At 31.5% G+C, this 72089-nt stretch overlaps 3 protein-coding genes across 7 annotated transcripts in view; 1 reads left to right on the plus strand and 2 right to left on the minus strand.

The window, feature by feature from the left end:
- Nucleotides 1-2296: 2296 nt before the first annotated feature.
- LOC139523121 (protein NDRG3-like) lies at nucleotides 2297-27046 on the minus strand. Of its 5 annotated transcripts, XM_071316904.1 has the most exons (14): nucleotides 26918-27029; nucleotides 17294-17400; nucleotides 16723-16822; nucleotides 14623-14743; nucleotides 12867-12920; nucleotides 9973-10035; nucleotides 9479-9539; nucleotides 8978-9142; nucleotides 8307-8407; nucleotides 7091-7156; nucleotides 6232-6331; nucleotides 5781-5868; nucleotides 5234-5252; nucleotides 2297-4545 (listed from the first exon to the last, which is right to left on the minus strand). In XM_071316904.1, the coding sequence occupies exons 2-14, from the start codon at nucleotides 17387-17389 to the stop codon at nucleotides 4497-4499; spliced, it is 1083 nt and encodes a 360-aa protein (XP_071173005.1). In that variant the 5' UTR covers nucleotides 17390-17400; nucleotides 26918-27029; the 3' UTR covers nucleotides 2297-4496. The 5 variants fall into 5 exon arrangements, with proteins under 5 accessions (XP_071173005.1, XP_071173003.1, XP_071173002.1 ...); XM_071316902.1 differs by lacking the exons at nucleotides 5234-5252; nucleotides 12867-12920 and adding an exon at nucleotides 13491-13529 and having other exon boundaries at nucleotides 26918-27046; XM_071316901.1 differs by lacking the exon at nucleotides 5234-5252.
- An 8-nt stretch (nucleotides 27047-27054) lies between these two features.
- Nucleotides 27055-53106, plus strand: LOC139523120 (transport and Golgi organization protein 6 homolog). Its single transcript, XM_071316900.1, has 17 exons — nucleotides 27055-27185; nucleotides 30412-30517; nucleotides 32761-33776; nucleotides 34363-34507; nucleotides 35126-35250; nucleotides 35602-35764; nucleotides 36559-36635; nucleotides 37643-37755; nucleotides 38433-38618; nucleotides 44633-44732; nucleotides 45429-45614; nucleotides 46282-46407; nucleotides 48703-48876; nucleotides 50159-50633; nucleotides 51004-51155; nucleotides 52057-52170; nucleotides 52903-53106. The coding sequence occupies exons 2-17, from the start codon at nucleotides 30427-30429 to the stop codon at nucleotides 53083-53085; spliced, it is 3426 nt and encodes a 1141-aa protein (XP_071173001.1). The 5' UTR covers nucleotides 27055-27185; nucleotides 30412-30426; the 3' UTR covers nucleotides 53086-53106.
- Nucleotides 53107-60651: 7545 nt separating this feature from the next.
- The window catches only part of LOC139523127 (uncharacterized), a 19933-nt gene continuing 8495 nt past the window's right edge, over nucleotides 60652-72089 (minus strand). The window contains exons 2-5 of the mRNA XM_071316912.1: nucleotides 66626-66688; nucleotides 63052-63237; nucleotides 62738-62765; nucleotides 60652-61572 (exon numbers count right to left, since the gene is read on the minus strand). Of these exons, the coding sequence (XP_071173013.1) occupies nucleotides 61506-61572; nucleotides 62738-62765; nucleotides 63052-63237; nucleotides 66626-66688 (344 nt within the window). The 3' untranslated portion in view covers nucleotides 60652-61505. The remainder of the gene's footprint in view (nucleotides 61573-62737; nucleotides 62766-63051; nucleotides 63238-66625; nucleotides 66689-72089) is intronic.

A 72089-nucleotide genomic window follows, 5' to 3' on the forward strand; every position in this document is an offset into this window, starting at 1 on the left:
TCTGCTGGTGGACTGTTAGTCCCCAAGGGTATCACCATCCCAGTAGCCAGTACTTCGGTACTGGCATGAAAATACGGATTTTTTTTCGTTTTATTAAAATTTGCTGTTACAAGATGTTAGAAATTATTATAAATTAAGGAATGTATCTCCCTCATACAAAGCTCTGATTCCTTTCACGGATTTGGCTATACTTTTTGGACGTTTTGGATTATAGCTCTATCTTTTATATAAGCTTTGGATTTCAAATATTTTGGCGACGAGCATCACTGAAGAGACATGTATTGTCGAAAAGCGCATCTGGTGCAGGAAAATAGATACAGTTAATATTAGTTCATTAGAATTAAAGTATCATCTTATTGCAAATCCTTTCAAAATCACATTTCTATGTTTTTTTCCTTTCCTTTCACCTGGTCTTAAATCATGCTAATTGAAATCAACTATCATCCTGTGGTTATTGCATGGCAATACACAGTCCAATACTGGTAAAACAATCATTGTACTCCAACCAAATTCTAACCTGATCTGATCTATGACTTGTTATGGTGTAAACTATTTAACAAATATCAAGACAATATCTTCAAGCATGACGAACAAAAATGTCAAAACTGATTATTTAAGTGAATAAACACCAGAACTTAACAAAATGATCAGACTGGGACAGAATTCGATCTTGATCAGAAGCTTGTCATGAAAACAATTCATCAAATAGCAGATCAATATCTTCAAGCATGATAAAAAAAAGTGTAGAAAACTGATTTGCCGGACAGACAGATGGATGGAGTGCTAACTTGAAGTCACCTCCGACTTCATCGGTAGGGAACTAAAAAGTAATTTGGAAAGCTTTGTAAAGTAAACTTTTCTGCTGGTGGTCATTTGTTACATACCTTCCGAGGAACTTCACTGCCAAGTTTCGTATCAATTGGATCATTTGTTCTTGAGAAAAAATATCTTTGGATCCATCTGTGAAGACATATACCAGACTTGTCATCAGGACTGGATTATCAAAACTTTGTAAGTAGCTTATAAATAACATTTCGATATGGTTTGCTAGTATTTTACTTCATCTGCTCTTGAAATGAAATGCAATCTATATGTTCCAATGACTTTAAAGTAAACTTTTACCTCCACCAGTTGAAATCAACACTTATTAATTTCCTCCAAAGGCTTGATTGAATAATTGGTTGCTTAAATAAAGGCAACAGTAGTATACCGCTGTTCAAAACTCATAAATCCATGGACAAAAAACTAAATGGGGGTAACAAACTAAAACCGAGGGAAACACATTAAATATATGAGGAGAACAACGACACAACACTAAAATGTAACACACACAGAAACGGACCAAGCATCAGACAAAATCCCACGAGAATAACAAATATAACATTAAAACCAAATACATGAATTTGGGATAGACAAGTACTGTGACACGTCTTATCACAATGTGAATTTACACTCAAAAATAATAGAAAACAAACGACGCAACATTAAAACTGTTTCCCCATTAAAATGTTAAATCGCGGCCTAAGCTATTTCAAACATTTTGTAAAGTAATCTTAAACTACTTCAACATGTTGATCTTTAAATAAAAATTCCCATCAAGTTTGGTTTTCATTTGTGAAGCTTTCCCAAAGTATAGTCACCCATAATTAAGAAAGCATTTGTTGATGAATAAACACCAAGGTAAAAGAATTCTGAAATAGGCTGTGTAAGGAACATATTCTCCAAGTTTTGGTAATTCATCATGTGCAATGATTCTCGAGAAGATAAATATGTGAAAAGCTAAATGAGAGATTTCAAGTTTTGGCAAAAGCTAAAATGAATTTTTAATGACCTTTTGCAGAGTTTGAATTACCCGCAAGAAATCTGTGTTCATTGTTCACTGTAAAAAACATGGGATACTCTTGATATTGATATGAAAAAGACCTCTGTGTGGAAGGCTGTACTTTGACCTTTAATTGTTTACTTTTACAAAAAGTAACTTGGATGGATAGTTGTCTTATTGGCATTCATACCACGTCTTCTTTTATCAATCCTCTTAATAATATTGTTCAATTCTCCTTATGAATGTGTTCCGTTTGTCTCTCAAGTTTTTATGTTGCTGTCTTACTGCCATTTACAAGTTTGTAAACAGTCAAATTACAATTATGACCATACCAATGATAATTTATTTGAACACAGAAGTGCTGACTACTGGGCTGAAGAGCAGTTGTGAAACGGAGGAGGAAAAGACAAAACATTCCAGCACTATACTACACATGCTGCAGAAAGCTAGGGTATAATGAAAAAAAAAACATAAACTTTCTCTAATTATTTAATTGCTGATTTCTGTGAAAAATTTCTGTGGAATGATTCATAAATAAACATTACAAAGCTTAAATATCTAATTACAATTAAATTTACACATGGTTTGGTCAATATATATACAAAGTAATTTGTGCATAGGGTAACATCCACAGATAAATGCTCACAACAAAACATAGCAACTCTTGGAAATTACAAAAAAAATGCTTCACTTGATATGAACTAATTACATCACAATTAACACAACAAATATTTATCTATGAGGCAGTTTCGATTATATTTTCCTTAAACACCTCACTGATTATGCCATTATTTTCTCCTTATAATAAAATGTTTTTGAGATTCGTTAAAGTTAAGTCAGTTGACAAATTTTGAGCAATGTACATTTGATAAAATTTTCCCACTTGAACACATAAAGGAAATAGCCAATACATGAGCAAGTACTTACAAATATTTAAACAGCTTTGTTCAGTTGTTTAACATTTTATCCAGTGAATAATATTTGATAAGCCTTGGATACTATAGGCAATAACCAACCTAAGACACTGCTCAAATGAATTACTGGACACCGACAAGCCTAATCTACCATATATATACAATATTATTTGAGGGAGCCTTGTCAGGGTTGAGGAACATTGTCATAGTCAATTTGGAAGATTACTTGCGGTATTTTTTTCTATTTTGTCTTTTAATGGATCTTGTGAATACAGAAAAACTTGTTTTATATATACATTTTGAACAAAATTGTAATTACATACAATATGCTAAAAACAACTGCTCCTCTTCTGTGTTTATATTGAACTATTTAAAAAAAATCATCAATAGGCTATTCTATAAAACCTATAAATAGATAATCTGTTCGTACTTCAATTATAAGAAAAATGTAACTTGAACTTTCTTGCTGACAACTCATACAAATACATGCACTTGATTCTAACAAAAAATGTTTTCAGTAGTAACACAGAAATGCTAACACATAAGACATCTTGGACATTAACAAATTCAAGTAGCATTTATTTTTAAGTTAACACATTTTGGTCTGATAAAAAAGTACTTTAAAACGTTCCAACTTAATCTGCAAATAGTTGAATTGTTAGCTTATAGTTTTATTACCTTACAGTCTTAATCATATAAAAAACCACACCTAAGGATGGGTCTGTTATCACATAACATAATATAAATATACTCAGTAAAAATCATACAACAAAACATATATATACAGAAACAAAATGAGAAACAATATATATAATTATAAATTTACATAATTTCAACAATTTTTACATAAAATATTCAAAAATATAAAAATGAAGTATATACAACAACAATCCAATAATTATCATGATTATGTATGATACATTGCACTCATCTTCCCTGGGAGATGTCTCTCCATAAGGGCTATTCCATTAAACATGGGAGGGTAGGAAGGGAAGTGTAATAATTGAATGTAGGTCATGGGTATTTTTTCAGTATGCTTCTATTACCATTATGCTAAATTATCTTGGTTGTAGGGATATTTTGAAAGTTCCTTCCAATCCTCCCACACACATTTTAATTGAATAGCCCTAAACACAGATTCTCTATGTACACCAGTTTATAAGAGACAGCCAATCAGGAGTTAACTTTTTTTAATAGATTTTATTTCAATTATTAAACAATTCAAATTCTTATTTTTTTATGGATTGAAACACCTATTGAAGTCAATCAATGAATGTTTTGAACAAACCTTTTTAAAATTTTAATTTCACAGTAAATTGCGATTCATTGAACTTGTTAAAATTTGATCGCTAATGTGTTTAATAATTAGAAGTTTCAATGCCAAAACTCTCCTTATAAAGTATTCAAATTGATAATTTTTATACCAATTATAAAGTGAAAGTAACTTTTTATTGAGATATTGAAATTAACCCCAATAGATTACTTATAGTTTTAAGGATGGTCAATCGGCAATTCCTAAAACTTCTTTTGTGAATTTATGTATTGATATATAATGGTAAACACATAAATAAGAAGCAACATTAATCTGTAAGTAAATGATTAACATCATATGCAACTCATTCAATAAACAATGTTTGTAAAATTTGCGTCTACTATAATTTTGTTTACAATTCACAATACTCAAGTGTCAAGCACATGTAATAACAAACAATTAACAAACAGGTTGAATTTTGCTGAAATCTACATCTTTCCTGTGTGGGCTAATGCGTGTTTGCTGAGCGGGATTCTTTGGAGCTCGTAATGTTGGCACTGAAATCAAATTAAAATAATTACTGAAAAGGTGTATAGCAGAAGAAATAAATGACCAAGAAATGTTTTTCTACAACTGAATTTGATATTACAAATGCATTTCAAAGATAAGAACAATTGTTTCAAAGAGAAGTTTGTCTTTTCACTATAATTATCTATTTTCTTTTCAAGTAATTTCCTTTCACAGGTTACTAGTGACATTACTTTGATCAATATCAAATAATTATACACATGTGTGACAATGGTTATCAAAAATGTAACAAATTCAGTATATTTGACACTGATTCACGTGACAAATAATTAGCAATATAAATGTTGTAAAATGAATATTTACAAACAGACACGAAATATGTGTGATTAATTAATAGAATTGATAAATGGATATTTTAAGAAGCTGTGAAAATTGAACAATGACACCAAACCACCTTTTGTTGTTTACAAAATAATGATTCCTAATTAATGCAAATTATTTCTCACTTTTAATAAATGATAATGTGACATCAATAACTGAAAGAACAAGTGCAATAACAAGATCAGGCTTATTAACATGATAAAAGAAAATGTAAAATACAGAAGCTTGTGTCAATAAATGTAACTTTCATTTCTAATTTCATAAGCAAAATGCCATGCAATTGTTTTGCCACCCGTCTGAATACATGTTTAGATTTCATTAAAGAATTTTACTTACGAGCTTTTACACATGGGAACTTAACATATAATGGAATACAACACATTTAATCATTTGTACAACATCTGTACCAATTTACACTAGGCTGCATTACAAGTTTCTACCATCAAGCCATGTTCTATTTGTGCCATAGTAAGCTTTAAATTCAAGTCTTTTCAAGTTTAAAGATCCCCTTCACAGGGTAAGTCATTCTTTATGTTGGGTTGTTGTCTCTTTTGACATATTCCCAATGTCTATTTATTTATTAAGCCTTAGAAAATGACATACCATTACAAACCTTATTTGTTTTCTTTCTATTTATAAAAAAGTTATTATAGTCACACATATCTCCACATATTTGACTATGGTACATCATAAATATATAAAATGACAGTGCAATTTCCTAATCATTCGCCATATTTCCAGTCCACCCCATTCTTTAACTCCACTAGAATATACTTCTTTCCATATAAATTTAAAATTCACCCCATAAAAGCATTACAATTATTTCTGTATATATTCATTATCATTAACTTTACATAGAGAAGTATAACATTTAAATACTAACCATATCCCATGCCTTGTAAGAATAATCTGAATGCTTCACACACTTTCCCTGGCTGTTCTTCTAATGGCATACCTCCACAATCCTGGATCTGAATGTCAAAGGAGAGATTTTATTATGATATTTAAATGACCGGAAGTTTATAAAATACAGCAGTGCGATGAATGGATAATAATTTTAGAAAGTTTATTAAATACTGTAAATTCAGAAATTATGGAGAGGTTTTATTAATGCGAATGGGTGGGTATCACATTAATAAGAACTAGCATTCTGATAACTTGAATATAAATTTGTATACAGACATATTTTTGAAATCACAATAACTAAACTTGCATTTTTGTCCATTCTTGAAAAGTCCCAATAATAAATGCATGCAATAATTTTTGAATTCACAGCACAGAATATTTTTGTTCTTATCCCTTTTTTGAACAACAATATGACAAGAAAAACTTACTTTCATAAAGTCTGTCTCCTGTGGATCCATTCTTCCATTCATATCTGTGACTTGGTCAATGTGTGGTGAGTCATCTCCAACAAGTAAAATACTTCTACATCTACAACACAATCAAATAGAGGTTTGAGGTGGTTCATATATATTAATGATAGATGCTTTTTGGGCTTTATTTTTAAATATTTGTTTGTTTTGTGATTGTGACACAGTGATGATTGCTTTACCCATATTTTGACTATTTACATATTATGACTGTTTTGTTCAAGCGTCGTTGTATATAAAATGGAATGTAAAGCGACTGTCATACAAGTGAGAGGTTAAGCGCTACAAAAACAGGTTCAATCCACCATTTTCGACATTTGAAAATGCCTGTACCAAGTCAGGAATATGACAGTTGTTGTCTATTTGTTTGATGTGTTTAATCATTTGATTTTGCCATTTGATTAGGAACAATCGGTTTTGAATTTTCCTCGGAGTTCAGTATTTTGGTGATTTTACTTTTAATATGTTTAAAATGCAGAGGAAGAAGACTAATTATTTTTTTCATCCCCAAATGTTTAAAATGTAGTATTATAAAGATAAAAGAAAGATTAGGGTATAACTGATAGGCATAATTGTAGAACAATTTTATTTGGAAAACCTCCCTGAATTACGTACTTACTTGTCTTATTTCTTATAAATTCGATTTTTTGTAAATTATCTTACTGAATGCAATTTACATGTCAAAACTACCAATATTTGTATATTTGACAAATACTGCAATTTTAAGAGATTGTAAGACTAAACATGTCCGATACCATCAAATTTCTAAAATTATTTTCTGGGCTTAAAGCTGACCATTTGCTCTTCATGAATAACTTACTTGATAGTCCTGACATGTGGTCTTTTGATGGGATCAAGTTCTCTAACAATACCAAGATCCCTACGTCTAAATACAGAAAAAAAAAAATATATATATATTCAATCTAATAAGTGATCTGGAAAATATTTTTTTTAACTGATGTTAACAATATATATATGTTTTTATATTTTTGTTTTATTCTAAAGAAAAAAACCTATGAAATTTGATTTAAAACTGCCTTCCAACCCCCACAAGTTTAATTATGTAACACTAACAGCTGTAAAATTTTAAAAAGTGTCCTGAAGATCAATCAATACACAATGTGCATCTTTTTATCTTTTAGGCCATGATTTTTTAATTTGTTGGTTTACGGATCTGCCGACCCGATTTTGCAGAATAAAAATAAAATTGACTTTTCATGCTATTTTAGACAAATCAATCATAACTGACCTTGAAATGTCAAATGCGCAAATAAATATACGGAACGAAACCTGCATTTAAAACCCATTACACATTAAGTTTGTTTCCCGTATTTGTCATCATTCTGTAAGATAGAAAAAAATAGAGAATGAACTTGTCCAACCATGGAACATGTCAAGTTGAAGAACTTAATTAAAAAAAATCCTTTGAAATTTTCTTCAGACTTGTGTCTGACATTGATAATAAAAAAAAATCGTCTATTTGGATATAAAAAAAGGGAATTCATGACAATTGATGAACCCGATATTCTTGTTTTCCAGTGGACGAGTCTATTACGTTTTAGACATGTGTGTTGACACTTATTTTATAAAGAAGTTTTTGCATTTTTTCTTTATCAGTTTTCGTGTTTGAAGATCATTAACCAACAAGTTTCCTGGAATTTATTAAGGGCTACGTTTGTGAAATGACGATTTAATTTCATCTTTGTCCGTGGACACAAACCCCCTTTTTTCACAGAAAATTATTAGATGATGTCATGCAATGTTTATGGCAGCTGAGCAATAATATTTCATCGAACTAATATATAAGAAATGATGATCAAATAGTAAACCAAACACATTGTACGAAAAGTGAAATATATATTTTTTTTGCATATTTTTCTGTCTTGAGAGATTTTTCATTAATTTTTTTATCCAACCAACCGACTTGACTTTTTCATGGGGAAAATCTGTAAACCAACAAATTAAAAAACCCTGGCCTTATATCATGTATATATCCAGCACCTGATTATGGATAACTTGAAAAATAATAAACTTACTTGAGGTATGATTCAATGAACAATGAGAGGTTCTGTGGATTAATGGATTTGACATATTCTCTGAAAACATGGACTAAATCTTGATTCTCATATTTTGTCTTCTGTAAAATAAAAGTATTCAACAATTAGAAACTTGAGCATCTCAAGAAATTTTCAACAGAATTGTAGTAAATATCAAAACATCATTGTTTGTCTATATTGTGAATGAAATTAAAAGGAGAATGTGCCTATGGAAAACAGATGATGCCCCTACTCACAAGTAATGTGATAAAGGGACATAACTGAAGAAAGGAAAATGTGAAGCCACTCAAATTCAAACTTGATAAGAAATGTGGGTAAATTAGCATACATTTGTATAGGGGCATAACTCTATAAAAGTAATAGTGATACCACCCAAATTCAAACTTAATCTTTGTTTGTGGTAATAAACATTGTGTATAAGTTTCATAACATTTAGTTGAGACAAAAAAAAGTTAAGAGAACAGAAACTACTGGTGGGATTTAAGAGGAAGGACAGACTGCATTGGGGGCATAAATATCACATTTGTCAGGATCTACTAAACATACACCAAATTATCTTAGTTACATAGCCACCAATGTTGTCATGAATGTGATTTGTATTGTGTTTTTGATGTTTTTCAGAATGTGTATTTATGGAAGATGATACTCACATATCCAAACCAGTGCCACAACAGGTAATCTTCAGTAAAGTTGGTCATCTGACCACTCCACAGATACCAGGAATTTAACTTCTGGTATCCCCACTCTATCCATCCTGCTTTGCCAACTGTACTGTTAATCAATACTAATGAATCTACATTTTCTGGATGCTCAAGCTAAAAAAAAAAAAATCAGAACATGACACTTCATTAACTTGTTAAAACATTGAAAATAATTTTTTTGGGGTGAAGTGGACTTATTGTTTTGACATGTATTAACTAGTAAATCATATGCTGAAGGAAAACAGGGTTTCATAAATATCTTATCTTATCTTATTTATTTATTTTTAGTAATAAAATACTATAGATTGATCACTTTTCAAAATACTTTCCTATTTTTTTCTAGATTTTTTTTATCACCATTATGATTAATGCTATTAATAATATCTGTATTTTAAGGCACTTGAAACATTTAAAGGTTGTTTATTAATATGAAATTATTTTACTACTTACAGCATATTCTGAAAGAATATAAGCTCCTGCACCAACTCCAAACCCAATAAACCTCTTGATACTGAAATAAATATAAACATTACAAAAACACGTATCTTAACATGGAAATAAATACATCATAATAAGGAAAATAGAAAAATCTGTAAAGATTCTCAGTGTCTCACCTTCTTTTCCTGATGTCTATGTTTTCAATGTGATAGGGGAATGCACATAATAGATTTGCATTTACAATTGATGAAATAAAACGTTTAAAGTGTATGAAAAAAGTTATGTCAAGGCCCAAAGTAAGAAACAAAAGATGAAACACTTTTGACCTTAGACTGTAGATGCTGCTCCTTAGCAGAGGAGGAGCAGATACATATTTGTATGTCTAAGGTTTGACCAGGATAGGGATCACAAATCAGACCCTCACAGTGAAACTTTTAAGTGGTAAATACACTGAAGGAGAAGTTCGCAAAGAATCAAATGTGTGTTTATTTGTTATTATAGCTCACCTGTAATGATCAACAATATGTTGTATGCCCTCTGCTAAATGCTCCATAGAAGGGTAGACAAATCTGTGAAAAACAAAACCGATTATTCATTATAAATATCAAGCAAGTGCATGTCTATAAAAGTCCAACAAACTTGAATAATTGATTAATTATGTACAAAAATAATGAACTGAAAGAAGAAAAAATAATCTCTTTCTAAATGTGCTGATAGAAAATTAAACCGAGATGTAAATACTGAAGTTTAAAATAGCAACATTAAAGTCACTGAAATATGAAGTACATGTGTATTGGTGATGTGATCTACACAAAGGCAAGTGATCAATTTCTCCTGGATGTTTCAGCTCTCAGAACAAGTGAAACTGCGAGCTACTGCTCACTGATGATACCCCCGCCGCAAGTGGATAATATAAATAGTGTAAAAATATGCAAGTGTTCGGTAAACAGGAAGTTGTCGAGTGATGAATCTGAAAACGCATCACACGGTATAGCTGACTTATAAAAATCCTGAAACCAAATTTCAGAAATCCTTGTATTGTAGTTCGAGTGATGAATCTGAAAACGCATCACACGGTATAGCTGACTTATAAAAATCCTGAAACCAAATTTCAGAAATCCTTGTATTGTAGTTCCTGAGAAAAATGTGACGAAAATTTTTAACTTGGTTATCTATGTAAAATCATACAAGTGTTCGGTAAACAGGAAGTAGTCGAGTGATGAATCTGAAAACGCATCACACGGTATAGCTGACTTATATAAATCCTGAAACCAAATTTCAGAAATCCTTGTATTGTAGTTCCTGAGAAAAATGTGACGAAAATTTTCAACTTGGCTATCATGTGTAAAATCATACAAGTGTTCGGTAAACAGGAAGTTGTCGAGTGATGAATCTGAAAACGCATCACACGGTATAGCTGACTTATATAAATCCTGAAACCAAATTTCAGAAATCCTTATATTGTAGTTCCTGAGAAAAATGTGACGAAAATTTTCAACTTGGCTATCATGTGTAAAATCAGACAAGTGTTCGGTAAACAGGAAGTTGTCAAGTGATGAATCTGAAAACGCATCACACGTTGTGGCTGACATATATAAATGTTGATACCAAATTACAGAAAGGGTGGATGTGTAGTTCCTGAGAAAAATGTGACGAAAGTTTCATGGGACGGACTGACTGACGGACGGACGGACTGACGGACGGACTGATGGACGGACAGACAGAGGTAAAACAGTATACCCCCCTTTTTTAAAGCGGGGGTATAATTATAACAAATATTCTAGTTTTTGACTTACATATAAACCTAAAATAAAGATATTCAAATCACACTATGTCAATTGCAATGACGTCATTTTTAAGAAAATAGTTTTTAACACTTTTATATTATTACAATTTTTAAACAATGAATTAAAATGACTAAAGTTTTATTTTATACAGAATAAAACAATAAATAAAGAAATAAAGAATAATAATAGTTTTAAATATATCGTTTACATTAAAGGCTTAAACCTTATTAACAAATATTGCATTAAAACATAAAGTCAAAGGACTAGGTACTGTCCGAGTTTTAGAAAGGAATAGAAATTTACTTTAAAGGTTCCGAGTTTTAAAATAAATAGAAATTTTCCAATACATATCTATGAATGTAGGTGTAGAAAACTATCTATAATGACTAAGAAGAATACTTATTCAACTATATTTTTCCATGCACACTGGCAAGTTTGGAAGAAACTAAAAAAGAAGCAAAGCACCCCTTTACAAAGACATGGACTAGACCCATGCAGGTTTCCAGAATCTGTCTATCCAATTTAGCTTAAATATAATAGAAGAATAGAATTCATACTTGAAAGTGGATTTTAGAAACCTAAATTACAAATTTATCAATAATTTTTGTCATAATGCTTTATAATGACAAATAAAATTAAGTGTATTTAGCTACATTTGTAAAGAAAAAATAGAAATCATTAAAGGAGTGCTTTAACTGATTCAATAAAACCCACTTCCTCTTTTTAGCTTGTCTTTGTTTGCTTGTATGATGCAAGTTTAATAATGTTTCGAAATTATTCAAAATAACTTTAAAGCCACAATAAAACCATAGACTGATAGAGTAAAGCACATTCACTATGTACCTGTAATGTGCGATAAGTTAATTTTGAGGAAACTTAATCGTGTTTGATCTTGTTGCAATTAACAATAAGAAACATGATTAAGCTCACTGTCTAGATTCAAGGATTTGGTTCAATGCATACATCATAAAAACATTAACATTTATAAATTTCTCTCTGATTAAATATTAAATGCATACATTTTTCCAAATAATTTAAATACATGGTTGTTTTAATGTTCTCATGTACATGGGTTGTTATTGCATGAATGTAGATCACATGTAAAGGGGGCTTTGATTCTTAACTTTTCTATTACAACAACATCTAATAAAAACTAGCTATGTAAATAAGGTAGGTAGAAAGTGATTACAGAAGAAAACATTTAAAACAAAAAGAAATAAAACTGTAATGTGAGTATGCATGGAGGAAAACCAAATTTTTACAAAGGCATTTGGCAGAAGAGAAAAGAGTTATAGAGAGAAAAATTATACATCTGTATAAGTTCGTATAAAATAAATAAAAAAGCTCAAGAAAAAGAAATGAAGAAAATAACTCGAAAGAAATGAGAAAATAATTCAAAACGAAATCATGAAAGGGAGATAATCAAAATATTTTCCTGAAATAAAATCTTATTGATCGTTAAAATTCAATTATGCAACAAGTTCATAATAACTATAATTATAATAATCAAACTTTTTCAAATAGAAAAGTGATGTAAAAATAAACTAAATTAATCTGTGTATAACATTACTAATTTAAACCAAAAGACTTACAAAAAACAACATCAAACTTACTCAAAGAGGGAGTCATTTCTAGAGGAGTCAAACTTGTTTACCACAGTGGTCAGTCTGTGGTCAAGTTTTAGAGAAAAAAAGAGAAAAAGTTAATACAGATTCTTATGAAGAAAAAAAAACAACAGTACATTTCCTGAAAGAAATATTTCAGATTAGTTCATAAAGTAAGAACCAAAACTCTGTTGCATAAAAGAATGCTAAAAAAAATAATTTCTAAAGAAAACAAATACTAAAATTATCACCCTTAAAAAGGAAAAAAAGTGCAATGGAAAAGTTGCAAAACATAAAAAAGAAAAAAAGGCGGTGAATGGTATGAATAAAAGAGAAAAGGCTAATTGCTACTGGCACTTTTATATGAGTTAACATATTTTTCTGTTTTCATAAAGGCATATTTTTTATAATATTTTTTTTTCTGCTTTAAACCCCAGATAGTTACCTTTCAACAGACAACTGAATGAGTAAATTCTTTCAATGTTGAAATAATGACAACCTATAAAGATGTCAGAACAGAAAAGTTCCAAAGATCATTTTCTATTAATAGTTTAACTCAATATAAAAGAGCCTTTATGAAATTGTGTTAATAAGCACACACAAATAGCTACGGTAAGCTGCTGGCCAACATACCTGTTACCGAGTGACTCAGGGTTGCCTAAGACATCATGCCTAACCATAACAAAAATATAGAATACAAGCTTAGCTTTGTCAAATCAACATTGAATTCTGTTGTTCAAATCAAATCTGTTCAATCTTTAACCAGTGTTGATTCTTTAACTTGGAGTTCAAAGGACTTTTTTCTAACTTTACCTACTAAAGAATTATTATTTAATTTATATCAAGAAGAAAGAACATGGAATCAAAAAGTGGCGCATATAATACCAATATGAACAAAAGTATTAATAAATTTAGCCTATAACTCTTCCATGGGAGGTAACTCTAAACAACCATAAAAATTCTACAGATTTCATTTAAGATTTATTATTGTTCATAATACTATAATATTTTTAAATCACCTAAAAATTATAAACAATTTACAAACAGTTTGATTTGAACGCTAAGTACATTTTATACAAATAAAAGACACTGCGCATGAAAAATCATTCTGAAAAAAAGCGTGATCATTATTAATTATGTACAATTATGACAATTTACTGATCAAAATGCAAATGAAAATACTACAAGCTTACACTAAGTAGTAATATGTTATTATTAATTCAACTTTTACTTATTATATATATTGTGTATATGAATTATGAACCCACATGAAAACATAGAACATGTATATATTATTACACATATTAATATACATGACATTGAAATATATGAAGAAAATCCAGAATATTTTTTTAAACTTCTTCTTTTTTATTATTTATTCATTATTAGAAGAAAAAGACTTAACTACCATTGAAAGTCAAATTTATTTTCCATGAAAAATAAGAACAATAAAATGTTATATGATAATGCTGTAAAAAAAATATCCCACTGAATGGTACCGGTATATAAACAACTCATCAGAATTACTATTCCAAATACATTTGAATAACATGCAAATATTTTTTTAAATGTTAAAATCTCCCTTGTACCAATTTTCTACTTTTCTTTACCCTTTAACTTTTGAACTTTGACTCCTTAATCATTAATTATGACCCTGGAATTATTTGTTTTAGTTATTTTAGCTCCTGACAACAACATCATATATTATATAATGCACATGCAGAATACCAGCATGCCTATGCATGGAGAGGCAGTACAAACTTACTCTGGTTTTAAATGCATAGATCCTTCTTCCTGACCAGGAGCATTTACATGATAAACACAGAAATGTCTCAGTATCTGCTGAATATCAGGAAAATTGAAAAATCCTTGGAAACATGTAATATCTACAAAATAAACACATGATATCACATGATATTTCAATAAAATATGTAAAGTACTGACTACTGTTCATGTGCTACCTTCTGCACATCCATTCACAATGTATTTAAGATTATCCTTACGAAATTATTTGTTTGGATGTTTGCTACCCATGCCCCATAGGGTTGGAGAGGAAGGTACAGATATTTTTTGGGGTCCTTAAACATTGAAAAGACATTGAAGCAGGAAAAAACCTTAAAAATAATATTGATAAGATTGGTGTCACATATTTTTTGGGAGTAGGTTGCTTTATAGGTGGGCAACAATAAACAATTTCAATCTAATTTTCTGCCTAAAAGCATATATACTATTTGTGCTTATTTTTGTAGTATGAAGATATTCTTGTGTGTAAAAGACTAATTATGACATGTTAAAATACAGAATTTCACAACTTTCAAGAAGATGACCAGCAATAAAAGCATAAGTCATACTATTCACTCTATTTATCATGTTTATTGTTTTTCACTAATGCTTATAATACATCAACCTTATTTCACATTTTTTTTAAATGCAATTGTACATGTACATAAATAATTCAAAAATAATAGAACAGTCAATTATAATTAAGTTACAATACTTCTGAATATGAAGAGTTGCGACCATTGGGAGTTGACAAAACCAAATTAATACAGAACCAGATGCTCCGCAGGGCGCAGCTTTATACAACCGCAGAGGTAAAACCCTGAACAGTTGGGGCAAGTATGGACACAACATTTAAGCTTGATACAGCTCTGAATTTGGATTGTGATTAAATAGTTGACACAACATAGGTTTCTGACACAGAATGAATGTGGTCTAAGAACTAAAACCATTTACCGATTATGGTCCAATATCCAAAAATTAAGAGTTAGATTTGGCATATCAAAAAACCCCAATAATTCATTTTTTGATGAAATCAAACAAAGTTTAACTTTGGCCCCTTTTGGCCCTTAGTTCCTAAACTGTTGGGATCAAAACTCCGAAAATCAATCCAAACCTTCCTTTTGTGGTCATAAACCTTATGTTAAAATTTCATAGATTTCTGTTTACTTAATATACTAAAGTTATTGTGCGAAAACCAAGAAAAATGCTTATTTGGGCTCTTTTTGGTCCTTAATTCCTAACTGTTGGGACCAAAACTTCCAAAATCAATCCCAACCTTCCTTTTGTGGGCATAAACTTTAAATGTTAAAATTTCATAAATTTCTATTTACTCATACTAAAGTTATAGTGCGAAAACCAAATGTCTTCAGATGACGACGACGTAATAGGGGAATCAATTCAAACATCCAGCTTTTCCCAAATAAAAAAGACATAAGTGTCAATAAAGTTTCTTTTGTTTGTACATATTTACACAATTTTTTTATTGACTTTGTATTTCTTATCCCCTGGAGTCATCTATAGCTGTTTAAATATAAAACAACTTTTACTGTCAACAGGTGATCCCTCAAATTTCAGATAAAATCATCACATAATTTTGATTTAACAAGTTTAGTATTGACTATTTAATATATAATGATAAACGATGTGTAAATAAAGTGTTTCAAGTCTAATAATATTGTTCAGTGTAATTTGATATAGATGAATAATATGGAGAAGAAAAACACATAGTGTAGTAATATAACCATGATTAAATTTTGATTGAATGAAAAAATACAGATTATTGTAATTAGTGGCTAGTAATCTTTTCAATTCTCTTGAAACTCATATCAAAATAAGGAGCTGTGGTATGATTGTTAGCATACTTGGTGGGGTTCATGTTGCTCCTTATTTTGTTTTCTATGTTGTGTTTTGTTTATGGGTGTTTGTCTGTTTGTCTTACTCTTTTTTAGCCATGGTGTTGTCAGTTTATTTTCAACTTAAAGAGTTTGAATGTCACACTGGTATCTTTCTTTTAGACAGAGAAAAATCTAATCCTGATGTTGATGTATATGACATGTTTCTGTGGTGTAGATAAATTACTCACGATTTAATCCAATATCATGGAAGGTAAGAATAGCCATCTTTGACCGGTCACCTTGTATAGCAACGTGGAAGTTTCCATACGGTGTCTCTACATCATCCTCCTGTAATTAATCCTTATACTTTAAAAAAAACATTGAAATGCAAATCATTTTCTTAATAAAAGAAAAGTGGTGGTTTGGTGTGTGATCTATGATGAATCTTATTTTTGTATTTTTTGGTGACAATTTCTTGTGATATAACAATTAAATGAAGTGAATATAGGACTATAAATTCCTAAATAACTAAGACAAATTTTGATTTTGCATTTGAAATTAAAATAACATTATATATATAATTTGAATATACTTGACACAAAATAGACAAAAACAGAATTTCTTTTAACGAAGTACATGAAGTATCAACTTATTTTTATATCTAATTTTTTCCTGTATAAGGATAGAATTGGCTTTTAATTTTGTTAACCATTTTGTGCTAAAGTTCTTGGGACTTTTCTGCATCAGGATAGAATTGGTGTTACTATATATTGACCATTCTACATGTATGCTGAGGTTGAGGTTCTATCTATGACTTACCTGTATTAGAATAGAATTGGCATTACTGTTGACCATTCGGTGCTGAGGTTCCTGGGACTGGACTGATGTTAATTCTATGTCTGTTAATTTCTCCATTTTGATTTAATCTGAAACAAAATAATTATTGTTGAAGAAAACTTGGTCCAATATTTGTAATTGTACATCAGTGTTAACAGACCTAAGGCTAATTTCTGTATACATGTGTATAATAAACAAATATGTTTCTTGGTTTTTATGTTTTTCACTAATGTATACTTACCCGACTATATCAAATAAAATTTATATAGGTTTCTTCTTAAAATATACTAATTTTGTATTCACCATGTTCACAAAATCAAAAAGAAAACGCAAATTTTGCTAAATGCAATAAATTGTGAACATTGATGTTTCCAAACACATTAACCAGTGCATACTATATAATGAAGTCTTTGTAATTATCATGCCAATAAATTAGAACATGTAAGTGTATACAATTTGATAGGTCCTCATAAATATTACAATATCATTAATATCATTGTTAAAACATTTACACATTAAAAGGAGTATTGTAAATAACATTATATATCTGTTCCAACTACTCAATTGGTCAGCCACATTTCATTTGGTCTAGTTGATGAATTAATAAGAATCCTTACATTATCATGATTATGAATCTACATGTTCTAATTTTAGTACAGGTACATTCAAGACCTTCTAAAGGTTAACCAGACACTTATTCCAGGTCACTGACATACAACAATGTAACTGACCTCTTATAACCAGTCATTAATAATAGTGGAGGCCTTTGACGATGAGTAGATATAAATATATCTGTGTGTCAACTAAGTCCAATTTATAGGAAATTGGGTTTAGAGACAAAAAAAAGTTTTTTGTCAATTGTCATTTTCATGATGTTTCATCTTCAATACATCAGTTTGTACATGGAAGACATGTTTGATGGGGTTTGGAAGATAAACTATTCAACCATAAAGAGAACATTCTCATTAAGCATGTTAATGTTGTGTTACAACTTACATTTCACATTAACTTTTTTTATTAATTTATTTTAAAAATTGTTTTATCAATTTTCTCACTTTAGCAATTAAGACATCTATAGATGTCTGAGGGTGGTTATACAAGCATATAGTTATGAAACAAACTTCTTATAGATAGTTTATAAATAGCATATATAGCAGGAATGCCAATAATTTTTGAAATTACAACAGATCATACACAAATGTATCAACCAACACCTCTCAACTTCTCTCTTTGCTAATCAAGCTAAGTAAGATACAGCTGTTCCTTGAGCATTGCTGTCAAAAGAAAACTTGAACTTGAACATATCAAACAGGTTTCATAAAATTTGCATTTAGTATAAATCTGTCTGTTCTGGGGTCTTATAATTTAAGTAGTACATGTACATGGTTTGAAATTTTAAACCGTTTATATGGATCCCAATTTTGTTGATTTATCCATTTTTTGCATTAAACAAACTTCTGTAACATAAATCATGTAATTAACATACTGTGGATTTATTATTATTCGTTGGGTACCAATTCAATTTTCGTGGATTTCGTAGGAACAGGTAAACCACCAAGTTTAATGTTCAAAGAATAAACAAATTTTCTATAGGCTTGTATGCAGACTTCAACAAAACAGCGAAATCAAATATCCATGAACATGCAAGTTTCATGTTATTTTTTGCAGATTCGTCTATATGTAGTTGGAAATTTGGAAACAAGTTAAAAACATGTACCGGTTGGTCATGTAGGTCAATTATATGACATTCATTTCTATCTTAATTTAATGTTTATGTTATTTTTCTATTTATAATACAACGTCATGTTGCCCAATCATAAGATTTAAACATCACATTTTAGAATCACTTCACATAAACATTATTGTATCATGTGTATGTTAAGCAATCTTACATGTGCATGTATGTCATGTGTATGTACATGTATAAAAATTCTGACAATTATTTTTTTTATTCCCCCTTCATCTTGTATATCTAATTTAAGGGACTAAAGTCTAAGCATAATTATTCTGCAGAGTGTCAGAATGTATAATAGTTAAACATTTAAAATTCAAACTGCATTGGACATGTTTGGGGAAATTGTGCCGTGTTTATTTTGTGCATACAATTTGACAAAAAATAAATAAATTTTGCAATTGTTGTAAAATGTTTGAGAGTAGCCTTATTTCTTTCTCATTTTTTCTTAATCATGTTAATGAATGGTTTGAATTCATGTATTAAAACATAGGTTGCAATATTTTTCAATTAAGCATTATTAACAAATGCCATGAAAAGTCATGTGTTTTATGTATTTAGTAGATATTGATTTACTCATTTGAAACATTACATCTATAACAATGTCCATTAAATTTTACTTATTATTAATACTACTCAAATCGACAAAGAAATATATTTCCACTTATGTAATGCTTATCTGCTTACATATTACCCATGATAAATGTACATGGTATATTCATTTGTACATTTGTAAAAGATATCAAAATGTCTTTGTTATATAATCAAATTTAATCCAAATTTCATAAGTACATGAAGTATGATATCAAAAAAATTCTTATCAAAACAACTTGTAATAACAAACAATAAAAGATATAAACATTTAAAATGTTAAACATATATATATATATAATATCAATAATATTTATAAACACTCAACCTTGACTGAAATGTATTCCTTCAAATTCACACACAACCTATACACAAGTTAAAGGCTACAACAGTCCCTAAAACCCCCCAAGAGAAAACATTCATCAAATACAAGGTAAACATGGTCAACAACAAAAATACATAGTCGTATTATGTAATGTTTTCTGACAGTCCTCAATACTTATCTTTATGATGACATAAGGTCACCTTAATGTGTTATTTAGTTATTTTATTTTCTAACAGCGTCAAGATAGATGTACATTTCACTCTGACAGCTGTCAATCTGTTATAATTGAATATTAATCATCCTAACTAACACTATTTTATATGTTTATTGACCTATAATTAATGCATTTGTTGATATTAAATAAGTGTCATAGAGTAATAATGACTAATTCAATTTTTAAGACTGCTGCATTAATTTCAAATGTATATATTCATAAAATTTTTTCATATTCATTGTTTAAAAGTAAATATATATTAAAATCATGATTTTTGTTCGCTTTGAAAAATAAAGGAGTAGGGGTTTTAATGGCCTAAAATGGCCCCAGATTTACAAGATAATAAAAATTCTAACAGAGCAGATTTTTCTCCATAAATTATTAGAATATGAGTCAATGATTTAAGAAAAATGTTTTTCATGTTTTTATCTAACAAAAAAAGGTTTAATGACGTCACAATGGTAGGTGCAAATGACGTCATAATTTGGAAAATAAGCAAAAATACAGAAATTTGGATGTTTTTTCTAAATTTTCACCACCGCACCATGCTTGCACCAATTAGAAATTTTAACATTTTGACAAGTTTATACATATAAAACTGCGGTTAAAAAATCTTTTTGGTGCAAGGTTGGTGCGATAGTTTAGTTTATGTTTTTCATAGCCAAACGGAGCAATAAAAAGCTGAAATTTGCCGTCCAAATTGGACCTTTTCATCTGATAAAGTTTAGTTTCGATATTCTTATGCCTATAGGAACTATTTTTTGTTTGTTTATGAATATAACGTGTATTCCTTATATTATTTCCGTAAGTATATCTAGTTAAAATTCTTTTTAAAAAATCCAAAAGCAATGAACTTCATGTGTGAGAGGTCATAACAACTTTGAGGACATTTTTTTTTGAAATTATGAAATTGTGAAATTTTAATTAGACCTTCAATATAACAAAATCTGTATATTTCTTATGTTTCTGCTTATTATCAATTCAAAATCTGGAACCCGGGGCATGGTATATGTTAGGAAAAGGAGAGGGATTAGTTTGCTTTAATTTCCATAATTTTCGAGAAACACGAAATTTATTTTGAAATTGAAACTACCTATTTTCTAATTGGATGTGTCTTTGTTGGTAATGAGCAGAGAACAAGTTCTATATAATTTGATGGTAAGTGAAAGGAAACGGCATTAGGTAGAATGTATGTATATATGTGGATAATTGACCTTCCTATGCATAGAAACAAGTGCCTGAAGTCTGTATGTCTGTTACCTTTTTAAAGGTTATGTTTTGAATAATTTTATAATCATGCGTAAAAATAAAGTGTAATTTTTAAAATGTGACCCGGTTTTGTTGTTAAGTCCCATTTGTGGGCATTATGTTTTCTGGTCTGTGCGTCTGTTTGTCGGATCGCCCTTGTGTCTCGCTTCAGGTTTAAGATTTCGGTCAAGGTAGTTGAATTTGACATCAGACTCGGACTTCTTTTGCAGTAAATTTTACTTTGCGTATTGTTGTGTGTTTTGTTTTTTCTTCTTTGGCTAGAGGTTAAGGGAGAGGGGTTTGAGATCTCAAAATAACATGTTTAAGCCTGCCAATTTTTGCACCTGTCACAATTAGGATTCCCTGGCCTTTGTTTTTCTTGCGATTTGGGCATCCACAGTGGCGGATCCAGGAATTTTCATAAGTGGGGGCCAACTAAGTGACCTAAGAGCGGGCCCGCTTTAATCACGCTCTTGTGATTATCCCTATAAGCAACCAAATTTTTTCCCCAAAAGGGGGGGGGGGGAGTCACCCTGCCCCCACTAAATCCGCCTCTGATCCAAGTACCGGTACTAAAGACACATTCTTGTTTTCAACTTTTTTGACGTACATGTATAATGAATATTGTCATGATAATCAAAGACCAAGTCACACGACACTAAGATCAGTGAAGGCGAAAAATAAACTATGCATATTGACAAGAACTACAATAAGACAAATAATATATATATAATGAATATAGATTTTTTTTTAGAATACGGATTTATTTGAGATAGTAGCATGTTCCAGTTTTGTAATTCTTTAGAATGAAATGGTTATAAATCTGGACGTCTGAAATAAATAATAAAAATAAGATGATTTTCGAAAAGTCAACTCTAACGATCCTCTACATATGTCTAGAGGGAGTGGGGGTGGGGTGAACTGCAATACTTAATTGATAGGGGTGTCGCAGTTTTGTTACCTCACCCTGTTTTACATTTTTTTTTAAATATACCTTTTCGTATATTGCGTATGAAAAAAAGTTACCTTTTCCCATATTGATTTGGTTCATGTGGTTTTATGTAAAAGAGTAATACTTAAGTGTCAAAAGTTAAAAAAAAATGGTTGATAAAGACACAGCAGGAACACCAAACAAGTTGACAGTCAAAGAAGTTATGGGAACTTTATTGTCCTTATCATATACATGTATATCTGATAGTTTTCTCAACTTTTCACTTATTTTAAGCTTAAAAAGGTGAACTATTCCAGAGGCATGTGCATCACCTTGTAAATAGGAGTGCCCCCTCCAACCCCTATCCCTACCTGAAACATATCTACTGTAATGGACATACACTGAAATTTAAAAACACCCTTTAATGCATGTGTCAGTATATATTTATTTAAGATAATTAATATTAAGATTTCTTAACGCGAAATATGTGTTCTGGGCTTTATATTATTCTTCTTGTCGCTGACAAGTGTGAACCGGCCCAGCACTAGATGCACAATCTATATATATCGGCAATAGCCGGTGTTTTGTTTTGTTTGTTGATGTTTCAATATTGCTTTTCCCATCAATATTTACCTTGGAGTTTGTTTCTTTTTACAACTTGCATCTTAAATTGCCTTTCTGTTGCAACATATTTAAAATTAAATGTTGTAAAATAGAAAACAAATTGCAGTTGCCATGGACACAGATGTGTTGCTAGGAAGAAACAACAGTGAATTTGCCAAAAATGTGCATTCAACTATGTAATATTTAAATAGTGTACAAATGTAAAGTTTACTATATGCTAAGCAGGTTTAATTTCAAATATAGATATATTAAAGCTGTATGATAATCATATTTGATGAGTTTAACTCCTCCATTATATTGGTTGCTAGGCAACAGAATAAACGAGCTAGACCCAAATTTCAATTATTTTCAGAAGGTCTATGGTACAGACTTACAACATGACAAATTATATGAAATTTGGGGGTGGGGCCAAAAATGGCCCTTATAGCCCCTAGTCCTTTTACTTAAAAACTTTATAAACTTGCAAAGAGTTCTGTTGAAAGCACCTTATGATTGCTGATGTCAGTGTGCAAGTGTAAGTTAAAAAGTGGGTCCATTTATTAGTAAATTATTTTTTTTTAATAAAAATCAAACTTTTTCCTTCAGATGATATATGTTGTACGAACAAGTTTAAAAACAATCCATGAACATAATTTGATGAAGGTAAGGGTAGCAAAGAGTTTTTTTCTCTCAAATTATTCTTTTTTTTTGGCAGGCAAAGGTATTTTTGCTAGCAAGCTATATTATTTTTTATATAAAAAAAAAACTCAAAGAAAAGCATTTTATGCAAGAGAGCGCTATTGCGTGTATTGTATTTGAAATATTAAAATAATAAAATCTATGAAAAGCATTTTACATGTTTTATGCAAGGGAGTGATCAGACATTTACACTGATTTGGTGCTTTGTGTTTTTATACATCTCACATCCTATTTCTTATACATGTATTACCATACTATGCTTCTTTAATAGTATGTTCTTAGACACCCTATTGAATCTTTTTACAACATTCCTATTACAAAAAACTAGAAGCATAGCGTAGGAAAATTCATGTAGTCTATTCGAATAAATTAAAGATCCAGCTGAATATGAAATAGTACAACAGCATTGAACAGGTACACATCCTTGTTTGATGACAGTTATTTATATATCATCAATCCATTAAAAAAAAAACAGATGCCCTGCAGGGCGCAGCTTTATACGACCGCAGAGGTTGAACCTTGAACAGTTGGGGCAAGTATGGACACAACATTCAAGCTGGATTCAGCTCTAAATTTGGATTGTGATTAAATGGTTGACACAGCATAGGTTTCTGACACAGAATGAATGTGGTCTAATGAACTTAAAATTATTTTTTTTAACTTTGAGCAATTCACTATGCTGTTGAATATTTATCCTCTTAACCCTTTCACCGATTGCTGCCCAGACAGAAGCTACTCTGAGACGATGGCTTCCCTGGCTACTTTTACTCAAGCGGGAGATCTTCATAATAAATGTCAATAAAAACTTGTTTGCAGTTATTTGTGAATTTATTTCATTCACTAACACCATGTTCACAGTTTTGTTTATGTTTTGATACTTTTTTCTTCATAAAATATTCAAATTTTCGGCATTATATAGGTGAAATTCTCAAAATTCTGCTCTTTGACCCCAAATCGTAATTTTTTAAACCAAAACGGCAAAATTTTGAAAAATTTTATGAGGCAGTACAAATTCCTCACACTGAATGATGTCCATTCCAAGTGTTTTGTACATAAAACGACATTTTATGTCAAAAAAGTATACTAGTTTGGCTTCAATTCTTCCATATTCTTTCAAAAAAAATGTTCCCTCATTTCAAATTCTCGTAAATTCGGTAAATTTCCTCTGATTTTGACACGGTTTTCAACAAACGGAAGCGCCATGTTTACACTTTCATCCGGGTATTCATCAAAGAAAGATAACTCATGTTTGCACTGTTTCGAGCGGGAAATATAAAAGATGTATTCTGATCCCGGTAAAACGGGACTCGTTGTCAGCTGTCTGAAGCGTGAATCCCGGTAAACCGGGACTCATCGGCGAAAGGGATGCTTAAAAAAATGTTTGAAGAAATTTTATTTTTATTTATGAAATTGTGAAATAAGAAAAATTGAAACCCCCCCCCTCTTAAAAAAATGTTTGAAGAAATTTTATTTTTATTTATGAAATGTGAAATAAGAAAAATAAGACCTGTCGGTCATGGGACGGACAAAGCAGAATTATTTGTCAGTCCTACAAAATTCTAGCCAGTTCTAAAAAATCTATCAATTTGATCCAAAAATAAAAATAATTATAACATATTTTATCCAAAAGTAACTTTATTATTATTAGTTTTATTTTTCACAGCCACAGACAAATTAATAATGAAGGACCAGTTCTGATCTTCTGATTGTTCTTACAAAATGTAATTAAAGTAATTTTCTCTATCATGTCTATCCATTTCATCATCTGAATCATTTTCTCAGTATTTGTTATCTCCATCTAAGATTTCAATCGCCGATTGTTTGCCATGAACAAATTTAGCAGGCCACGTGTAGATCAGCACTTTGGTTTCCATAGGTTTCAGTTTGTTTATAACAGGAAACCAGTACCGGAAATTACTAATTATTAGCAGCAGGTACATTTGAAGACCGATGTAACCACATTTTGGAATTAGTTGCGGTACAACTAATTCTCGATAAAAAAAAGGGACTGCAACGTCCGTTTTTACATCGGACATCAGGACTGGCACTAGCTTTCAAAAAACTGGTCCGAGCCTCATTTTGACGATAGGACCAACAGGACTGACCATTTTCGCGAACTCTGAAATACATGTCTTGCATGTAGCATACCCCATTTATTTGCCCCATCTTCTAGGCTAGCTGTGTCTTCTTGCAACAGTTTGTAATCTTTCTATGAAACATTGAACTCTTAATGAAAAATTATGAACTTACCGAAAAAAAATTGTTAAAGAAAAAAAGGGGAGATTATCCAAACATAATATAATTTTAAAACTTTTTTAAGTATATTTTATTTACTTCTTCAAGAAAATAAGGATTACTTTCACATCTACATCTTCATGGGTTATCCTAGTCCAAATAATTATGAGGCCTAAAAAAAAAAGATATGTGTTTCCGGTAACATCATTTTGAAAAATAGGGTCAGTAGGTCGGAATTCTTTTTTTTTTTTGACATCGTAAATGAAATCCGGAAAATTATCATGGTTTTTCCAAGTCCGGATCCGTAATTAGTTTCAAAAACCGGAAGTGTGCCATTTGCAATGTTTTTGAAGCACCTGCTGTGCAAATTTCTTGGATTTTAACCTATTTGGAATACCTTTTGACATTAATAAAATGTTTTACTGGCTTTCTATGCAAGAAGAAGCAAGAGAGAAAAAATATTATGTCATCTATCAGAAGCCTGTGTCAAAAACAGGGTCGGTTGATACAATTTTTTTTTTTTTTTTTTGAAGATCCAATAAAAAAGTTAGGGTCGGGGCTAAAAAAACAGGGTCTTGCCAGACGTCATAATTATTTGGACTAGGGTTATCCGTAAAGAGTTGGTTGGCTCATCACTAGAAAAAGTACAAGTAGTACCCATGACTGTTTGTGTCTGTACTACTAGTGTACATGGTGTACAAGTTTAATTTATGGAGATTCCAAATGGCTGAAATGTTGTTGATTCACATGTATATATATCGTGAATGATAACCATGTGTATTTAATCAAAATTTTCCGACAAATAGCAGGACTAAGTAAAATAGTATAATGGACCATAACCAGATTTGATAGACATTAGATCTGTCTTTTGCGCATTTCAGGATTTCACAACAGCATCATCCTGCATTTACCTATTAAAATATCCTACAGGTGCATTACATGCAAGCAGGCTACAGTTAAATTTAAGTTTTTCTGAAATATCATTATATTGGAATTGGAATTTTTTCCATGAATTATCCGATTCTTACCCTTGAGAGAACAATGTGTCAAATAATTTGTCCTCTGAAAATTTATGATTCACAATCACCTTCACCTTTACCACAATATTTCGCAATGTTGTTAAATTTGTTCTGATTGGACAACACTAGACAGAAATCACCAATGAAAAAGCCCTTTTCATATTTTATGGATAAAGTAAAAATATAAACAAGGCTGGATCAAACACGTGTTTTTTGTCATCCTGCATAAAATTTAATTTTATTTTGATCTGACATCAAGACGACAACAAAGTTATAAGTAACCAAATTAAAGTAGTTTCTGATTAAATAATGCATATAAAATATGTTTAATGCAAGCCATATTCAATAACAACAGTTGAAAAGTAAACTGTACATGCTGTATTGATAATAATATATTTTTAGAGTGTTGCAAAGTTAACATAAAACCAAATGACTGTTTGTTAACAGGTTAAGTAAGTCTTAATTCACAAGTCTTTGATAGCGTCTTTTTACCACAAAATACCGGCCCCAAAATACTACAGAACACTCAAAATATACCACAGAACTACACAAGTCTAATAACACTACTGAAATATACAACAGAACATTAAAATGTCTTTATTAAATGCAAATCTAATAATCATAGAGAATTATGAATTATATTATTTCTTTAATTCTGAAAGGTTACACTGGGAATTGGATGCAGGTCGTTTTGTTACTAGTTGATTCGTAACTTACTAGGTCGTTTCGTACCTGAGACTTTTTGTAACCTTATATCAATATATAATAATAATATAAGTTGTAGGTTACTTAAAAAATAATAAAAAGACCTATCAATGTACATATATATTTATATTTATTTATTAAATAATTGATTGCCCATAATTTTACACTTAAAGTACAGTATTGCACACATGCGAATAGAACAGAAGAATTAAAATTGTCCATCATCATTTAGATGTATCCCGTCTTTATCAAAGTATAGAGTCTTCTGCCACGTGCTTTGATGTCTCCAATACTTGACACCACTCATCTTTATGTTGCTGAGTTCTTTATTAATCTTCTTTTTTTTCTATCATAAGTTGTTTCTTTCATGTTTCTTGTTTTTAGTCTGACGATATTTGAGCCTATAACTACAAAAGGAACACCTAAGCGCTTGACATCTTTTGCGAGTTGTACAACCTCTAAGGCTGTTTGTGATGCAGATAATTTGTCACATATTTCATTCTCTGCAATCTGTACGAAAACAAAGTCTGGTTTAAATTTTTTAACTACATACATGTATGTGGAGATCAAAATGTCTCAATGACTTTACTTCTCTCCCGCCTACCCCGTGAAGCTTTGTTTAGACAGAACTTGATATGCCAGTATAAACATGCAAACAAAGAACAACAAAGTGATGTCTCTTAAACTAATAAATTTAAACTAACACTTTATAACCATATATAACTACACCAGGTACAAAACGTCTCAGTTACAAATCTTAATCAACATAGTTACGAGTCGACCAGGTATGAAACGACCAGGTTACGAAACGACATGCATTCGTTACACCAATGACATAAGGATTATTAAACATGTTAAACTGGATGAGATAAAAATTATCATAACTTTTTTGTTATTTGTTATTTTTATTTTTACATTTGAAGATTGACATGTTTGACAAATTTTTGAGACACTTTAACCAATGCATTGTTTTAAAAAATAGTTTTGAGCAAAGTTTTATTAGATATGTTGTTTAACAGTAAAAACTTTATATAAAAATATTTTGATTTATAAATAATACATGTTTTTCTACAATTTTTGTTTTTATCTTACAGATTTTAGTCATTCACGCTATGAATAATCATATTGACTTGATTGGCAGAAAGAACCACTATTTCTCATGTCAGTCAGGGGTATTACTTGTACAAGTTATTTTTAATTACTTGAAGAAGTAATATTAATATACTTATATAAGTAAATTTGTAGGATACTTATACAAGTGAATTTTATTTACTTGTATAGGGAAACAAAAATATTGACTGAGTTATGTCCCTTAGACATTCAGATTTTTTTTACTTGTAGAAGAGATTATTCAAGCATTATTTATTTACTTATATGTGTATATTTTTTTTTACTTCTTCAAGTAAATAAAAATAAGTTGTATAAGTAGTACCCCTGACTGCATGTGTAATTACTTTTTTCTGTTTAATTAATAATCCTATAAGACAATACTTTTAATTTTTCACCTAAAAGGATGGTTATCATTGGCTCACATTTTAATCTCTAATTTATTTAATATAAAAGTTGTATTCTTGAAATTACTTGACAATAATGAGAACAGGAAGACTGCTATCAACATTCTTTTTTTTATTGCCACCTGACATTACATATTTAAGGTAAATTAATTCAGTTAAATGTATTTGATGTCTCAGGTGTTAAAACTTAAACGACTTGTTAATTGGCTTGATTGGTGATTAAGGCAAGTGCCAGTATTGGTAAATTTGATTAAATTTTGGTACTTTAATTGTCACTGAACTTGCTTAAGGTCAACATTAATTTAGGACTAAGAATATAGAACTACATGTTAATGCTGCATATACCAGTTTTTTTCGATATAAAGCTTCAGTTGAGCCAAACACAGTCATCTAACTTGATCTTGAACTTGAATTTCTAGACAATTAAAAAAACACACTTATACTATGCTATTATTCAACTGAAATAATACTGTCCTGTGACAACTTCAGATATCTTTTTAAAAGTATTTGATTATTTATTGTAACAACTCTTAACATAAAATTAATACAAAAAAAAGGGAAGAAAAATAAAATTGATTACCAGAATTAAGTTACTTATTCATGTTAATCATGTAAATGCATCTAAACATTTTCAAAAATGAATTAAAAAGCACAAAACAAATTGAAATGTTTTAAGAATATAAATTTCACAAAGATAAATAATCTTAATTATGATCCCAATTATTGGCCATTCAGTTTGGGGCATAGCAAAAGTGAGTCGACCCATAGTAGAAAAATGAAATTTATTTGAATTATAAATGCAAATTATAAAAAGAATGAACAATACGACAATAATAATGTCTAAAGTATTTATATTTTGAAGTTCTGTGGTACATTGTGGGTGTTCTTTGGTATTCTGTCAATTTCTGTGGTGTTCTGTGGTAAAAAGATGCTCCCCTTGATAGTACACAAAAAAAAGTCACCATTTTTTTATCCTTTGTGACTATTTAATTGAAATTTTTAACATTCAGTTTTATAAGCATTTTCACTTCATCTTGTGATTATTAATATCTATATCTGTATTTCTAACTTCTGTATAAGGATGGGTGTGTCCCAGATTTAATTCATCTATTGTGTGTTCACAAGTTCGTCTTTTGCTGACCAAGACCTGTATTATTCATACTTGAATCATGGAAATATCTTGATGTTTTATAGTATGTAATATGATTATGTTTTTTAAACTTGAAACTTTATAATTATATCTATCAAACAAATTATTCATTTACATTTAATTATATATTACAGAATATCAAGTTGAAGATGAATAACACACTTTCTGATCCAGGTTTAGTTTTAGAAGCTCTGAAACATCTGACAACACCAGCTTCACAAACTCAAAATACTGACAAAGGTAAGACTGGTTGATATGTCAAATTTATTTATTGTAGGACTATTTACATGACCAGAAACATATGTTCCTAGCACAAATTCACATTTCCCTATTTGGTAATAATTATGATTGTTTGATTGGTGTTTAATGCCACTTCCAACATTATTGTGCTATTTTGTGGTGGTCGGTTTTTGGAAAGATTAGAACTTGTTCTAAATCTTTACTTAGGCACCGGCCTCCCCTAACAACAGGACAGGTTAGCTACTGTTACTAAATGTATTCACACTGAAATATAGTTCCCTATGGTTCTGATGTATGTGCACATGATACATATATAAACTGAAAAAAACTGGGTATATTATTGGAGCAGTTCATTCAAGAATGTATGTCATTAAGGTGTGTTGGTGTGCAGGCTTTTTAAAAAACATTTTAATTAGGTAACTGGGTATTGATTCAACTAGTATGATTGACAACTGTCATTATCACTAAACAATCAGAGACAAGGTGGACCTTTAATTACAATGCCCCACCTCCTAAACTGCCAATCAAATTGACCACATTACCTATCAACCTCAGTCTTACATAATCATACAGACCACCTAATATAATTCTTAATATACAAGTATTTGACCTCATAATTGAATACACAAATGTGTATATTAGTTGTTTGATATTTATAAGGATGATAGATTTATTTATTGCCAATTACTTTTGATCTACATTACATAAAGTGATTCTGTAAATTATATCTGAAAGATAAATGATGAATGGATTAACAAGATCTTAAAAAAATTAAATATGAATATAAATATGAATAAATAAAAGGTATTCAAGTTAGGCCTATAATTTACTTGATAAATTTCCAATAATCATCTGTAATTAATCAACAATTAAATTGGTACACTTTTTTTTATCAGGAATTGGCTTGAAACAGTTTAAAAATTTTAAAACTTTTAATTATAACAAACCATTGTTTATTAGTTTATTTCTCATCAATCATTATGTCTATTTTAGCCATTTAAATTTTCATTAGAAGTGAATATATATTTTTGCAATCAATAAAGAATCCACATTTCAATAAGATAAGTTTTTTAATTGGTTTACGTTGAAAAAGTACATTTTCAATGCCTTGTGTTGAAAAATACTTTAAAAATTGATCAAAAGCACTCTAAAACTTTTAATCTTCAATGCCATATAACCTCTGTTTCAACTTACAAAATGCCCCAAAACAACATTTTTCAATTTTTTGTTGTTGACACTTTAAAGTTTTAAGCTGTTGGTCCAGATTTATGTCTTACAAGGATAGTTGGTAACATTTACTAGAATAATTTTTGCATTCTTTTGTTTTTTTGAAACATGTTCAGAACCGGCAACATAATTTCGATAAGATATAAACTGCAGTTAAATAAAATTGTGCAAATTAAGAGACCCATATTATTTAATTTGAGCTCATTTTATCCTCATACTAGAAAAGCAAGTTTCCTTCTAAAGACCTGCTGTAAATGCAATTTTCAGCAATAGTGCTTTATAAATGTTCATTTTTCCCCACCATACCTTAATATGAAATAATTCAAACTACTCTTCTAATCTTTCCATGAGTGATTTCCATCACTTTGATTATTTGTGGAGGAAACTGGAGTGATAATAAGTTTAATGTTCTAATACAAACTTAAGTGGCATTCTTTTTGATACCTTGATATTTAGGACAGTTAGTATACCGGTAGTTAAAATGAAAGATGAAAAAATGGTGATGTGTTGCATTTGTCAATGATATACATGTACATTATTCAATGTGTCAGATAATAGTAAGGGGAGATAAATCAAAGGTAGATCCTTTAAATTTCACATGTGAGCATACATTTGGAAACATGCAAAAGAGGAAAATTTTTAGTATCTGTTTCAAAAATATAGTTACTCTTCTAAATACAAATGCCATGAATGACTTGCAAAGGAAGCACACTTTATAAGAGAATTTCAACCGAAATTATAGTGATCTTCTTGAACATAGTGAATTAATCTATTGTGGTAATGAACATCATTAAACTTACCAACAGCTGTGTTTCCATTGATTAAATCTTCACCTGAAGATTCCCAAAAGGCATGAAGGGGTATGTGACATTATTTAAACAAACTTTAATTATTTGATGTGAAAGAAGTCTTTGCGAATCATATACATTCTGTGCACTGTATTCATGGTATTAGTTAACTTTTGTTATTTATATATATGTATATCAAACTGCACTAAAACTTTATTTCAATTTCAGATACAAGTAATCTGAACTCTTTTGATCTCCTGCTGAACTCATGTATAGATAAGTTTTTCCATGAAATCAAAAAAGACAAGTTCCATGAACTTTATGCATACTTTAAAAACATTGGGCACACAGAGACAGTGAAAACAGGATTTGAACTCAGATGGACTTTTACTTGTCTATGTTTAAAAGTGTTAGAATTACTTTGTTCATCCTTTGAAAAAACAATGGTCATATTTCAGAAAGAACAGGAAGCAAAACTAGCAAGCCAAGGGAGTGAACTGAAACCATCTCAAGCTCCTCCCCTGTCTCCTGACACTTTAAGTGTAGCACAGCAGAAAACAGTTTTGACAACCATTCAGTTTATCATAGTCCTTGGGATAAGTCCTTACTTACAAGAAGGGGTAGGACTGCAGGCGACCCAACGATCAGGGTTTGGGGAAGTGATTGACCTTCAAACAATAGATAAAAATATTGATCGCATAGAAAAAGATTTAAGAATGATTAAATGTCTTCAAGTTTTATTGAAATGCTGTAAAATTGAGAGTTTAGGAACCTTAATTCTTTCAAGACATTTGGGAGATATTTTTGCCGCTCTGTTGCAACTTGTTAATGGACAGAAAATAGTGCAAAATCAAGCAAAGCCTTCACAAGAAACTAACAGTGCAGAAAAAACACAATCACATGATTTGAATACTGAAATGTATGCAAGCAAAATGTCATCAGAAAAATGGACACCTGCAACCGTTGTAAATATGACTCTCAGTGGTCAGGTTGGTCAAGGCACTAGCAAAGTCCAAGAAAAACAAATCTGCACTGGAAAAGTTTCTGACACTAAAATTTCAGAGTGTGAATGTGAGTCAGGAAAAAACATAGTACAAGAAAACGAAAAAAGTGTTTTATCCAAGGAAGATGTAGACTTTTGTGAGAAAAGTTTGAGCAATTTACTGGAGAAAATCAGTCAGCCATTACTTGTGAGGGAACTTATGGTGTTACAAGGAGGCCCTGGTAAACAGCCAGTACAGAAGGTCTAAAATCAACATTGTTTTATACACCTAATAAAAAAATAGGATAAAGTGTTGTAATTCAAATAAAAGGCCTCAGATCACCATTCTTTTTACAATTTGTTGTATAAATGTATTTTTTCCTAATAGTCAAATTACACCAGTTCAAACTGGAAATAAATTTTACTGCTTCAAGACCAAGAAAACAGTAGCAAGAAAACTCCAGAAAAAATACCCCATATGATACACAGGAACTATATTCCCTGGTCATGAACAAAGAGAATTAATTGTGGTCTTAAGCCAATAACGAGGAAACTAAGACATTTAAAAAAAATCATTAATTTTTAATTTTAGTACTCAAGCATTTAAAAACTTTGACTCTGTAGTAGATGTATAAATTTTATAAAATTGAAATTCCTCCTTTAATTTTCAAAAGCTCAGAAAATGGAAATCAAAGTAGATATTATATATGTATTTGATAGAAGAGCATTGATGGATAAGAGAATGATTAATTACCTTTTTATTATTTACAGTTAATTGTTCAGATACTAAAATGGCATTGAAGTAACTATGCTGATAATGATTTTTATATTATGTATATGTATTTCAGGGTGACGGAGTGAACAGACAGGTTAAACCAATACTGATTAAGGCACCAGTTTGGTTAAGGAAGATATGTGGCCAGTTGCTTACTGGTATTCTGATGAAACCACAAGGTGTCCACCATGTTTTACATGGAATGCTGGGGAATGCAGGTATGACTTAATGAAATAAATAAAACTTAAACTGCTTTGTTTTACAACATGCATAACTTTAAATCTTTCAATCATATAATAGATTGATTCAATTTGACTCAATTTTAGTGTTACACTAATATATCTGTTACTGGGGATTAGTTTATTTTCGTGGGTACAGTGTACCAATATGTGTGAATTACAGAAAACTTACCTTTTCGTGGATACTGTGTATTCATTATTATTCGTTGGATACCACTAATCGTGGATTTCGTTTGAATAGGTGAACCACGAAATTGATACCAAATTTTCTATAGGCTTGTATGCAGATTTCGGCAATACCGCGAAATTGAATATCCACGAACATGCAAGTTTTCCGCAATCCATGAAAATTGGTGCCCACGAAAATAAATGAATCCACAGTATGTGATTTCTTGGTTTTGCCAATGTCTGCAGAAAACCTGATAGAAACTTTGTAATACGTTGAACATTTGAATTTTATGGCTCATGCACCATTACCAACGAAAACAACGAAAATTGATATCTAACAAATAATAATAAATCCACCGTATAGCTTGTATCTCTTAACTCATAATAATTCTCTAATACATTATTAACAAGCTAAATTGTTTTTGTTAGTTGCTGATGTCAGTGGTAATGTGATAGCTGATTGGAGGAGATTTGATGTTGTTGCCAAGGTTATAGCAAGTTGTCCAAAAATGTCTTCATCTACTGAAGAATACTACAAACTAGTCTCACCTCAGGTATATATACATCAAGAATTTTTAATTAATTATACATATAAAATAACTTTTTACACAATGTTACAGAGTTAGGACTTTTTTAACACCTTGTCCTTCTATTGACAATCGTATTTTTAAAAAAACACTTGTTCAAATTTTTTACTCCTAATTTAGAAATTTTTAAACAGCCGTTTTGGAAGCGAAATCATTTCATTGTGTTCAGTCATTTGGTATTTAACTAAAATACCAAAAAAAAGTGTCAAAAGTGGAAATTCCTAATTTGGTTTTCCTGAATCCCTCATATATTTATTACACATGAATATGTATTATAGTCATATTTCAGCACATATTGAATATTCTTCTATTTTGCAGATACTCTCTTTATTTCACCAACCCAATAAACAGATAGCCAAACACTTTCTACGTGTAGCCTGTAGTACTATTGTGAATATGTCCACCAGTTCTCCTGAGTTGACTGAGAAGTATATCATCAAACCTCTGCTAAAGCCAATTCTATCATGTACACAGGATAATGGTAAGCACAAGGCAATATTTCATGGATACATAGGTCTGATAATTGACATAAGTAATTTCAGATATTGCTTTGTTGCATGTAGGAACATATTTTGCCATGTTAACAGGGTTTGGAAAGAGATTTAATTTTGCAGACTATCATCTTTCTACATACGAATTTCTTTTAAATGAATAATTTTGTAATACAGTGTTTGTTATGGTATTATAAAAGACATTATTCAGAATGTTGATATTTATATCCTTCATAAAATATGTCAACCAATTCTCCTGACTTGACTCAGAGATCTATAAAATATGTCAACCAATTCTCCTGACTTGACTCAGAGATCTATAAAATATGTCAACCAATTCTCCTGACTTGACTCAGAGATACATAAAATATGTCAACCAATTCTCCTGACTTGACTCAGAGATATATAAAATAATCATTTGAAAATTTGGCAAGCTTTTATTATGGACATGTCTCTACTTCATACCAAAAAGGCAATGCAAAAATAAAAAATAATTTAATTTAGATAAACTTTAAACCAAGTTTTAGGTAGGTTAGACTCCCGGGGTTAGACTGCTATGTTTGAAAGATATACAGATTATAGGAATAGCTTGATATTAAGAAGAATATCTTTTAAAGAGTTAAAACCATCTATTTTACTCTTAAGAATTAAATATTCTGACAGTATATTCTACTACTAGATAGACAGTATATTTAGTGAATTATTCCATATATAACAATGTTTTATTATGGAAAACAAAATATAGTTTGAATATTTATTTGAATATCCATTAAATATTTCACAGTTTATGAGATCAATGACACACAGCAGATTATTGTTGACGAGCAGTCTTTATCACTTTGTATTGAAGATATTCACAAGGTAAGCAACAGTTATGTATTTAGAAATTTTTTCCGGAGCACTTGAGATCACCCCCATTTTTTTGTGGGCCATGGTTGTTTAGTCTTTAGTTTTCAGAAAACTTTGTATAAAGGTATAAAAATAAATGTAATGAAAAGTTATTTTTCAATATGTATTTGAATTTTATATTTTTATGATTTAATCTTTTTCACCCATAAAACGTAAATATAAGGAATAACTTTGAATGGTGACAAATAAGGGGAAGTAACTCTAGTTCAGTTTGTAAACCAAATTATGGTGCAATTTATTTACGACCTAAAGCTAAGGTAATTGGTGTTAATTAACAGTGTGTTTGACACCAAAGCTGTCAAGTGAAGCCATGCACTTAATGGGTCACTTAATTTGAGAGTTTACATAGCTAGATGAACTTCATGTTCATGGAAGAATTACGAATTTGCCTGTATTTCAAAGGAATATTACTTATGAAATCAATCTCAAGGCTAAGAAATACGGGTGAAATCGGGTCATTTTTCGGAATTCTCGGGTTATTTCATTGACCCGGGGGGTGTTCCGGGTGATCCCTCAGAATTGTGAAAATCTCGGGTCACACCCGCAGAATACAGGTCAGTTGACAGGTATGGTTTTCTATGTTGTTTCTTGTGAACTATTATTTGTTTTTTTCTTTTTTAGCCATGGTGTTGTCAGTTTATTTTCGATCTATGAGTTTGACTGTCACTTTGGTATCTTTTGCTCCTCCTTTATAAGATTGTCGTCCTATTTAAGGGAAGAATGAGAGTTCTATACATAAAATATCCAGTTTTTGTTACTGTCTGATGAAGAATTAGGACCATCACTGACAATTATTGATCCTGATTTGGTCCATTTCAAATTTTCTCTATATAAATAAAAATTATTTAAAAAATTGAACTGAAACAAAAACAACTTTTCATCATTTTGTTTTTATTACCATTCACCTGTTCTTTGTTTTTTAATACATTAACCCATTCTAAGTTTTATAAACATTTCAGGTTTTTGTGGCTTGTACAGAACCTAACAGTACGTTGTGTACCTACCTTACACCAGTATTACAGCCATTATTTCAGCTATACTGTTTTTCACAGCAAGGAATTTCACATCTCAAGTATGCATAATCTTTCAACTGTCCACATTTTGATATTTGATTCATCTTACAATGTATCTTTATGAACCTCCTGATTGTGTTAGAAAACATGTTAAAGGGACTCTCAGATGCAGTGCAATCTGTTTTAACAACTTTTTGCTGTTTTATAAAGATGGTTGATAAACATAAAAAAGGAATATAACAGCGGCATGATTTTATCTACTAACATTAGAACATTTAATTTAAGATTTACTTTTTATATCTGCTTTAAATCTGAGATAACAGGACAAAAGTATTTCAGAAATTAGGACTTCACAGTAACACTTTAAATTTCATCATTGAAAGCTTGTTTATTAAAGTTTTAATATTTGGACAATCGGTTCTTGATTACAAATAAATCATAGTATTTAATTTGTGGTTTCTTTTGTGATTTTATGCAAATCAGTACAAGGAGTTGCATCATTTGGCCTAAAACTCAGATGCTTGTAAAATTGTAATTAAGGTATAGCAGTTAAAACATGATAAAAAATCTCACGGTAACTTATATTTTCAAAGCATTTTGAAGGAAAACATGACTCATTAACTAAAGGTTAATTGTAAATGAGGAGATTATGCCTTAAGGTTAAGGTTTAAAGCTATACAAATAGTATTGTAAAATCTGATTCAAATTTTCATTAGTTCTTTTTTATATCTCATAGGTCAGCCATTCATGAAATTTTAACCACTAGTTTGAAGCAATACTCCAAAACCAAGTCTCTACAGTATCTTCAGTGTTTGTTATTGGATACTCCATCTACACAGGACATGATCTATTTACATCCAAACCTAATGTGTGCTCCAGCCAATGGAGGAGGCATTGTTATAATCACCAGAAAGAAGGATGAGTAAGTTATACCTTAACTAGAGTTAGTTCCCTTTGTTATTGGATACCCCATCTACACAGGACATGATCTATTTACATCCAAACCTAATGTGTGCTCCAGCTAATGGAGGAGGCATTGTTATAGTCACCAGAAAGAAGGATGAGTAAGTTATACCTTAACTAGAGTTAGTTCCCTTTGTTATTGGATACCCCATCTACACAGGACATGATCTATTTACATCCAAACCTAATGTGTGCTCCAGCTAATGGAGGAGGCATTGTTATAGTCACCAGAAAGAAGGATGAGTAAGTTATACCTTAACTAGAGTTAGTTCCCTTTGTTATTGGATACTCCATCTACACAGGACATGATCTATTTACATCCAAACCTTATGTGTGCTCCAGCCAATGGAGGAGGCATTGTTATAATCACCAGAAAGAAGGATGAGTAAGTTATACCTTAACTAGAGTTAGTTCCCTTTGTTATTGGATACCCCATCTACACAGGACATGATCTATTTACATCCAAACCTAATGTGTGCTCCAGCTAATGGAGGAGGCATTGTTATAGTCACCAGAAAGAAGGATGAGTAAGTTATACCTTAACTAGAGTTAGTTCCCTTTGTTATTGGATACCCCATCTACACAGGACATGATCTATTTACATCCAAACCTAATGTGTGCTCCAGCTAATGGAGGAGGCATTGTTATAATCACCAGAAAGAAGGATGAGTAAGTTATACCTTAACTAGAGTTAGTTCCCTTTGTTATTGGATACCCCATCTACACAGGACATGATCTATTTACATCCAAACCTAATGTGTGCTCCAGCCAATGGAGGAGGCATTGTTATAATCACCAGAAAGAAGGATGAGTAAGTTATACCTTAACTAGAGTTAGTTCCCTTTGTTATTGGATACCCCATCTACACAGGACATGATCTATTTACATCCAAACCTAATGTGTGCTCCAGCTAATGGAGGAGGCATTGTTATAGTCACCAGAAAGAAGGATGAGTAAGTTATACCTTAACTAGAGTTAGTTCCCTTTGTTATTGGATACCCCATCTACACAGGACATGATCTATTTACATCCAAACCTTATGTGTGCTCCAGCCAATGGAGGAGGCATTGTTATAGTCACCAGAAAGAAGGATGAGTAAGTTATACCTTAACTAGAGTTAGTTCCCTTTGTTATTGGATACTCCATCTACACAGGACATGATCTATTTACATCCAAACCTTATGTGTGCTCCAGCCAATGGAGGAGGCATTGTTATAGTCACCAGAAAGAAGGATGAGTAAGTTATACCTTAACTAGAGTTAGTTCCCTTTGTTATTGGATACCCCATCTACACAGGACATGATCTATTTACATCCAAACCTTATGTGTGCTCCAGCCAATGGAGGAGGCATTGTTATAATCACCAGAAAGAAGGATGAGTAAGTTATACCTTAACTAGAGTTAGTTCCCTTTGTTATTGGATACCCCATCTACACAGGACATGATCTATTTACATCCAAACCTTATGTGTGCTCCAGCCAATGGAGGAGGCATTGTTATAGTCACCAGAAAGAAGGATGAGTAAGTTATACCTTAACTAGAGTTAGTTCCCTTTGTTATTGGATACCCCATCTACACAGGACATGATCTATTTACATCCAAACCTAATGTGTGCTCCAGCTAATGGAGGAGGCATTGTTATAGTCACTAGACAGAAGGAAGAGTAAGTAACTATTTAACTAGAGTTAATTCCCCTGGTAAAAAGCTGACACTAAATGGTTTTGGCTGTTCAGTTTACATTCTTTTTGTTGTAATATTCCTAAACCTATTATATTAAAATGTGGTTCAACTGTTCACAAGCTATCCTTGGGAATTATTAAAAAAAAGAATGTGTGAGAGGTTCCATGATCTTTTATTCTTTTAATACTGTGTATTTCTATTTCAAAAGATCAGCATTCCATTTTCTTAAACAAAGAACAATTTGTTATGATATAGGTAGACAATGAATGTCAAGCCTGCAACTTTTGTTGCTGAAAGCTTGACATAGGGATAGTGATTAAAAGCTTTATATTTTAGAAGGGGGTAGACCTGGATGCTTCATACTTTGTATATGGATGCATCATGTTACGAAGTTTTCCTCAGTCACATGTCCAATGTCCTTTTTTTTTGTCATGGTTCAGCAACTAATTTTTTGTAATTATAAAATCTCTCTTATTATGTGTAATAGGATAACTATATTTGGCATGTGTGTACCTTGCAAGGTCCTCAGTTTTCACTTGACCATGACCTCATTTCATGGATCAGTGAACAAGGTTAAGTTTTGGTGGTCAAGTTCACATCTCAGATACTATAAGCAATAGGTCTAGTATATTCGGTGTATGGAAGGACTATAAGGTGTACTTGTCTAACTGGCAGGTGTCATCTGACCTTTACCTCATTTTCATGGTTCAGTGGTTATAGTTAAGTTTTTGTGTTTTGGTCTGTTTTTCTTATACTGTATGCAGTATGAAATGATTGTGAGGTGTACATGTCAAGCTTGTAGATGTCATCTGACCTTGATTTCATTTTCATGGTGTAGTGGTCAAAGTTTTTGAGTTTTTAGTCTTTTTTTTCTAATACTATATGCAATAGGTCAACTATTTTTGGTGTAAAGAAATATATTATGATCTACATGTCAGTCGCACAGGTTTTATTTTACTTTGACCTCATTTTCACGGTTTATTGCTCAGTGCTAAGTTTTGTGTTTTGATTTGTTTGTCTTAAACTATAAGCATTAGGTAAACTATATTTGTTGTATGGAAGAATTGTTAGCTGTACATGTCTGCATGGGATTGTTCATCTGACCTTGACCTTATTTTCATGGTTCATTGGTCAATAAAATTGAGAAAGGAAATGGTGAATATGTCAAAGCGACAACCACCCGACCATAGAGCAAACAACAGCCGAAGGCAACCAATGGGTCTTCAATGTAGCGAGAATTCCCGCACCCGTAGGTGTCCTTCAGCTGGCCCCTAAAATATGCATAATAGTACAGTGATAATGGACGTCATACTAAACTCCGAATTATACACAAGAAACTAAAATTTAAAATCATACAAGACTAACAAAGGCCAGAGGCTCCTGACTTGGGACAGGCGCAAAATTGCGGCGGGGTTAAACATGTTTATGAGATCTCAACCCTCCCCCTATACCTCTAGCCAATGTAGAAAAGTAAAAGAATAACAATACGCACATTAAAATTCAGTTCAAGAGAAGTCCGAGTCTGATATCAAAAGATGTAACAAAAGAAAATAAATAAAATGACAATAATACATAAATAACAACAGACTACTAGCAGTTAACTGACATGCCAGCTCCAGACCTCAATTAAACTGATTGAAAGATTATGTCTTCATCATATGAATATCAGGTACAATCCCTCCCGTTAGGGGTTTAGTATCATACTATCATAAAATATATGAGAAGAACATAACCCGTGTCATGCCAACAACTGTTTTTTTAGAAATAAATGTGTTTAGTTCCGATGCAAAGACCCTATCAGTGAATCAATGTTAAAGCCAAAATATGCAATCTTTAATGACCTGACAACAGTATCGTAACTATATCCCCTTTTAATAAGTCTATTTAAAGGTTTTGTTAGTTTCTGAGGAGAATACTGACATTTTTGTGCTTTATAAAGAATATTTCCATAAAATTTTGGATGTGAAATACCTGAACGTATAAGATGTCTGCATGTTGAGTTATATTTACGAATTATTTCCTTATACCGGTGATAAAATTTAGTAAATGTTTTGACCAGTTTGTGATATCGAAAACCCTGGTGTAATAATTTTTCAGTAATACATAAATTTCTCTCGCTAAAATCTAATACATTGTTACATACACGAGCGAATCGTACAAGTTGAGATATATAAACACCATAAGATGGTGACAAGGGAACGTCACCATCTAAAAATGGATAATTAACAATAGGAAATGAAAAATCATCTCTTTTATCATAAATTTTTGTATTAAGCTTCCCGTTTATGATATAGATATCAAGATCGAGGAAAGGGCAGTGGTCATTGTTATCATTAGCTTTATTTAAAGTAAGTTCTACAGGATAAATTTCTTTAGTATACATACTGAAGTCGTCATTATTTAGAGCCAATATATCATCCAAATATCTAAAAGTATTGTTAAATTTTTGTATCAAATGTTGTTTTGATGGGTCTTTGCTAATTTTAGTCATAAATTGTAACTCATAACAATACAAAAACAGGTCCGCAATAAGTGGTGCACAGTTAGTCCCCATTGGAATTCCAATAACTTGACGATATACGGAATCTCCAAAGCGAACAAAAATGTTATCAAGTAAAAATTCAAGTGCATAAATAGTATCAAAGCATGTCCAATTGACATAGTTCTTTTGTTTATTGCTACTAAAAAATGATCTAAAAGAGTTTGAACATATGTACTCGCATTCCGACTTTTTAAATGCCCAGTTAATTAGGGATGTGATTTTTTTCTTAATAAGAATATGAGGCAAAGTGGTATATAGGGTAGAAAAATCAAAACTTTGAACAGATTCAAAATCACCAATATATGCATGCAATTTATCAAGTACTTCCAACGAGTTTTTGACACTCCAAAAGTAATTAATTCCACTATTTTCAAAGGCCTTATTTGAACAATTTATTATCAGGTTTTTTATTGTACCAAGTGTACTAGTAAGTAAAACAGACAATTTAGTAGTTGAACAATGGCTGGAAGATGAAATAAATCTATATTTGTAAGGTTTTTTGTGCAGCTTCGGAAGCCAGTACATACTTGGGACTTTCATTGTGTTTGGTTCTGCTTGTAAAGAAGTAGCTAAAAGTTTATGTTTGTTACAGATGTCGTTTTCTGAAAATGAAGTCAGTTGGAATGTTGGTGAATTCGTGATTTCCTTTTGCAGAACCTCTATATAAAATTTACGTCAAACAATAATGGTATTATTCGCAGCTTTATCAGCCGGGACAAAAACAAATTCCTTGGCTAGTTCTGTTAGTTTATTTTTGATACGCGAAATAGGGTTTTTATAGTTTTTGTTGAGGGTAAAATGTTCTTTAAAATGTTGTATTCGAATATCAACTATCTTCATTACTGAATTAAAAAAAGAGTCCAAAGATTTTTTGTCAGCTTTTTCCCGTTTTACCCATTTCAAACAGTAGGCGCGGAGTGAGTCGTTGATGATATTACGACACTCATTCCAGTTAATAGTTGACGGGGGACGATATTTAGGTCCTTTACTGAGGAATGATTTTAACTCTCGGTCGCGAACGATGTTAAGGTCTCCTGTTATAACATGGGAAATTGGTCCATAGGTGTATTCTGAATTACTGCAATTACACGACATAGGTGTATTTTCAGTGATATTTACATCTTTACACAATTGGCTATAATTAAACACATATTTTCGGGTAGATTTCTTGTAAATATAACAAATGAGAGGGAGTTCAGTATTATCAAAATATCCAGGAATTTGGTCTTTAACAGAATGGTCGTTAAAAATACCGGCAATATTTACAAAATCAAAACCTTTATTGACATACTTTATTTTAATAAAATGTTTTTTATGATCTTCAGGGCGATCAATTTTTGGAAACAGTTTAGAATAACAATATGCCATTATAATTTGGACAATTTCATACTTAGGACTGTAATATGAAATTGTGTTGCAATCCTCTAAAATTTTATTTAATTTATTTATAGGTAAAGAACAAAGCTTGGTTAACAGATAATGTCTGCCGTTGTTTTTTGAAATGGAAATTAGGTCCGAAATATTTGTATGGTTGGTCCGAAATTTTCTTTGATTCCGATTTTTTCTGCGTCCATGAGAACGATTTTTACGAACAGTTTTAGAAATGTTTAGTTTTCTTGGTTAATGTTAAGTTTATGTCACAGTTGCAGTAAAGCTTTATATTTAGGACTACATGTATCAACATGATATTAATGATAAGTAAAGAAGGCGAGAAATTTCAGCTTGTTCACTCTTGTTTTATATAATTCTAGGCAAGATATAAGTCAGAATTGCTCAGATGGTATTTTAGAGCTACTGAAAGACTTACAGACATGTGGTCTTACTGGAGATTTCTTCTTGTATATGATGAAGGTAAGCAGTTCATTCTATGTACAATATGTTAAACAGTTGAGTGTCCTGGTTTAGTTCAACATTTAAATTTATTTCTAAGACAATTGATATAATTTAAATACAATAATCATCTTGTGCAGTGCAACACATATCAATATATTGGTTCACACTCTTTCATGTTATGCATGACTGAAGATTTAGTAATTTGTACATTGCTTGGTCATGTTGGTAGTTTGGAATGATGTCGAAAAAATGTTATATTGAGGTTATTTTCTAAATTTTATTTAAACTTCCAAGTTTGATAATCCTTAAATTTTGAATGTACTAATGATGAGCAATAAAATAGCCTTTAAAATGGTGACCTTTAGATGTTAACATTCTATGTCCTTTGGTCTCTAGTGGATAGTTATCTCATTGTTCAATCATACCATTTCCTCTTTATTTATACTGTAATATATTCTGCTGTCATGTTAGGAAGACTGGGTTAAATTCCTTCATATATCCATATCATAGAAACCTTTATTGAAAATTCTTTGGGCTGTTCCATGAAAACAGTACATGAAACCCAATGATATAGGGGATTATTCCATTTTTAAAGTGGTTTCCTTGGGTACCATATATGTTTTAATGGAACAGCCGTTACCTATATTGTCATAAATTGTGTAACTGTTTATATTTTGGACTATATCTGTACTACTGACAACTATTTCGTTTCAGGAATTGAGTAGTATAATCAAAGAAGAAATAACTGAACCAACAGTGCAGCTTCCACATGGTAGAAATGTCCTTGATAATGACATTTGCAGTAAGAAGATCCATATCCTTAATTTATTGGCCAGTCTATGTGAAAGTATTGGTCCCTCATGTCTGACAAACACACAACAGACTCTGGATTTTGTAGAAGTAAGTATAAGATTCATAGAAAAAAATCTTTCCCTTTGTTTCATCAGTTTGGCATTTATATACATGACATCCTTTTTAGTAGAAAATGTATCGTATATAAAAATATGAAAAAACAAAGATACAAAATTGGAGAGCTGTGAGGGTACAGTGGAATCTGTGTACACTCCCTATCGGGATTAATGGAGATGTGTCACTAATGTATTTTTACAACAATTTTTGACAAGGACAATCAATCCCCACCCAACACAAAGAATAACAAGAATTTGAAAAATATTTTACCAGCAGTGTATACTGTAAAAGCAGAAATTTTCGTGGAGGATTAAATTTCGTTAATTTCCTGGAAAGACTATATCATCGAAACTGTAACCCCCCCCCCCCAGAAAATTCAACTTTCATGTTATATCACTTTCATTAATTTGAAACCATGAAATTAAATCCCAATGAAATCTTTTAAAGAGACAAATCCATGAAATTTTAACCCCTTGAAAATTAGTGTTTCAACAGTATTTATATGAAAGAAATATAGGGGTCAAATTATTATCTCATCCAATCACACCAAAAACATACACCAAAAGATATCTAGAGATTAATGTATAATTTTCAACAAAAGATCAACAACTGGAAAACTTTCCTGTTACCAATTTATACATATTCCATTTTAATTAAGGTTACGCTAGAGAGAGCAGTACAAGTTTTACAGGCATGTGATGATGAAACAACAACAGTGTTTGAGAATGAGACACTTACAATGGCCATGGGACTTATTACTTCTGTTCTCAGTGGAGGATTAAAGGTATATTATGATAGAAATAGTTTAACTTTCTTCATGATTTAAAATTTAATTGAATACATGTTTAAGGTAACTTGTCTGGCTCTTGTGTCATACCTCTGGATTCTATGAAAGGACAGAATTCTGAGTTATATTTATATAATCAAACCAACGAAATTATTCAGCAACACTGTAATCATCTACCACAAACTTAATGCCTATAAGCTGCCCTAAATATAAATAAAAAATGGAAGCTTATTTACTCAATTTCAATAATTAGATACTCTTGCAAATAGTTCCTATGCAAATCAAAATTGAAAAAAATATATTTTTAAGTCTTTATAGTACAAAGTAAAAATGTAAGGCATCATGTTTAAACTGTTGTTGGGAGATTATGATAGTTTTTATTAATCTCTTCTGCCTGTGTTTTAAGTAATTGAAAATAATTGAGTAACAGCTTGATATTGATTTGAAAGTGGATTTTTCTATTATTTTTCAATTGTATTTATTTATGGGGAAAAAAATCAATTTTAAGTTCATTTAAAATATGAACAACTTAATGTTGAAAATTCTTCATTGTATGCTATTAGTTAAGGTGAACAGGTAGCTTCACCTAAAGAGGTCAGAGTCAAACAGAAACATTACTTTTGTTGCTATCAAAATACGAAGAAAAAAAATGATAGAAGACCAAATAATGCCTTCTTTCTCATTTATAACTTACATTTAGTTCTTCTTTCTTACGTACAGTTCAATTATCCTGTAAAAAAGATAAACAGTCCAGGAAACAACCTCTTTTTATAACTGGACACTTTATGTTTATAAATGACACTGTGTATCATCGGTACAGCGGATATAGGTATCTAACCAAGTCATTGCAAGTGGGCATGATCGATTTTGACCTGACACGGTAACGAAAATCTTTGTTTTGTTTTATCTTCATTCAATGTACATTTCTCTTTCACTTTCCTCTGATTAACTTTTACATGCACAAATAGTTGTGAGTGTCAACACCAACTTTCAATTTCGATACAGTTGTCAAGCCATTTACATGTTTGTCTGAAAGAAAGCTAATACAGGGCAAAATTAATAGTTACCAATCATAAACCTACTTGTGATTACTCATTCCATGAAACATTTTGGGCAATAAACAAGTGTAAAAATAAAGTTTTTGTGTATTGTATATTCAACTTAACTATGCACCTTACAGAAGGATTCATGTGGTCAGCTATACACCATACACAACGCTTCTTTTTGGAATAAAATATTGAAAAATAACATATGTATGAAAGATTTCAATGCCAATTATTGAAACAGCTATACTTATAACGCACACACAGTGGCCTTCTATCAGAAAAAGAGTTGCAATGGATATAGAATCATATCGGATGAGACAAGCGCCAACTTCTTTGACAAGTATTTGTACATGTTTTTAGTAATCATTCTTGTTTTGGGAAAATAATGAGACTTCTCTAATCATCAACTTACAACCAAATCATTTCTTAAAACAACAGTTATGTTTCGATTGAAGTACACATTGATATTATGTGAACAAAGCAAAGATTTTCGTTACCATGTAAGGTCAAAATCGATCATGCCCGCTTGATTAGTACCTATATCCGCTGTGCTGACGATACACAGTGAATGATATTGAATAAAAAAGAAGAGTATATTTTAAACAACCTCAAACAAAGATAATGTATCACAGGAATGTTTTAGGATTTTTTTCACATTTTTCAAAACTTTGGAACATATTAATTTTTTATTTACATTTTATTTTTCAGTATATTTAAATGACCATTATTACATTGGTTACAATGAATTACATTGATTTCCGAGTTAAATATAAACTGATAATTTTTTCACATGTGAAATAAACGTGGTTATTTCACTCTCTGATGTCATACAACAATAGGCAGTGTCAAGACGTCAATAATGGCAGATCGAAACAAATTGTGAACGCGTAGAAAAAAGATATATTTCCTTACATGTTTTACATTATTTCCTTTAAAAAAAGCCATTTGCCAATGTAATAAAAAGAATAACTTATTAAAGAATTCAAATATCGAAAAATATTCAACTCGTGATTGAACAACACTGATAATTAACTCATGCACTACGCACATTCATGAATTAATGTGTTGTTCGGTCACTCGTTGAATATTTTTCTCTATTTAAATTCTTCGATTAGTATTCTATAATTCTCTACTGTTTGAATATTCTGTGCAACATATCAGTCAGCCTGACAATTTGTTAAGTCTTTGACCATTCAATAGCAATGAATAGTCAGATTATCTACAAGTCAAAATCTTATTTTTTCAGTGCACAGAGGAAGATAGAGAACATATGCAGAAATTGTTGCCATTATTACAAAGACTGGCTGATAGCCATCCTGATATAGAAGTACAGGAGATGGCATCTGACATCAGGGTGGCCATAGCAACACATGGTGTCATCTGGTCAGATAGACTTTCAAAGTCCTCAAAGATTAAAAAGGTTTATAATTTTTAACCGGATTTTTGTGACAAAAATGTCGGTTTATCGATTTGGGGATGTACGGCGGGCGGTCGGTCGGGCGGGCGGCAACCAAATTTTAATATGTTGTTACTGACAACAAAATGAAGGTCAAGTTCAAGAATGACAATTTTGACTTTTACCGTTCAGGAGTTATGGTTCTTGAAAGATTGAAAAATGGCGTTTCCAGTTGTGTCCGTGCATTTACGCATGAACTGTTCAACCAAAGCTTCCCAAATTTTAATATGTTGTTACTGATGACAAAATGAATGGTCAAGTTCAAGAATGATGATTTTGAGTTTTACCGTTCAGGAGTTATGGTTCTTGAAAGATTGAAAAATGGCTTTTCCAGTCGTGTCCGTGCGTTTACTCATGAACTGTTCAACCAAAACTTTTCAAATTTTGATATGTTGTTACTGATGACAAAATGGAGGTCAAGTTCAATAATGTTGATTTTGACTTTTACCGTTCAGGAGTTATGGTTCTTGAAAGATCAAAAAATGGTGTTTTCATTCATGTTGTTGCATTTACTCATGAACCATTCAACCTAAGCTCTTTCAAATTTTAAATATATTGATACTGATGACAAAATGGAGGTCAAATTTGATATTGACAATTTTCACTTTCAACGTTCATCAGTTATGGTTCTTGTGATATTGCCAGGACACAAATAAATGTTAATAAATCTGGTTTGCTGTCGTTGTGACAGCCTCTTGTTATTATGTGATATTAAATAAAAATGAATTATGCAGAAATCTTTTAGTGAAGGATTCTATATTGATACTTTATCAACTCTCATGCTGTTTCTTGCTTTTGTTGGTTTCTTGTAAATTTACATTCTTGCAAACTATTTACGTGTTTTTAGTTTTAGTGCACGATAAAAGACATCATTACATACTCAATGGCTTTATAGATGATGAAAAATTTAAATTTAGAATATACCTTCCAACTGTCACTATTTATGAGGGATTTCCCCCATGAAAGTTCCCAAAGTTTGAAAATGTAAATTTTTTAGTGTGTATGAAGATTTTAAGGATATATAAGAAAAAAGGTGACTTTGCCAGATCCAACTGACCTGTAATGTACAGTAAAATAAAAGATATTCAATGATGACTGTCTGAAAACATGCACTTTACTTTATCCCCTACTGAACCCATTATGGCTACAATTTTAAAGCTATACTTGTTATAAAGTGGTTGATTGAATTGGCCATGTCTGATGTAAGCAATAAAATCGTATCCTCTAATTGTGGTTCTGTTGATAGGGAAAATCTGAAGATTTGCAGAAACTGGATAGAAAAACAACATCTAAAGGCAAACCTTTGATAGAAGTTTTAGATAGTCAGGACCTTGGTTCCAGTACACAGTCTCACAACCATTCAGAGGACAGAGAAACAAATTACTCCTCTTTTCAGGAGGCATTGAAAGAATTGTGTGACCCTTTGATCCCTATCAGAGGTCATGGGTTAATTTCATTATGTAAATTAGTTGAAAACAAGGACAGTGAAACCATGGGGAAACAGGAGGTGGTCCTGAAAATATTCGAAGAAAATCTTAGTCACCCAGACTCTTACTTGTATTTAACATCTGCTAGAGGCTTGTCATTATTGGCAGACAAATTTCCAGACCTTGTTATTCCAAAACTAACTTCTGAGTTTGCTGATTTTGATAAAAATGGAAGAAGTGTTGAACTTCGAATGAAGATTGGAGAATGCATAGTTCAGACAACTAGAAGATTGGGTAATAAACAGCTTTTCAGTTAATAGTACCTTAAATTTAAACACTGAGTTATTTATTGATATAATGTATAAAAATACTAGGCAAATACAAGATTAACAAGCTCGTAAACTGCTACATGGGTTTTTATTAAAAACCTTTGTAGTTCATAATTTTTTGGGGCCCTTTATAGCTTGCTGTTTGGTGTGAGCCAGGCTCCATGTTGAAGGCCGTACCTTGACCTATAATGGTTTACTTTTTATAAATTGTTACTTGGATGGAGAGTTGTCTTATTGGCACTCATACCACATCTTCCTATATCTATCTTTGTTAATTAAATACAGTAGATAGTCTTACAAGGAGTAAGAAAGTAACATTGGATATTTATTTTTAGGTAATATGGTGCCAAAATACAGAGATATTCTACTGCCTTCTATACTTAGTGGTGCTAGAGACAAAGATTCATTAGTCAGAGCTAGCAGTTTATCAAATCTTGGGGAAATGTGTAAAGTTTTCAGATTTTCACTAGGAAATGTGATTTGTGAGGTACATGTTTTAACATAGGAAGATTTCAGGATTAATGCAAGAATATTGGAAAATTCTCTTCTACATTCAGAAAAATGTCTGACATAGTAATGTAATAAAATATAAAACACACAAAATAATGTTTCTAATATGATTATCATAAAGTTATGTTATACTTTCAATTAAGAATCATATTTTCACAAATTTTGAAACACCTATTTTTAAAAGTTATGACCGCATTGGACTATCACAACAATATTGACATAAAGCAACACAAAAAAATTATTGAAAACTTAATTGTATAAAGTAAGAGTATTCTCATCTTAAAACTTTGTTGATGAAACTACTATGGAAACTATCATTTTAAGTTTTTGGTGGTTCTTTGTAAGTTATATTTTAGCAAATTCATGAAAAAAGAATTGAAAATGCATATGAAAGAGGTAAAAGGTCATCTAGAATGAAGATTAACATTTTTTAAAAGATTAATCTAACATAAACTGGCATATAATATAAAAGAAATATGTTTTAGGTATATATCATTGAAACAGCAGTCCCAGAACTTAATTTATAAAAAAAACTTGAAAGACATTTAAAGGTCAATATTCAATACAGTCTTCATAAAATAGAACTGTGTATCTTGAAAAGTTATGAATTCTGTCAAATTCCACTTTATGTTTTTATTACTGAAGACAGATCTGACAATCCTGAAGTAACGAATTTATACAGCACTACAGAATTCAGTTACCCTGTAATTAATGTTATATTGCTATATATAGATATTTGAATGCTGCCAGAGTTTACTGAAGACAGATTTGATAACCCTGTAGTTAATGTTTTCTATCTTTAGATATTTGAATGCTGCCAGAGTTTACTGAAGACAGACTTGATGACCCTGTAATTTATGTTCTATTTCTATCTGTAGATATTTGAATGCTGCCAGAGTTTACTAAAGACTGATGATAGTCCTGAAGTAAGAAAAGCTGCAGCAATGCTAACTACCATGCTATTACAAGGTCTGGGAAAAGATATGTTGCAGGTAAAGTATAAATAAGTTAGTCCGATTTCAGGAAAAGTAAAGAAAAAAATCATATAAATGTGTTGTGAAATGAAATGGTATGTTGCCAGTATAACAACTGAATTAAAAATGTGTGAGTCTTCAAAAGAAAACTTGTGACAATTGTGGTATTCAACTAAAATAAGTGGAAAAGGAAACGTATATGTTTTGCTGAAATTCTCATAAATCACTCAGATTTATAAAAATGAAACACAATTTCAATTAGTATTCTCAGATGCCCATCAAATCAAACAAGGAAATTATTATTGCCATGCACCCAGAAAAATGGGGAAAAACAGAAATTTTATTAGTGGTGCTCCCTGCCATAAAAAGGCTGCGAAACTAAAAATTATGGAAAAAATCTAGAAAGTCCATGGAAAAAAAACAGAAGTCGAAAAAACAAATTGAATTACCTCCAAAGTGCTCATTGATTTTATCCTAAACAATTGGTATCCGTATGTTAAGCAGGTCCTCATCACATTTTGTGACTCCATAGGAAAGGGGTGACTTGATAGAGATGAATCCTGATCTTGATTTTTATTTTTATATCCAATGCAAAAGTTAGTCTGACTAAAACATTCCATATTTTTAATATTTGTCTTATGGCAGTTACGACTTAGTTATTGGGCGTTGTGGATAAACAAATCAAACATTTGAAGTAATAAAATCAGTTGCTAAGGAAATCAATCAGTATTGTTTTCTTTTTCTTTTCAGGTATTGGAATCTGTACTACATGATCTGTATCATCTTCTGAAGTTGACATTGAAAACAGAGAAAGAGGAAAAGGTCACAGATCACATTTTATTGTCCTTAAATGAGCTCGATGACATAATGAAAGATTATCTGTTTCCAAAACAGACATTAAAGAAAAAGATAACAGTTCTTGGTCAAACATAAAAAAAAATATAAAATTTGTAATGCATTTCTTTTTATTTCTTTTACAGAAACTTTTTTCACAATTTTGCATATCATAGATACATGGTGCCACACCTTTCTTAAGAAACAAATAGAGTAACATTTTCCCTTAATCAACTGAGCATCTTATTTTGACCACAACGTTTTTTGGTATGAAAAATTATTAGAACAAAAAACAAAAAAGTGTTTTGTTCTTGAACAGCTGACTTTTTGACTTACAAAGGAAAATGCAACATGTACACATTACACCTCAGGTGAAAAATAATTGTATGTTTCTGTTTATTTACAGTTTCACATGTATTTTAAAAAAAGAAGATGTGATATGATTGCCAATGAAAACACTCTACACAAGAGACCAAATGACACAGAAATAAACAAATGTAGGTCACTGTACAGCCTTCAACAATTAGCAATAACCATATGTATATTCAGCTATAAAAGGCCCTACCAAGACTGTAATGATATCAACTTTTGTTAAATTAGAAATTTTGACTCCCACAGAATATGATAATTTGTATCTATGTCATCTTTAGTAATTTTAAAGAATGTTTTCAGTCCTGATGGCTCAAATGGTTGACTTTCAAATCTTTTCATATCAAAATCTTTTATATCCAATTGAAAAATCATTTTTTGATAACTTTCAATTTTGATTTCTTCAAATAACTTCTGAAACCCAGGTAAGACATCTCCTTGATCTGGAATGGTTAGATTGTGTTGTGAAATGAAAAAGTTTCTGATTGAATGTCTCTTAAAACCTCCGTACAGTGTAGTGAGTGTTAAAAGATACAATGTTGAAAGGGAAGCTTTATTCCATTCCTTGCAGGTAGCAAACCCACATAGGTGGAAGACAACATTCTTTATTAAGTATGATGAAACTAGGTTTTTAAAATTTTCATGATAATCATTTCCACTGTAAAAGTTGGTTAGTTGAAGAACATCAGCTAACATTTTATCATTCATCATCCCAAGATCGGGACGCACTTTAAGAAATTTTTCCTTGTCAAATTTAACAATTCTAATAACTTGTTTCAAGGAAGATTTCTATGGAAATCTTGATAAAACTCTGGTTTCCAAATAAGAAGTAGACAATTTCCATTGTACATGGCCACGATCAGAAATATGAGGAACCAGGTGGTAACCATAGCAACACATTTCTTCTTCAAGTATTTTTCTTAAGCAGCTAGATTGATCCATGAAATTTGGTCTTAAAAAGTCAAAATATTTGTTCCATTTCTCTGCTTTAATGCATACTGTTAAATCCACACTGTTTTTAAGATTTTTATAAAATCTTCCATTCCAAATAAAGAATAAAGTAGTAGCTGGACCGTAGATGAATGTGGCTTCCTCTATCCTGTCAACGAACAAATACCTAGGAAGCATTGAATTTTCAAGGTTCTGTGCTTTATGGCGAACTGCATCATAAAGGGTTTTTTTAACGAATCCGGGTCCGTTCGCCCTGATTCATGTTCGCCCTAGTACCTATTCGCCCTGATACCTGTTTTCAGTTATCCGAATTATTTTGTAATTGAACAATTAATGATCAAAAACAAGCCATAAACTTTTAAATATTTCAATGCTTCCATAAATTTCAAGAATATACATGATATATATACCATAGAAATATCTGGATAAGTTTATTCAACTTCAATGCCCTGAATATTAAAATTTTTGTAGTAGGGCGAACGGACTCTGGGCGAACGAACTCAGAGCAAACGGACCTAGGGCGAACGGTCCCGATACCGTTTTCAACGCCCACAGGGCTTAGAACAAAGCCTCCATTTATGTTATTTAACCAGTTAGAACTCGAATTCTCATTATCCTTGTTAGAGTAATCTTCTGGTGTCTTGCTTTGAACTTTTTTTTCAATGGATTGCCATTTGGGGTTCTCCATAAGCTTCTGATATCCCTAAATCCAGAGGTCTTATCTCGAAGTTTTTTCCTTCAACAAGTGATTCGAGTTCATAGAGAAAATCAAATTCATCTGGAAACCCAATTTTTAAGTCAGAGTAATAGCTACCTACTGGTAACAATTTGCCTTTGGGTCGTTTGTCTTTATCTGCAATGCAGCTTAAGATTGTTTTCAATACATTTTCAATTGCTAATTATTGTATCCTCTTAATTTCGGGATGTGCAGGTAGCGAAGCTTTACCAGTGGCGGATCCAGAACTTTCCCTAAAGGGGGGGGGCGCTGACTGACCTAAGGGGGGGCGCTCCAGTCATGCTTCAATGATTCCCTATATAATCAACCAAATTTTTCCCACGAAAGGGGGGGGCCGGGCCCCCTAGCCCCCCCCCCTTGGATCCGCCTATGTTTACAGTCTTCCTCAATTAAATGTGCTGAAAGTTCATCCATCTGACAATACCTGTTAAAATAAAAGAGAAAGTGGAATTTCAGATATTTCAAATTTGAAGTGAAGTTTGAATAAAATATCATGAGAGTTTGAGGAAAAATGTCATCTGCCACTATACCACCTGTCTCAATTCATATTCAAAAGTACTTTTGGAGTTGGCTTCAATCATTACTTTCTATTTCCCATTTTAAGACATTTTCTTCTGCCTACTATAAGCAACCTAATTAAGTAAATTCAAGTTTACAATTGACAATTTGTGTAAAACATATCTATTCCCAGATCCATAACTGCCAACTCTTTGCCGGGGATTTTCCCAATGAAAAGCTCCAAAATGGAAATTTTGAAAGAGCAATTTTGTCCATAATGTTTAACAAAACAATTAATTGTATTATGGCTATAGGCTTTAAAAATACGAAGAAGCCAAAAAACAACATTAACATTGGAAAGGGTACCTCCCTGTGATAAAAGAGAGACGACAGATACCATAGGGACATTTAAACTCAGTAGTCGAAAAAAAAACTGACAACTCCTTCTCAAAAAAAAGAAAAATACAAAAAGACTAGCAGCTGTATAAGAAACACAGCATAGAAAACTAAAGACCAAGCAACACGAACCCCACAAGGGTAAGCTCAAGTGATCTGGAGTGGTTGGCATATCCTGATCCATATATGGCCTGTGGTGTTGCTCAAGTAATGACCAAACCTGGTGATAAGCTTTAATTGGGTAGGTTACATTCGGGAATAAGATATATTCTACCTTTTTATGAATACCACCTGTAGCAGGATTTGTTCTTAATAAGTTGGCAAATAAAGGCAATGAATCAACCATATCATCAACGCAGTGTTAATGGAAATTATTTAAGTTAATGATGTTACACCACATAGCACTACCCTCTGCGGAAACAGAAAAAGTCAACTCTTCGGCTGTCCTGTGTCTGCCTCATTTTATACCTATACCTCGGACTTGACATGCACAGTAATCTCAGTACCAAAATCTATGACAAACGAGACGACTTAAATCTTGAAATCATGAATGTCACCCATCTGAGTAGCAATGCACTAACTTCCCCTGCAAATGGATTATATATTTCCCAACTTATTTAGTATCTAAGAGCTTACAGGATCTTACAGCTCCTACTCAGACTTTGTAAAACGTCACTAGTGTCTGAGCAGAATATTGATGAACCAGGGGTATGTCAAAGAGCGTCTCGTCTTTTTTCTGATAAAACTTCATCGGAAGGTATATACACCAACATGATCAAGACATTGTGGGTAAAATATTCCGTTTCAACTTCACAAATAATACACGATGGTCTTGACGTATAGATCCTGGGTACTGACAATGTGTATCATCTTGATAACGTGTTATAGTAATCTTTTATTTTTCTTTATGAATATTACTTTTTAGTTTGTTATATTCATTTGACGTGGCTCTGTTCTTAAGTATCCCGCCATTGTTTTATCGGTCTTTGATAATATAATATAATGGCATCTTAAGCGACTGTCATACAAGTGAGAGGTTTAGCTAGCTATAAAATCGGGTTTAATCTACTATTCTCTACATATGAATATGCATATGCCAAGTCAGGTATATGACAACTGTTCTTTTGATGTGTTTGAACTTTTGATTTTGCCATTTGATTAGGGACTTTTCGTTTTTAATTTTCTTCAGAGTTCAGTATTTTTGTGATTTTACTATTTTACTTTTTCCACATTCTTAAACATAAACCTTGTGACAGGTTTGTTAAAAGGGACCAAACAAAACCGTTAATAAAGATAAAATACAAACCCTGTAAATGTCTGCCTGTATTGCATTTAATTTACTTCCTCTTTCAATTTCAATTTCAATTTCAATATAAAATATTGTCCGTCGTTTGTATCATTCGAAACCAGAAGCACGTAACGTTGTCAGTATTTATCAAATATTTGTACGGATTTAAATGGGTTGATACATTTTAGTTATACTTAACATTTGAAGTCGTAAATATTCTTAATATTCGAAGTCGTAGTTAAACTCAACCATATAAGAATTCAAGGTAAAATAAGAATGATATAAAACAAATCTGTTGAGCCCTATGACAACTCAGTTGAAGCTTGCATATAAAAGATGAATCAGCGGTATATCAAAGAACGTCTCGTCCTTTTCCTGAAAAAAGTTCATCGGAAGGTAAACCAAGACCTTGTGGATAAAATATTTCGTTTCAACTTCACAAATAATACACGATGGTCTTGACGCATAGATCTAGATGCAGTCTTTTTTTTTCGACAATTTTATTATTTGCGGAATTTTCTTTCCCATAATTAGGTATCAACTGTCCCAGAATACGAAATTCTGCGCCAAATTAATTGTTTGCATATAGATTTATCAAATGATCTTAACCTGTTAGATATTTTAGTCTTTTAAAAATACTTGATCATAGAACAAATAAATATGACAACTCATTTGAAGCATGCTTATAAAAGATCTTGAATTAGGATTGTGTATGTTGTCAAGTAACTGTTAGGGAAACTAATTAGGCAAAACAGATTTTTTTTATATCATTCCCTCAACAACAACAAAACAGAAAACATTATTTCAAACAAACAAAGAAAAAGAAAAAATTGCAAATAAAAAAAAAATATTATTTTACTTTGAATTCTAAAGGTTAAATTTAACGACGACTTCGAATATTAAGTATTAAGTACCCAGGTATTCTAGCATACAGAAAATTCGATATTTATAAGGTGGTGTTGTACAACAATAAACTCATCAAAGATAACAGGATTGAAATTCTATATTTGTGCCAGACGCGTGTGTCGTCTACAAAAGATACATCAGTGACGTTGGAATCAAAAAGGCCACACAAGACTTAATGAAAGCGTGTATACAGATGAGCAGTACATTGCTGCTTTGATTGAAAGGAGGTTTTATCTAGGTATAACAAAAAAATAAAATAAAAATTTCAGAAAAATACAAGAGCTTGTAGAATTAACTTTAGTTGTAGATTTTGAGATTTTTTGCTGATCCAGGAATGCATCAAAAGAAAAAATAACAAAATTACCGAACTCTTTGGAAAATTTAAAACGCAAACTTCTTTATCAAATATCAAAAGATAAAAATCAAAAGCTTAAACACAACAAACGAATGGAAGACAACTGTCATAATCCTGTATTGCTACAGGCATGTCCTTGTATGGGAAACGGTGAAATAATCCCGTTTGTATAGCTGGATAAACCTCTCATTTGTATGATAGTCGGATAGAATATGGATGTATAAATAGCGAGGCACGCCAAAAAGATATTATCTAAAAGGGACTAAGCAATTTTATTTATTTCCATCTGATGAGTTAAGCCTTTTTCAACTGATTTTTATAGTTCGTTCTTATGTTGTACTGTTATACCACTATCCCAGGTTAGGGGAGGGTTGGGATCCCGCTATAACATGTTTAACATCGCCGTTAGTTCTCTCATTTGAACTGTTTTACATTGTCATATCGGGGCCTTTTATAGCTGACTATGCGGTATGGGCTTTGCTCATTGTTGAAGGCCGTACGGTGACCTATAGTTGTTAATATCTGTGTCATTTTGGTCTCTTGTGGATAGTTGTCTCATTGGCAATCATACCACAACTTTTTTTTAATAAGCAGTAAAGATTAAAAATACACAAAAAGAAATAAGAGACATTAGATGATCGTACATTAAAAGTCACTTGCTTTCATTACGATTTTGATTAAATATTTTTTCAAAACAAAGCTTTCAATTCTAAAAGTTAAAAATGAATTAAAATCCTATTTATATATCGGCGTGATCGTAGACTCAGATTGTTGCGCAAATGATATCTTATGAAGTCTAAAAACCTAATGCTGAAGACAAAAGAAAAGACACAAAAAAAGACGCATATTTGGCGCAAACGAATTTCTATTTCAATAAAAAGGGGCGAAAGATACCAGAGGAACAATTGAACTCATAAATCGAAAATAAACTGACAACGTCATGGCTAAAAATGAAAAAAAAACCAACCAGACAAATAATAGTACACAAGAAATAACATAGAACATAAGACTATGCAACACGAACCAACCAAAAACTGGGGGTGATCTCAGGTGCTCCGGAAGTGTAAGCAGATACTGCTCCACATGTGGCACTCGTCGTGTTGCTCATATTATTACAAACCCAGTACCCGGTAGTCTAATTCGGTAGGTCATATATACAAAAAGGGAAAGGGTCGTAGTTACGACGTAAAAAACTTATCCGATACCATCTGTGAAACGGTTATTCAATAATGGTCAACCAACTCGTGATGGCGTCCGTAAAATTCACGAAGGGATGATTTCAACTTCACCATTTGGAATCGTGGTTAACAATAATCATGTTAACTTGTCAAGCAAATATATATATATATATATAAGCCCAGGTGGTCGTGTGGTCTAGCGGGACGGCTACAGTGCTGGCGATTTGGTGTCACGATATCTCAGTAGCATGGGTTCGAATCCCGGCGAGGGAAGAACAAAAAATTTGCGAAAGCAAATTTACAGATCTAACATTGTTGGGTTGATGTTTATACGAGTTGTATATATAGATGTATATATATACGGATAGATATCAAAGGACATGTCACAATCACCAATAAAGTAAGAACATATATATCGTCGCTCAGCTGGGCTTCTAAAATGTCGTATATGACTTTTTTGGCTAAAAATGCTTTTTGACACCAATGGTCTGGGCGGGAGGAAATCTTTGGTATTACAAAATAGCATACAGCTAGACCAATTAAAATGTGTGAAATAAGACATATTACAAAATTGTCAATGTCAGTTGTTTGTAGAGTTTGCTTCCAAAATGTTGTATGAAAACTTGAAAATCGTTGTAGAATGGCTTTGGGGAAAAAAAATTGTACATTTCTTTATTTCTGTGAAAATAATTTAAGTTCTTGGATAATCCAGGTGTGTCAAAGTTTTTATTTCACTGCTATTTACAAAAATGTTCAAGTTCACATACGACATTTTTTGGAAGCATGCATTTTGCCAAAATTTTTAAAGCCTGTTTGTGAGATTTTTTTTTTTTTTTTTAAATTTGTAATTTACAACATTTTAGAAGCCCAGCGACGATATTGTAAAACGGTACTTTGCTTTTGTGCAATTGGCATTTCATTTACACAAGAATGATACATTTCATTATCGCCAATAATAGAGGTAAAAAGTATAAATAATAGATCACTATTGAATATAAACATTTATTGATACGATTCAATTATAGTGGTGATAAAATAATATAACAAATTCATCATAAATCACATTCATCAATAAACAAAAATGAAAACATCAAACACTTAATGCTGATAGTATGATGATCTAAATCGTGGTTGAATGTACAATTAAATGTTTCTACCAGTTTTCCTTATATGTCTGTTGTGATTTTTGTCTTCGAATTTTTTTTCCGGATGCATACAAACGATTTGTATCAGTTTTTCAATACATTAGAGATATGCTAAATGTGAAGTCCGAAAACTTTATCGTTTATCCAAATATTTCTTTCTGATATTGTTATTTGTTCAGATTACTTTCAAATAATAATTGAGCATCTTTCCATTACTTTGTTTTGAGAAGATGCTAGGCAAACTGTCATAGGCAAAAAGCGCAAATGTCTGGTTTATTTAGTTCAGATGTATCACAATTTAAAGCGCAAACGTTTATAGTGTTTGGAGCGCAAATGTCTATCGCGTAACAGGTAAAAAGGGGATCAGGAATAGATTTTTCATAAAATGAAGGTTTTCCAGGAAGACACCATATCAAGGATACTGAAACCCCCAACCTGACGAAATTTAAAACAATTTAAACGAGTCAATCAACGGCCTGATGCAGCAAAAACAACTATAAACAAAAAACTTTGACAGACAGCAAAAGTGCGTTTTCCTATGTCAAACTTGATACAAAAATGTATTGTGATATTATGCAGTTGTATGTGAAAAAAAACAGATAGACAATTTTCTTGTATGAATTCAATTATTATGGAAAATATTCAATGAACTCTGCTCGTACAGTAGGATTGCTCACTAAGATGATCTAAGATGTGATCAGTTTACATTGGCATATCCAGCTGTTGACGACGAGGCCGAGTGCAAGTCTTCATAAGATCTAATCCTGTAAAATAAACCAGATGCTATCAGACATGGTCAAGTTCTCTGTAATGAAACTATGCAAACCCCGTAAAGGATAATTCTAGTTTATGTAAACAATATCTAGAAGCATAGCTATAATGTTACAGTAAACGTGGGCTATGTCACAGATTTTCAGAGCTTATGGATAGTATATATCAATCAAATGGAAATTAATGTAACATGCTATAACATCTCAGTTTGAAGAAAAAAACTAGGAATTGGTCATGGGAGATTTATCATTTTAAGACAAAAATACGTTTTTCATGGATTTTATTTGCGTTTAAAGTTGGTGTATGAAATGGTTGTCAGGTGAAGATGTCTGTCTGGCATGGCTCATATGATCTGGCATCCTTTTCTTAGAACATTGATAATGTTGTAGTAAAATCTTCATATTGCAGACTTAATTTCAACATGTATTCAATGATAAATAAAACAGCGATACATTTGAGCGAATACACTCTTGTTCATGTTTGCCCCAGTGCTTTAACAAGTGAATCTTTACGATATCTTTGGTGTCTTTCGCGTAACGTTTTTACTCTATAACAACAAATGACGAAAATTACACAAGATATCAGAAAAACGATGGTTACTTTTATGGTGACGGTCGGCAGCTGTGCTCCAGATAAGATTTCTTATATCAACGGTACATTAAGGTGAAGAAACACGCGATCAATGACACTTGCAGTGCCCTTATTAATATTGTAAAGTATCGTGTCAAAAGTTTCGTGAAGCCAAGAAAAATGTCACAGGAACTATAGATATAAAGAACTGCCCGTGCTCTAGACGGCCCAAAACAAATAGAGATTTATTGTTTATTTTACTGGTCTTTTTTGTAAAGAAGTGACGTTTTCTGTCTTTACATTTTTTTATTGTCTCAATTTTTTTTTTAATCTAGATGGTAAGACCCATTCCGTTCGTCAGAACCTTTGGTTATAGTCGGAATTTTACCCCGAAATATAAGATCCTTACTTGACTTTGATTTACACTAAATTCAGTATCATTAAAACTTCAGTATATTCTGTATGAACTATATTTCAACCGGCGCAATGTATAGATTACCGACGCAGGGTATAGATAACCCGCGCAGTGTATAGATTACCAGCGCAGTGTAAAGATTACCGGCGCTATGTAGCGATTAAGAAACTTACTTTTCTTCCGGTTCTTCTTGTTTACTAACTGAAAAACAATAAAATCATGGATAAAGCTTAGCAACCAAGCGAAATATATAACTAAAAAACATGCTCAGCTTTGGTGTCTTTTGTAATATAAAAGGGGAACCTGCATCATAAGTCCATGCTCTACAGCTATATTCCTTTATCGTGCTTATTGAAACCTTGATTGTAATAAAATCAGGTATTTAAAACCAAATGAAAATTTTCATATTTTGGACCATAGCCGAATATCGTAGTTCGTCTATGTTGGTTTCATTCTTTTTTGTCAAATCAAGAAAACATACACCTACCGTATTTAAAGTACAATATTGTTAGTGATACTGATAACATGGCGGTCGTGGTGATGCAGACGAAACCGATTATAAGCATGTCTATGAGTGAATACTTTAGGCTTTTCAATGAAGAAGATGTTTCTATATCTGTGTCTACACCTGGTCTATTTATATTATCCAAACCAGTGAAATTATTGGCTGTCTCTACAATAAAAAATAATGGTTGTTAGGTTTCCCAATATACATTGTATATTTATAGAATATCCATAATCTTTCGGTGGGTATTAATTATCATATTAAATATATCATTTCGACACCAAACTGTTGTTGAAATTTGAAATTGTTGATCGCCCAAATCTGAAAATATCTTGATTTTCAAATTTACAATTATAGATAAATACCAAATACTAGTATATGCAACCCAAAACTAGTGTTTCTGTAAGTTTTGTTAGTAACACCATCAATAATAGCTACTCTTAACTGAGAACGTTTTCTCTAAACGTTAATGTACGAAATCGCAAATTTTTGTTATTTTTTTTTATTCTGAAAAGCATATTACTTTAGCAAGAGATGTCTATATGTCGTGTACAAGTTGCGATTTTGTACAGGTTATAACATGTACAAAAATATTGTACATGTTATAACTTGTATAATGCAAAAATACAAGTTATAACATGTACAAAAGTACCTCATACATGTTATAACCTGTACAAAATATTGCTTAAAAATGGTTTTAACTTGTACAAAATTTAAAATAAAGTAAAATATACATTTAAATTCACCAATGCATAAAGAACAACAATAAATAGACCAGAAAGTGTCTTTTTCTGTAGAGGACAATGATCACAAAGTTTCAGAAATATATGTTTCATGACTTATGTTGGCAAAATGTGTTTTCATGTAATTGTATGTTTTATGCAGTCCATCATGGCTTAAATAAGTGTGAAACTATTTACTAAAAGCTTGCATTCCTCAATGACAATTACATTAGATACTAGTAACTAAATTCTTCCAAAAAATTTAAGAACGATTCCTAATAATTTTGGGAAATACTCCTCCCTCTCGATTTTATAGCGTGCAAACACTAAAACAATGTCTTATATGCTTACTCTGTAAAAGTAAGAGAGAGCTGAAATAGTTTTCATTGGACCACGCTTCATTATCAATATCTTTGGATCTACTCTTCAACATTTTTGGCCTACAACATGACTTATGTAAATTTATACCTCAATTTTTGTTTATAAACTATAAGATCATTGCATGAGGCGAATGTCATTTTGATATGTTTTAAATATATATCCTCTACTTTGAAAGCATGTATTTGTGGCCTTTGGATGTTGTCTGCTCCACGGGCAGGTTGTTTTTTTAGACACATACCCCATTTCAATTCTCAATTTTATTTGTAAACACATCTATCCTGACTATCCTCTTATGTCTTTTAGTATCTAGAATAAAAGTATTTTACTAATGCTTTCAAAGTGGACACTCACAATTATAATTCATCAAATAAAGATATGTCCATAGATAGTCATAAGAGATCATAAGACATGTCCTAAGATATATCTTATGACAGGTCTTAAGAATGCTTTGTAATACCGACCCCTGGACATTAACTGGGACAACATCCCTAATGCGCCTCAAAATGAGGAACTCAAAAGTCATGTGTAAAGAAAAAATCTCTGTGTAGTGATATTGGATATGTTTCTAATTTTTACAAATGACTGAACTTAACCATTTGTGGTGATTAGGAAAGTAGAGGAATATAGAATAAATGTGTAAAAACTATGGAGCTATAAAATGTGTTCAAAGTATTAAATTTTCAAAGAACTTATTGTGTTAAAAAGTGGATATTTTAACACAAGGAGCCACATCACAAAAGGATGTTCGAGGTATGCTAATTTACGGAAAAAGTAATCTCACTTTGTACCCCGAAAATTTAACCACATTTGTGAAAATGTTACAGCTAACTAAAGAGCTATCCAAGTTTACGATATGGACTGAGCTCCAGGAAAAAAACGTTACCATTACCGCCTATGTAAAAACAATTAAAGATATTGACCCAACTGTATCAAAAAGGGACAAACACACTAACATGAAGGAATAATAAAAAGTTATGAAAATGTTATTGAGGTCAATATCATCTGTTGCGATAATAGAAAACTATCCTTATTTTTTGATTTTGTACAAGTTAAAACCATTTTTAAGCAATATTTTGTACAGGTTATAACATGTATGGGGTACTTTTGTACATGTTATAACTTGTATTTTTGCATTATACAAGTTATAACATGTACAATATTTTTGTACATGTTATAACCTGTACAAAATCGCAACTTGTACACGACATATATATATATACAACTTCTGCTTTCAGGAACGATAACTGATTTATTAACATAGAATGTATTGTACAGTTTTGTAAATTGTTGGACAAGCGATGATATTTAAAAAAGTAAAATTGTCAATTTCATATGAATGTGGTGATAATTCAGAAAATCTTCGGAATTTGTGTCTTAATTCTTTTTCAACTTCAAAATTTTAACGAATCTGAAACTTGGATAGCCGTACTGTTATGTACGCCTATAAGAATAAGAATAAGAATACTTTATTAATCCAATTATGAACCCATGCGGGTTTTAAATTTCATACAATGATTACAATGATTTTTGTTATAACAATGAAATAATAAAATGAAATACATCACAATAGAACACTGAACAGTTATTGCATGCACATGGAAGAGAAAGTTATATGAGAGACAATCAACTTCTGTAAGGATTATTCTCCTTTAAACATATATGGTGTTTTGAGCTGCATAAAAATGAAATGCAGCCTCAACTGATTAGATATAAGGGTATTTTTCTCCCATGTACACACAGCAACCAATTACTAGATATTTATGTATATAATTATAATTTTTTTTTACAATTGCAAGAATATGATAAGCACCTTAGAGATTTGACTGCAGTTAATTAATGCATATATAAGCATTTACATATTAATAGATGAAATATGCATACACATAGATAGAGAAATGTGTATTTAAATTTAATTTTTTTTTAATTTAAATATATATGGATAAACTAAAAGAGATTTAGCCATTTACAGAATTTGTGGATCTCAATTCAAAACTCTGGATAAGAAAAATACTTAACGTTTTAAGTGTATGTTTATCTTCAGTGGTCATTTGGTTAGAATTATTCAGCAGTTTATTACATTTAAAAATGTATTTTCCAATAATATAGTTCGTGTTGTTTTGCATGTATTTCGAGAGCTGAAAGAGGAATGCAATGATTTCCGTGTCTGATTTGTTATATTTATTACAGGAAGATACCAGAAACATGGTCATCAGCATACTTTTTTCCGATTTCTAAAGCTGAAGATCTATCTAATTGCTTGCTTTGTTGATTAAACAAAAACAAAAAACAATTACTAAAATATGATATATGTGGTAAATGTAATGCAATCATGAGAGATATATTATACAATAAAAGTGAATTATATATTATGTGCTTACTACAAATTTTTATTCTCAAATCGGAGTAAAACAAGGGGGTGTCTTAATTCGAAACTTTTTTTATAAATGATTTACCGTTCTTGGCATGTACTATGTCTGTTGTAGATGCATGTAGTATTTCGACATCTTTTACTAAACCTAAAATATAAGACAATGAATTATATCTGACACAGCCATGATTCCATTGAAACTGAGTACCACGACCGTAACCAAGTAAGTCTATATGTAGTTGTGATCGGATTAAACCGGTGGTTTTTTTCAGTGTGAGCTCTAACGTTTGCGCTACAATGTTTCATGCTTTTCCCCCGCTTAATTGTCCTGCGTCCTTTTTCATTTCACGGAGACACTTGGGGTTAACTGATAAATTACCAAACTATCATGTATGAAACTTGGGTGCTTCACAGGGCACAATGGCACGCTTTTGTCAGACTTGATCAACTGAGTATCCCACAACCCACACCTCAATCACTCAACCAACTCAAACGTTAACAACATAAATGGCAAAAGATACCATAACATCGACAAAAAAAAATGGATTGGATTCATGCCAAGGAGGTCCAGAAACGTGTTAACCGCACATTCTTTTTGTCACCGTAGATACCGACTTAAGCGTCACCGGAAATTTACCCAATTTATCGTATGTGACTGTTTTCTTCATATCTTTGTACAAAATCTTATTATTTTTGGTCCTCAATGCTCTTCAACTCCGTACTTTATTTTGCTATTTTAACCATTTTTGATTCGAGCGTCACTGATGAGTCTTTTGTAGATGAAACGCGCGTCTGGCGTAAATATGAAATTTTAATCCTGGTATCTACGATGAGTTTTTTTTTTATATTTCATAGTATTGCTGTTAATACAATCTATCCCAGTACACAGAATAAATCTTTGAAAATACCATCTTTTCAGTAAGACTATTCTTTAATTTGTTGACACATAGCAAAAAATAAACAACACTAAAATGGCTTGAGTCGTCTTTTCATTTAAGATGAATTGATTTCCTAATTTCCGTGGCACGTAGTGTAACGGGAATTAATTGTCTTCTCACGTAGTAGTTCGAAGGCGTATGAATTTTTTGGGCGGGAAAAAAAAAATATTGTGTTAAAGGATAGGTGTATATATGGTCATTTCTAGCCCTGCGTTGCTTGAGTGAACATCAAATGTTTTAACCTGTACGTTAAGAAAGTTCTTTAAATATTTTTTATATATAAGTATGTTCAAATTAGCATTAAAGTTAAAACTTTTCGTTATGATATATAGGTGGTATATATGGCTATACAAACGTAATCGGATTTGGTTATTTCAGACTCATTTCTGTCTTCAAATTATTTTTCATTTAGCCGCAGTCTTTTGACTGATAGCAGATTCTTTGTTTTTAAATGTTTTCTTAAATGTTTTTTGAACATTCTTATATCAAGTGCGGTCCAACACTTGGGGTTTCGCCTGGCATCTGGCAAACGGACACAGGTTTCTAAAAGTAGTTAGATATTAGATATTAGTAGTAGATATATGAAGTCATTATGATTGCCACAATTTGTTATGTGTATTGATGTGACCTGTTTGTACATATTTGTTTAATAAAATTCGGCAGCTCAGAATATACACAAGCAGCAAGCTAGTCGACAAACATACGTTTGTGTTTTAGTTGTCTATTGGTAGAAGTGTTACTATGTTAGGAACATAAGGTATAGAGAAGACGATTATGACCCTTCTATCGATAAGCGTCATGCCAAAAAATGACTTACATGTCCCCGTCTTTCCACCAACAATACGGCAAGGTCCGCGTTTAATGGTTGCACATTTTCTTTAAATTTTGAAACTGATATAACTTGAAAAACAAACAGTATTATTTCTTTACTCACATGAAACAAACCGGGATGCGGTATTTAGTACGTAGGTGAAACTGGACGATATTTATCTAAACGCACTCAAGAACATCTGTATCGTTAAAAGACCAAATAAATTCAATAGTATCATTTATCAACACCTTAAGAAGCACAATCACCCTATTAAATATTTAGCAGTTCAACCTTTGGAAGAAGTAAATAAGCATGCAGCCTGGTGAATCTCATTCAAAGTTTGTACGATCACGGAAAATAATTTAATTAAATTGGATCAAAAAATTACAGACAGTCTACCCTCTCGGTCTTATTGATAATATCATGGGAATTGGCAATATATCAAGAACCGATTCTGTGAACATTTTGGATATAGTTTCTAAAACTGTTCGAAAAAAACGTTCTCATGGTCGTAGACAAAATCGCAATCACAGAAAATTTCGGACCAATCATACCAATATTTCGGACCTAATTTCTATTTCAAAAAACAACGGCAGACACTATCTGTTAACAAAGCTCTGTTCATTACCGATTAATAAGTTGAATAAAATTTTAGAGGATTGCAACACAATTTCATATAGCAGTCCTAATTATGCAATCGTTCAAATTATAATGGCATATTGTTATTCTAAACTGTTTCCCAAAATTGATCGCCCTGAAGATCATAAAAAAACATTTTATTAAAATAAAGTATGTCAATAAAGGTTTTAATTTTGTAAATATCGCCGGTATATTTTTGCTCAGAAAAGGACCTTAATACCGTCCCCCGTCAATTGTTAATTGGAATGAGTGTCGTAATATCATCCACGATTCACTCAGTACTTACTGTTTGAAATGGATAAAACGTGTAAAGGCTGACAAAAAATCTTTGGACTCTTTTTTTAATTCAGTAATGAACATAGTTGATATACGTATTCAACATTTTAAAGAACATTTTACTCTTAACAATAACCACAATTACCCTATTTCGCGTATCAAACATATTAAACTAAAAGAACTAGCCAAGGAATTTGTTTTTGTCCCGGCCGATAAAGCTGCTAATAATATTATAATTGTTTGACGTAAATTTTACATTGAGGTTCTACAAAAAGAAATCACCAATTCACCAACATTCCAACTGACTCCATTTTCAGAAAACGACATCTGTAACAAACATAAACTTTTAGCTACCGCTTTACAAGCAGAACCAAAAATAATGAAAGTCCCAACTATATATTGGCTTCCGAAGCTACACAAAACACCTTACAAACATAGATTTATTTCGTCTTCAAGCCATTGCTCCACTACTAAATCATCTATTCTTCTTACCAGTACACTTGGTACAATCAAAAACCTGATAATTAATTGTTCAAATAAGGCCTTCGAAAACAGTGGAATTAATTACTTTTGTGTGTGTCAAAAACTCGTTGGAAGTACTTGATAAATTGCATGCTTATATTGGTGATTTTGAATCTGTTCAAAGTTTCGATTTTTCTACCCTATATACACCATGCCTCACATCCTCATTAAGAAAAAACTCACACACCTAAGTAAATGGGCATTTAAAAAGTCAGAATGTGAATATATATGTTCAAACTCTTTTAGGTCATTTTTTAGTAGCAATAAACAAAAAAACTATGTCAATTGGACATGCTTTGATACTATATCTGCCCTTGAATTTTTACTAGATAACATTTTTGTTCGCTTTGGAGATTCTGTATATCGCCAGATTATCGGAATTCCAATGGGGACTAACTGTGCACCACTTATTGCGGACCTGTTTTTGTATTGCTATGAGTTACAATTTATGACAAAAATCAGCAAAGACCCATCGAAACAACATCTGATACACAAATTTAATAATATTTTTAGATATTTGGATGATATTTTGGCTCTCAATAATGACGACTTCAGTATGTATACTAAAGAAATTTATCCTGTTGAACTTACTTTAAATAAAGCTAATACCAACAATGACCACTGCCCTTTCCTCGATCTTGATATCTATATCATTAACGGAAAGCTTAATACTACAATTTATGATAAAAGAGATGATTTCTCGTTAATTATCCATTTTTAGATGGTGACGTTCCCTTGTCACCATCTTACGGTGTTTATATATCTTGTACGATTCGGTCGTGTATGTAACAATGTTTTAGATTTTAACGAGAGAAATTTATGTATTACTGAAAAATTATTACACCAGGGTTTTCGATATCACAAACTAGTCAAAACATTTACTAAATTTCATCATAGGTATAAGGACATCATTCGCAAATATAGCTCAACATGCAGACTTCTTATACGTTCAGGTATTTCACATCCAATATTTTATGGAAATATTCTTTATAAAGCACAAAAATTTCAGTATTCACCTCAGAAGCTAACAAAACCTTTAAATAGACTTACTAGTATTAAGAAGGAATATAGTTACGATACTGTTGTCAGGTCATTAAAGATTGCATATGTTGGCGTTAATATTGATTCACTTGTAGGTTCTTTGCATCGGAACTAAACACATTTATTTAAAAACCAGTTGTTGGCATGACACGGGTTATGTTCATCTCATATATGTTATGATGGTATGATACCAAACCCCTCACGGGAAGGATTGTGCTTGATAATCATATGATGAAGACATAATCTTTCAATCAGTTTAATTGAAATCTGGAGCTGGCATGTCAGTTAACTGCTAGTAGTCTGATGTTATTATGTTTTATTGTCATTTTGTTTATTTTCTTTGGTTACATCTTCTGACATCAGACTCGGACTTCTCTTGAACTGAATTTTAATGTGCGTATTGTTATGCGTTTACTTTTCTGCATTGGCTAGAGGTATAGGGGTAGGGTAGAGATCTCATAAACATGTTAGTAGTAGGGACGGTTCAGTTTGAGGCACCCCCAAAACACAGGGCGCTAGGGCGCTGACGTCATATGCGCATGCCCCGCCCCCAATATTATATATGGGCATATACTAGCCCTAATGACGTCAGCGGAAGTAAGGAAGATGAGTCACGACGGATGGACGCAGGTCATATTTGGTCATGACGCGGTGCTATGACCATATATGGAAATTATGACCATATTTGGTAAGAACCTTATTTTCACTCAAAATAAACATACATGACCATATATGGAAATCGACAAAACAACCTATGACCATATATGGAAATCATGACCAAATTTGGTAAAAACCTTATTTCCGTTGAAAAATCAAAATAAACATACATGACCATATATGGAAATCGACAAAACAACCTATGACCATATATGGAAATCATGACCAAATTTGGTAAAAACCTTATTTCCGTTGAAAAATCAAAATAAAATACATGACCATATATGGAAACCGACCAGATACCCTATGATCATATATGGAAATGATGACCAAATTTGGAAAAAAACTTTTATTTTCACTAAAAATCAAAATAAACATATATGACCATATAAGGACAGCAGGTCACGTGATCGTATCGAGGAACGTTAACTCTGGTACAAAACAAGGGAAGCAACTCTGTATATTTATATCTCGTGGAGTGACAATTCAACGAGGCAAGGTCACGTGATCGTATCGAGGGACTCTGATGCAAAAAAGGGAAGCAACTCTTCATGATGTGAACATCAATCACCGATTAATCGTATCGTGTTCGGGGCAAATAGAAAAAATACCAATGCAGATGTCAGTTTCATATATATTTATTACATTCATTCGTACAATGCAAG

This window comes from Mytilus edulis, chromosome 5, assembly GCF_963676685.1.
Source record: "Mytilus edulis chromosome 5, xbMytEdul2.2, whole genome shotgun sequence".
NCBI lineage: Eukaryota > Metazoa > Mollusca > Bivalvia > Mytilida > Mytilidae > Mytilus > Mytilus edulis.

Bases quoted from the DNA above. Each gene is read 5' to 3' on its own strand.
- LOC139523121 (XM_071316901.1), bottom strand. From the start codon at position 17,389: ATGGAGAAATTAACAGACATAGAATTAACATCAGTCCAGTCCCAGGAA. The intron at 12,921-14,622 runs GTAAGTTTGTAC...ACTTGACCACAG, and splicing joins TCTATGCATTTAAAACCAGA to ACTGACCACTGTGGTAAACA. The intron at 7,157-8,306 runs GTAAGTTTATTA...TTCTGTATTTAG, and splicing joins TTCATTGAATCATACCTCAA to ACGTAGGGATCTTGGTATTG.
- LOC139523120 (XM_071316900.1), top strand. From the start codon at position 30,427: ATGAATAACACACTTTCTGATCCAGGTTTAGTTTTAGAAGCTCTGAAA. The intron at 35,765-36,558 runs GTAAGCACAAGG...AATATTTCACAG, and splicing joins ATCATGTACACAGGATAATG to TTTATGAGATCAATGACACA. The intron at 51,156-52,056 runs GTACATGTTTTA...TTCTATCTGTAG, and splicing joins TAGGAAATGTGATTTGTGAG to ATATTTGAATGCTGCCAGAG.